Source organism: Camellia sinensis, chromosome 3 (assembly GCF_055761805.1).
Source record: "Camellia sinensis isolate YWXY chromosome 3, ASM5576180v1, whole genome shotgun sequence".
Taxonomy (NCBI): Eukaryota; Viridiplantae; Streptophyta; class Magnoliopsida; order Ericales; family Theaceae; genus Camellia; species Camellia sinensis.
Genome location: NC_138963.1, coordinates 99,629,507 through 99,701,595, shown reverse-complemented (window position 1 = coordinate 99,701,595; position 72,089 = coordinate 99,629,507). Strand labels below are relative to the sequence as shown.

Genomic DNA, 72,089 nt, shown 5'->3' with positions numbered 1-72,089 from the left:
TTTGGAGCAATGGTTACATGGTGATGTGGGGCCTGTTAGCCCTCTAACCTGGGATATCCGGATTCAGATAGCAGTTGGGACGGCGAAAGGGTGAGATATTCGGGCTTCATTTTTCAATTCATGGGTGTCCTAATTGATGTTACTTGAATGATTAGTTAAAACTGAACTTCAAATTTTCAGTTCTCAGTAGTCATACATTGTTAAAATTTACCATCACCTACCACCAATTTACCATCACCTACCACCACCTACTCCTCACCTACTACACTTCACCTACTCCCCTTCACCTACTACCTTCTTCTCTTCTATATATATGAATCAATGTAAACATCAATATATCAATCAATAATATACATCAATTTATTTTTTCATGGTATCAGAGCAAGGTTGACAACCTAGTAATTCCACTTCACCGGCGGGTGGCAGCCTCACTTTGGCCGCCCGCCGGACCTCAACCTATTCCGCTTATTTTCTACACATACCTTCCCATCATTGCCCAAATCCTCTCTCTCCTCTTGCTTTTGTTACTCTTCAAGATCACAAGCTCTTTGCCGATTCCAGATCAGTTTTTCCAAAGTAGTGGAGTAAATATCGAGTGAAAGTCAATGGATCGAGGAAAGAGGCCAAATAAGCTCGTGGGCAGCAGGAACAGTAAGATTTACATGGACCTTAGGGATATAATAAGGGAGCACACTCTTCCTTTCCTTCCTGCAAAATCACCTTTCAGGTTCCAAGGTGTTTGTAGGGACTGGACACTCCAGATTTCAACTCCTTTCTTTGCCCACAACCAGTCACTTACCTTCCAGGCTATCTCAGGCCTCTTCTGCCAGTCCTCTGGGGGGGACCCACCATCATTTATCTCCATCGACCCTCAATCTTGTGGTGTTCCGGATTCGTCTCTGAAATTTTTGCCCGAGCCCATTGACATTAGGGCGTCTTCCAATGGACTAATTTGCTGCCAAGGTCAGACTGGGGATAAACCCTACTACATCTGCAATCCTGTTACCAGGCAGTTGAAGAAACTTCCTAAAACAAATGCTGATCATGGGCTCGATCCTGCTGTTGTACTTGTCTTTGAACCATCATTGCTCAACTTTGTGGCTGATTACAAGCTGGTGTGTGCTTTCCCATCTGTCGACTTTGATAATGCGACTGAATTTGAGATCTATTCATCCACTGATGGATCTTGGAAAATTTCTGGAGAGACTTGCTTTGCCAGCAAGAAGCTTGTGCCTAGATCAGGCATTTACGTGGATGGTGTTGTTTATTGGCAGGCGAAGCATCATGGGATTGTTGCATTTGATCTCACGAAAGACAGGTCACAACTCATCCAAATTGGTGGACTGAATTTCAGTTTTGTCTGCCATACAATACACACACAGCTGTATGATTTTTTTCTTTATTCTCCACCCACACAGCCCAACACTCTCTCTCCTCACTTTGCATTTGATCTCACGAAAGACAGGTCACAACTCATCCAAATTGGTGGACTGAATTTCAGTTTTGTCTGCCATACAATACACACACAGCTGTATGATTCTTTTTTTTTTTATTCTCCACCCACACAGCCCAACACTCTCTCTCCTCACTTTGCATCCACTGCCCAAACTTTTTTTTATAAAATTTATGGTGCACTCCTTGTTCCCCACTTTCGTTATTGTATATATATATTTTATAATATATTTTTCGTTATTCAAATCTATTTTTATTATTTCTTTCTTTATTTTTTTTTCACATTATTTTTAATCTTTTTCTAATTCCATTCATACCCATATAGCTTTGCACACCAAACCATCTTTTATTCTTCTCACCGATCAACCCCGATCACAATTGTACATCATAATAAAAAAAAAAAAAAAAAAAAAAAAAAAACCACCAACACAACAACCACACCCACAGTGGGATTTTTTCTCTACTCTGCCGCCGGTCTCTTCTTCTTGCCTCCGTCCTCAGCTGCCCTTGACGGTGTTGCCTCCGTGTTTCCCACTCCACTGGGCACGATCACTCCCCCATACTCCTCCACTGCCGCATATGGCGGACCTCCGAATCGGAACATCACGGTGGCCTTCCGCTTCAGCTCCTTGTTTTCTGCCCTTAGCACGCTTATCTCTGCTCGCGCATCCTTATACATGCGTTGAAGCAGAGCCAGCTGGGAGTTTAACTGCTGCACCTCATTTGCCCTACTCTGCAGCCGGTGCGACAAGTTTGTGACCGCCGTCATGCTTTCCACACATGCCTTCAAAGTATACTGATTGGCCTCCACATCTGACTGCACTGCCATTCTTTGCTCCACCGACCGCATCGGAAAGTTCAACGGAGCAAACTCCGGGGCGCTTGGTTGAGTTTCCAGTGCCACCGCACCAGTTCTCTCTCTCGTTGACTCGTTGAGGTCGGGAAAGAGGGTGAGCAGCCCGCGGGAAGACGATGAAGCCATTTTCTAGGCACCAGAGTGTTACACAGTATCTCTCTCAGAATTCTCTCTCAGAAAACAGAGTGTTACAGAATCTCTCTCAGAAATCTCTCTCAGAATATCTCTTGCAGGTTTTTTGCCTCAGCCTCAGCCTCTGTCTTATAGCCGAGGCAGCCACGCGCATCGCGTGCCTCTTACCACCAGCCGACAAACGGGCACGCAAGCCAAGGCGCCCACGTGCCTCGCCATCATGTCCGGCACACCTTTTGATGAATTGGGCACGCCTTTTGATGGCACGCCTTTTGACAAAATTGGGCACACCTTTTGAGGGTGCCACTTTTACAAGGGTCCGACAAGACTCTGTAAACTGTCCCGACATTGATTCCGGTTAGTTTCTACAAGGGTCCGACAAGACTCTGTAAACTGTCCCGACATTGATTCCGGTTAGCTCCTTCATGGGTCCGACAAGACTTTGTAAACTGTCCCGACATAGATTCCGGTTAGTTTCTACAAGGGTCCGACAAGACTCTGTAAACTGTCCCGACATAGATTCCGGTTAGTTTCTACAAGGGTCCGACAAGACTCTGTAAACTGTCCCGACATTGATTCCGGTTAGTTTCTACAAGGGTCCAGCAAGACTCCGTAAACTGTCACAACAACTGTCACAACAGTGTCTGCTACAACGGTCCGACATGACCCCGTAAACTGTCTGCTACAACGGTCCGACATGACCCCATAAACTGTCTTCTACACCGTTATGACACCACCATACAGTGTCCTCTACATGGTTATGACACCCCCATACAGTGTCCTCTACATGGTTATGACACCCCCATACAGTGTCCTCTACAACGTTATGACACCGCCATCCAGTGTCTTCACCAATGGTCTGACACGACCATACAGTGTCTCTTATCATTTTTTATTTTTATGTATTTTCTTGTTTTATTACTCTCTCCAAACTCAAGTTAGTTAGTTTCTATCCTCCTTGAGTTTGCGGGGGGCTGTTAAAATTTACCATCACCTACCACCAATTTACCATCACCTACCACCACCTACTCCTCACCTACTACACTTCACCTACTCCCCTTCACCTACTACCTTCTTCTCTTCTATATATATGAATCAATGTAAACATCAATATATCAATCAATAATATACATCAATTTATTTTTTCATACATTATAATAACATGTGGGAGTTAACATAACAACCTGTTTGAAGAATGGCCGTAGGGACTTTCACTTGGGGGAATTGCAGTATAATTTTATTGACTGTGTCATCTTACCTGTCTTTAGTTTTTTAGTAACATGGTGAGACCAAATCTATGATGGTCCTGCTTACCAAAGCTACAATCTGGTTATGTGGATGACAATTCACAGTTACTGATAGCAAGTGAGAACGTACCTTTCAAAGATAAACATGAAAACCATATATAAGGTCACATGGTATTCAAGTTTGTATTTATCACTCATGGAATGTGACCACTGTAGAAAGTGAAAGCCATGCCAAATGAAGTGGAATCTTTTTTTTATGGTTTCTGTACAATGGCACTTGCTATTTTCATCTATGTTGTAAAGATGCTGGTATTTTGTCAATATTCTGTCTTTATGTGAGGAAATGGTCGAGAAATTTCAGTAGGGCCATTCAATATACATTGGACTACCAAACAAGCCCTTAAAATTTTACCAATCATAATAGTAGGCCCACCTTTTGTCTTACTTAATTTTTAGTAGTTTGTATGTTGTGCTGTATTTCTTTTCAAATAGTTTTTATCTCTTCCTTTATTTGATCTCTTGCCTCAACCGTTAGATGCCTCCCTTCTGTTACAGATTATTTTTTGTCTTCTGTTCTATTATGTTTCTCTTTCCCAAACTGTTATGTGTCTTGTTCCTGTCACAGACTAGCCTATTTGCATGAAGGATTAGAACCCAAAGTTGTGCATCGTGATGTAAAATCCAGTAATATTCTCCTGGATAGAAAATGGAATCCAAAAGTATCGGATTTTGGACTGGCCAAGCTCTTGGGAGCTGAGAAAAGCTATGTGACTACACGAGTGATGGGAACATTCGGGTTTGTTTTTCTGGAATTCCTGTATAGTCAGTCAATTAAGCAGTTGGTTAAAGTTTGAAGATGAAAGAAACATTTTTCTGTGCTTTACAATATAATTGGTTTATTTTTATTTTGCTGATGCAGATATGTCTCTCCAGAGTATGCCAGTACAGGTATGCTCAATGAAGGGAGTGATGTGTATAGTTTTGGAGTTCTACTTATGGAAATAATCACAGGAAGGAACCCAGTTGATTATTCAAGACCACCTGGAGAGGTGAAAACAAGTTTTGTTTCTCTTGTTCCTCTTCTCCTTTTTGGCCATTGATTATAACATCTTTTTCATTGCTCTGTTTCCAATGGATGTGATTTAGATGAACTTGGTCGATTGGTTTAAAGGAATGGTAGCAAGTAGGCGCGGGGAAGAGGTGGTGGACCCCCTGATTCGACTACAGCCCTCTCCAAGAGCTTTGAAGAGGGCATTGTTGGTTTGCCTTCGCTGTATAGATTTGGATGCTAACAAGCGACCGAAGATGGGGCAAATTGTACATATGCTAGAGGCAGATGAGTTTCCGTTTCGCGCTGTAAGTGCTGTTCCTATGCCTTCTTGATAAATTTCAGCATCAAGTGTTCTAAATTTTAGTGAAATGTGTTGTCCATTAAATGGAGTACTTCTTATAGTGCTTTTAATAAGCATGATCATAGCTGTTAGAAGCTTACAATTCATTATTAGATATGAGTTCCAACCAAAATGATTTGATTCATACTGTCGAATATTAAATAGAGTCACAAGTCATTTTGATTCAATTATATTTGCATAATGTATCAAATGGCATTGTTTTCACAAAATAAAAATAAAAAAAAAACAAAAACAAAAACCAAAAAAAAGATAAATTGATTATATGATATATATATATATGGTTTTATATGTATAAAACATATACACAAATTAGTCATATTGATATCTATTTCATTTCAAACAATGTGTATAGTTTTATATGTATATACATTTATGAAGTTATACAATATGCTAAATAAAGGGAAGTTTACGATTGGCAATTCGATTCCTAATTTGACAACCATGAGCATGATTGCATGTGCTATCAATCAATGGTGATCCTTTTAGATCTATCAGGATTTTGAACCAAGCATTTTTTTATTTTTATTTTTATTTTTTGTTGTCAATACATGACAAATGTAGTTATGCAAATAATCTCCTTTAATACTTGTGAGGTTTTTACATTTGTTTACATCCATGTATAACTTTTTTTTTTTTTTGAGTCATCCATGTATAACTGGAGTGCCATTATTTGACACTAATTTTCAGTGTACATTTGTTTACATCCATGTATACGAACAGCTAGAAAAGAGTATTTAGTGTAAGCTAGAACCTGATATTCCAGCTTCAACAATGCAGTTGAGTCCTGGATGAAACATATGATCGCTATTCAGCGAGAATATTTGTAGGATTGGTGAAAGAGTGATTCAATACTAGCATGAATTTTCCCACTCATTTACTTCGTAATGAAACACTCAAATATCAGTTCTGTTTTCTGATTCATTTGATAGAGGAATTGCCCAGCACGATAATTAGTGGGAAATCATTCTCTCTTCTTCTTTCATTAAAATTTTATCTATCTCATTCGGTTAAAATTGCTTCATACATACTGTAGGAACCCCGCACAACCAAAGAGACAGCTCCTCTCCATTCCCACTCGGCTGTTACCAATAAAGTTCCGCGCCCAACCAAGGACGTAGAGGGTGACGATGTGCAAAGGTCAAAAAGGAGATGATCATTTTCTGCCCAAGACACAGGAGCATGTGAAGGTGAAATATTTTTGTAGTGTGTATACTATTTTTACATTGATCTACAAAGAGGAATCACATTTGTTGCTTTATTTTATGTCCTTGACATGTATGTTATAAGAAGACCTTCAACTTAGCCTTGTAAATATATGCTGATTTCCATAATATATGTAAAGTTTATCAGCTTGTTCTTGAAGATATCAAAAACTTTTGATATCATATCATTATTTAAGCTTTTCAGGACATACCTACCTGCAGAATACGGTGATATATATGTGACATTGGACAAATCTCATCCATCATAATTGTGTTGATAGAACATTGTCATGCAAAATATCATGCAAGCTATCGATTAGTTCTATGGCATTGTCTTGAGATATTGGGCATATTTGGTGTAGTTTACAATAAATTTAAAATTGATAACAAAAAAAAAATTGTTAAATATACTTCTTGTTCTACTTTCCGTTGCTAAAAAGCTAGATTTTTGGCTAAAAGTAAAGCCAACAAAAAAAATTAATGTTAAAAAAAGCTATTTTCTTGACATATTATTAACTTCTTTTTTTTATCACTTTTTAAAAAATATTTGAACGACTAAAATTAACTTTATAGGGAGAAATCTTTAATTCAAATGCTTTAAAGGCTTTATATATATATATATATAGGAAAACTAGCTTATAAGAGGTGTTAACTGAAATCAAATTATTTTTGCCTTTGAGCATCTTCAATGACTTGCTAATATTTGCTATAATTTGGCAACTGGAGAAGAAAAGTGGTGTTCCAATGGTGTCATATGACCGTTGTCATATGTGCCAACTTAGGCAAAACATCCCTCCCTCTCTTACTCCTTCCCTCCTAACAAAACAGATAATTTTTTGCAAAATTACCATTTTTGCATAATCAAACACAAAATCCGGTGTATTTGGAACGATTGGCCAAACAATTGCCTAGTCGACCAGACAGTCGTCTTGCCAATCATCCCCGAACACAGTTTCTGTGTTTGGTTATGCCAAAATGGCATCTAACTATTGAAGCACCATTGCTATAATTATACAATTTTTTACTATTTATTGTCAAATTATAACAATGGCAATATTTTTATGGCATTTGTCATTGTAGATGCTCTTATAAGCTATAAATTGTTAGTAGAAACTGTATTAAATACTTATTTAAACAAAAAAAGAAAAAAGTTACTCCTATAAAATACACCAAAGAGCTTTGATGATGAATTGACAGGTTCTTGTTCAAATGTTTGATTAGTGATTAAGGCCTCTTTTGGAAAGTATCAAAAAGGCCAATTTATTGACTTATTAATTTATTTAAATTACATCACATCTCTATATTTTGCATGTCTTTTCACAATAAATAAATAAATAAAAACTAATTTTTTTAGGGCTCAGGCCAAAAGTCCAAATTTCAATTTTGTTTGGCTAAAAGTCCAGCCATTGAAATATTTTGTCCATAAGGACATGACTAAAAAAATGACCAAAATACCCTTTATATATATAAAATTGTCTCTATCTTTTGAAACCAAAAGTCTATATACACACATTCACTCACTCACTCACTCTCACTCTCACTCTCTCTCTCTCTCTCTCTCTCCCCTAAAACCAAACCCTAAGCATCTCTCTTTTCTATCTCTATTCCCCCTTTCATCTCCGATATCACCATCTCTGTCACCACTGACACCGGTGGTAGTGATGGTGTTTTCGATGGCATCTATCAGAGCTCCAACATCTCTGCATTGAAACATTCCGGTGGTAGATAAGCAACGTTGAGACATGCGCCAGCGTCGTCTACTCCAAATCTTCGCCGTCGTCTCATTCTAATGCCATCGCAATCTCCGCCAGTTGCGATGGTTCAAAGTATTGATGATCTCCTCTACAACGACTCTTTTAACATATCTTTCACCGCCTCTGTAAGGTCCCAGTGTCCCACATCGGGAATGAAAGGGGAGTTCCTGGGCTATAAAAGTAAAAACATAGACCCTTATATAGCATCGAGGCTTTTTCCCGAGTGGTGAAATCTCTAGCAGAACTCCCAGGTTAAGCATGCTTAGACTGAAGTAGTTCTAGGATGGGTGACCCACTAGGAAGAACAAATTCGTGTAGGCGTGGCCGAAAGTGAACAATATCGATGACATGTGAAGGATTAGGGTGCTACAAATGATATTAGAGCCGACTCTCTGGAATACCAAGTGTGGGCCCCTGGCGTCTTTTGGTGCTTATGGGCAGGCTTGTGAGCTGGAAAACTACTGCACAGGGACGTGCAGCCCTAAGGGAAGTGGATTGTAAGGTCCCGGTGTCCTACATCAGGAATGGAGAGGGAGTTCCTGGACTATAAAAGTAAAATCATAGACCCTTATATAGCATCGAGGCCTTTTTCGAAGTGGTGAAATCCCTAGCAGAACTTCGCAGTTAATCGTGTTTAGGCTGGAGTAATTCTGGGATGGCTGACCCACTAGGAAAATGTCACGACCCAAACCCGGCCCTATGGGTTTAGCACCGTAACCGGCCAGTAATCCGAGATTACCGAAGGCCTGCAGAACAGTAGAATAATAAAACAGAGCACAGGGCCTGGCGGAAACCAATACAGTAAATAAATAATGTCCATTGAGCTGTGACAGTCTGCATGCCAAAAAGATTTTTCATGCATTCATACATACAACAGTACAGTCTATACAATAATTTACAGTCACACAGTACAGGGACCTAATCCCTTGATAACAGTACAGTAAACATTCAGTCTATACAGAATAGTAGACGGTACAGAAGGGGGAATTGTAAAACACCCCGAAGCCTTAGCACGATAGGCTCGGAACCTCGCAGTGAGGCACAAAGGCTGGCTTGACAAAACTGGAGTCTAACCCGCGCTCCTAGCTCCGATCTGGTGGCTGAGCACCTACATATATATATATATAAACAGTGAGCTAAAGCCCAGTGAATAACATGATGCGTAAAGGGTTTAAGAATGAATGTCCTTACAGTAATGAAAACAGTCCATTAAATCAGTATTTCAGTCAGTACAGTCATATGTGGTACATCCATTAGCATAACAGTACAGTAAACAGTAGGTCTTAAAAGACCGAACAGTAAATGATGGCCATCAATCAGTAAACAGTAGTGGTTCCACGAGGGAACCAACAGAGATCTCTGTAACAGTGACAGTCAGTAACAGTAGTTGCTAAGGATGCCACAATACAGTTCAGAATAGAGGACATACATTCATTCAATTAACAGTAACAGTTCAGAAAGCAGTGCAGTTCAATTGTTCAGAAGATAATCATTTTGAACATATCTTTACACAGTTGTTACTCATAGAGTTTGGGTTACAGTATGCTAGAGCGTGCCTCCCCAGTCGCCAACCCTACACAGTTAACAGATTGAACACACACTAAGCTACACAGTTGGGAGATAACATAATTTAACCCCTAATGCCTCGGTGTGTTCTACATCTATCCTCAACAGGATGTCTTAAACTAGGCCTAAGAATGCCTAGAATGGAATGAGGATGCAAAGATGTGATCAGAAGACTGTTTCAAGATTTTCAGAAAAACAGGGTCCCGCTCGAGTGCAGGTTTCCCCGCTCGAGCGGTCATGTGACAAAGGTACACGCTCGAGCGTCAACTTTCCCGCTCGAGCGTACTGTAAAAGTACTGGATGGGTGAAATCTCCGCTCGACGCCCGCTCGAGCTTGAGACATGACTCCGCTCAAGCGCCCAATCCTCCACTCGAGCGGACTGTAAAACAGTGCAGAGATACAGGATGCTCGAATTCCACGCTCGAGCGGCACTTCCCCCGCTCGAGCGGAAGTGCAGAATCTGGGAATTCCAAATTGCACCTCCAAGCTCAAACTCGCATTCAAATGCATCAAAACCGATCCTCTTGGGCCCATTTTCTGGAAAACATTTATAAACACATAGAATAACATGTTTCAAAGCTCAATTTTAAGAAATCAAAGCCCAAGGGTGTTTAATTCAAACTCAATTTAAACCATTTTTCAAGCACAAGATGGACATGCAAACATGCATGAATTCAAACCATTTTGAAGCTCCAATTTGATGCTCTAAGGAGCCAATTGATCCAAAAACAAGTTGAAAACATGGACCATTACAAAATTATGGACATGCATGCACCATTTTGCCATGAACTCAACTCCAAATTCAACCAAGAACACATGCAAGCATGAATTACGCCCTATATCAACATGTATGAACTAAAACATGACTTAGCTCTACAATTTAACATGGACCATGCAAGAATTAGTTCAAACACAAGAATGAGAAGGTGAAATTCATACCTAAGTTCCTTGAATGCAAGTCTAGGGGTTCAATCTAGCAATCCACACTTCAATTAGCAAGCAATACACCAAGCAATTCAAGCCAATTCAACAAAATGAACTCAATTCTCTCCTCTAGTCTCTCTCTAGTCGGCAAGGCAAGGAAGAAGGCTGAGGTAAACATTTTTGGCTCAAGTGTAATGAACTCAAAAGTGTATAGGTAGTGGCCCACTCAAGGGCAAGGTTGTAATTAAGGCCAACTCTGATTTTATCAATATTTAATCTAATTTAATCATACCTAATCAGTTTTCAAATAATTATACCATAAAATCACATTAATTATGACGATCATAGGGCACCAATCGGTTTCTAATTCGGCCGTCGATAAGGCCTTCAATTAGCGGTTTAAACACAAAGACATGAACAGATAATTAATCAATCAAACAGATAGAATATGCAACACAATAGATATACTTGGCTAATTCAGTTTCAATTTCAATCAGTCGGTTCAGTACTTTTAATCAGTTCAATCATCAGTCATAATCAGTCCAGTTTAAAGGTAATCGGCGGTTATTCGGTAAACAGTAATGAGGGTTGTTACAGAAAAACAAATCCGTGCGGGCGTGGCCCAAAGTGGACAATATCGATGACATGTGAAGGGTTAGGGTGTTACAGCCTTCCTCATCCTCTCTTCTCCACCGTCTCAAGTGGTGGCTCCACTTCTACCGCTCTTCCAAAACCCACCTCTCTCAGAGCTGTTACTCGGACACTGGTAATTGGATCTAAAGACTCATTTTTGTTGTTTATGGAGCTCATTTATGAGTTTTTTGTGTGATTAGAGGTTACATTTGATTGGATTTATTAATAGATAGTGTTTGGTAATAGACATAGTAAGTTTTTTATCCAATCTCATAATTCTCTCTCCTCTTTCTCTCTCTCTCTCCACCTCATGCTCTCACCTCACTTGTCTCTTTAGTACGAGTGTGGCCGTCAAATCCAAATCTAGGTCCAACGTTCTTCGATCCATAGCATCACAAATCTTGGTCTCTCTCTTTCTCTCTCTCAGATCTGAGATCCTTTTTCTTTTCTTTTTTTCTTTTGTAGTGCTTGTTGGTGGTGATGATCTGAGATCTGAAATCTAAATTTGTTTCAATAGATAAAAGTCCAAATTTAAATTTGTTTGCGTTTTGGTTCGTTGCTACTGATATATATATATATATGAAAAATGTTTCCGACCCCCAGGTTTGGATGACCCCCAGTGACCCCCACCTGATGTGGCAAGTCACGTCACGTGATTATCTCCCCTTCAAAACACATATCTCTATCTTCATTCCCTCTTGAATCTCGATGGTTAAGATGGCTGGACTAACAGGTAGTTCCATTCACTCCCGACGCCGGCGGCAGCTCCTTCCCTTCACTTCGAAGCCCCCACTCTCTCTGTTTCTCTTTCCCTCTCATCCGATAGAGATATATATATACATCTATCTGTATATATATATATATATATGCATCTGCTTCTATATCTGTGTATATTGTATATATATATATTAGGGCTTGGGATGAAATAATTGGAATCGTAACAGGCTTGAGCGAACTCGCCGTATCAAATGATTTCACGGTGGAGATGAGAGTCCATGGGGTCTAAAAGGCCTTTCCAGTTGTTGAGTCCTTGGATTTCTCTCCAAATTTGATGAAGTGGCCTTGGATCTTCTTCCATGGATTCTTGTCTTTCTTCTGTGTTTTTTGGAGTTAAACTGGAGATAGATGATGATGAAATTTTTGTGGGTCTTCTTGTGAGTTTTTGTGATGTGGGTTTGTATGAGAAATTGAGATTTGTGGGTTTGTTGAGGTTTGTTCTTGGTGAGAGCCCTCCTTGAGTTGGAGATTGTAGTGAGGCAAAGGACAATCAGAGTTCCCGGCAAGCTATGGCCGTCGTCGACGGAGGAGAGCTACGGTGGAGGAAGAGGATGGCGGCCCGCTATATCCAGATTTTGTTTTCCTTTTTTTTTTTTTTTCTTTTTTCCTTACAGCTGCGTTTACACTCATCTCCACGTTAGCTGCCACCTCATCTACTACGTCACTGGGGTCCTGGGGGTTAAGTTTTACTGGGGGTCTATAGCGGGACTGTATATATATATATATATCAGATCAAATCTATATATATATATATATAAAGAAAAATATAGATAGACATATAACAGGCTGTGATGATATTGATTTTTCTTTGTGTTAAATTTGGATCTGTGAAGATTTAGATCAGATCTTTATTTATTTATTTAATTATTTATTTTTAAATTGTTGATTGTTATTGTTGATGATGATGATGATATAGATGTATATGTAATTGTTGTTGTTGATGATGAACATGTAAAAAAAAGATAAGATCTGTGTGTTTTGAATTTAAAGAGATCGATATGTTGAATTTCAACAGATAAGAAAATTAGAACTAGAATTTCAAACAGATAGGAAAAAATAAGACAATAATTTAACATATAGAGTTTAAGAATTTTAACAGATAAAAAAATTAGAACAAGAATTTTAACAAAGATTTGAACAAATAAAAAATAACAAATAGAATTCAGGGAAAAAATTGAGCAGATAAAAAAATTTGAACAGATAGATTTAAACAGATAAGTAAAAAACTGAACAAATAATTTAATTTGGACAGACACTCGAACAGATAAGAGCAAAAAATTGAACAAATAGTCATACAATTTGAATAGATAGAAAATAAAATTTAAATAAATAAAAAAATTTGAATAGATAGTCAATGAAAAATCAACAAATAAAAAAAGTCAAGCGATAAAATTAGAAACAAAATGTCATTTCAAAACAATAAAAAGACTTTATTTCACAAATAGTGGACCTCCTACTAATAAAAAAATATTCACTAAACTTAATACCTTATACACTCTTTAAACTAGATTTATCATCAATTTATTCATTTTTTTAACACTTTTAAAAAATAAATTACTTTTTATTTTATGGGTGGATAGGTCTGCTGTCGCTACCTTTACCAGAATTGTTTGGAGAGCTATCTACATAGCTCGAATAGTATGTTCCGCACCAAACCTCAAAAAAAAAAAAAAAAAAAAAAAAAAAAAAAAAAAAAACTCACTGACACCCAGTGGGGCTTTTGAGCGGAAGCCGAAGAAGGGACCGTTTTTAGGTTGTTGGAAAAAAGATCTAAAAAAAATTAGAAAAATATTAAATAAGTTTTATTTTTGAATAAATTATATTGATCTCCTTCGAGTTTGATGCAATTACAAAGACCTCCCTTGAGGTTTTTGAAATGACTTCAACCTCCCTTGAAGTTTAATTTTTTGCACTAATCTTTCCTATGATTTAATGAAAGGTAAATTATATTGACCTCCCGTGAGGTTTCTGAGTTTGGGAAGTGGGTTGACTTTTTGACTTTTTGATTTTTTTGGCTATTTTAACTTGGACTAAAAAGGTTGGTTTGTGAAAGAACTTTTTGACTTTTTGATTTTTTTGACTTTTTTTGTGAGAGAATAGTATAATGATTATGGGTTGAATGTGATATTTTATTTTTTATGGCTAAAATAGCCTATTTTGTCTTTTGTGGCTAAAATAGCCAAAAAAACCCACTTTAGTTCTTTCCAAACGGACCCGAAAACTAAACCTTATAATAAAATTTTACAGTATTAAAAATAAAATTAAATATTTAATGATGTCATCATTTACTGTTATTTTTTAATGATATAATAATAGAAAAAAAAGAATCTGCAATAAAAATATTAAATTGTCGTCACTTTAGAAACCTTAAATAAAGTTTCTACCTTTTATTAAACCTTAGGGAAGGTCAGCAAGTTTCTACCTTTTTATTAAACCTTAGGGAAGGTCAGCGTGACTAAAAACTAAAATTTGAAATGAAGTTTAACTAATTTCAAAATTTTCAAGAAAGGTTTCTACAATTTCACCAAACCTCCGAGATTTCATAATGTTTTATCTTAACTTTTGTTAGATGGAGTTGGGATAAAAAAAGAAACGGAATAAGGCTAGTGGGTCCATCTTGCCTCATATGTTGTTGATTTGTATTTAAAAAATTATAATTTTAATATATTTTTGTAAAAGAAATTATAAACAATATAAATTAAAAAAAAATTAATTATTTTGATATTAATAACAGTCCATTAATTATATTCTATTTTTAATGGAACAAATTATTATTAGGACACTCAGGCCTAGTTTGGGAAGACTAAATAAGTGCATTTTTGACTTTTTATGAAATATGGGTTGGGTTTGAAGTGATGTGTTAGAGAGGTGATGTGACTTAAATAAGATGATGTGACTTTTAAATAGGATAGTGACTTTTTGACTTTTTGTCTTTTTTCAATTATGCCAAACTTGACCTCAATTTATAAATCCAAATTTCAATTTTGTTTGGTTAAAGGTCCAAATGCTTAAATATTTTGTCAAAAAAAAACAATCTCAAACAAATTGACAAAAAATATCCATCCTTAAATATATCATATACACAGTACCATTTACACTCAAAACCCTAACATTTAGGCCAAGTTTGGCTACAAAGAAAAAAGTACACTTATTTCATCTTTTTATCTTTTTTAGGTCACATCAATCAACATCTCCTCTCTACTTTTTCTACACATAATACAAAAAAAGTCAAAAAGTACACTTATTTAGTCTTCCCAAACTAGGTCTTACACTTTTACTTTCTCTCTTCCCTCTCTCTCTCATTGTCTCCCACGTAAACCCCGTTTCCTTCGCCACCACCATGGAGTACGGCACTTGGAAGTCTGCTGCCAGAACCCTAACCCCTGGCGAGTTTTGCATAATAACCCCTTCGTCTCTCTCTCTCTCTCTCTCTCTCTCTCTCTCCCTTCTTCGTCTCTTCGCAACACCTCCGTCGTAGCAACACATTCAACGCAGCCACCACCAGCGTCGTCATGAACTTCCTCCGCCTTTTTCCGATCAGATTTGAAATTAGATCTCCTTCGTCTTTCTCCACCTTGGCTCCTCCTCGTCCTTTGCTAATGGATCACTACCACGTCTCCATGTCCCTCCACACGAAATGGCGATTCCGCCACCACCAAGCTTAGGTTTCTCTCTTTGTATATGCATGTATATGCTTTCTCTCTCTAGAATCCTTTATCAATTAGAATGTTTTTGTGAAAGGTTATGCTTCTATGGATCTTGATCTGTGTGAATTCACTGGTAATACACAATTTTGGTTTTGATTGGAAACCTAAATAGGGTGTTTCTCTTTTTTTTTTTATAAAGTCTATAGAGCTCTGATGATTGAAATTGCTTTGAACATGGTCATGATTTGGTTCATTCCGCCAATGGTCAAATCAAAGTCGATATTTTCCAGATCTAAGTCTCACAACACCTCATCGAAGCTTCTGGTCTTCTAGATCTGGTCTCACAACTTTGTTTGGTGTTCAATCACACTGTTTGTACACATATAAGGTTGTGATTTGTTCAAAAATTTGATCCATTTGTTTTCGATATTTTAAAGTTTTTTTTTTAATTATTATTATTATTATTATGATGTAAGTTTGGACCATTTTTTGTTGTTGATGATGATGACCTGAATCATTTAGCCTGCGTTTGGTTGTGTTTTGTAAATGTGATTTGAGAGTATGAATTGTATTTTGAGTTTATGGGTTGTAGAATTATGATTTGAGTGTAGAAAATTTGTTTGGTTATGATTTTTAAATAGAGTTTTGAATTGTGTTTTGAAGATGTATTTTGAATTATGTTTTGGAAGTTTGATGTGACATGTGAAAGGTGAAAATTTGTTTGGTGATGTGTTTTGAAAGTAATTTTCAAAACTTAATTCAATCAATAATTCATCATCAAACACACAACTCATATATCGATATCGATATCTATATTTTTTATCAACAATAATAACCAAACTATTTTTAAAATACTGAAATTAAACATTGATTTTTTTTGTCAATTATTTTTTTTTAGTAATTTTTTTGAATAATTGTGATTCCGAAATAATTTTTTCATTTTAAAATAAACCGATGTCAATTTTTTCTGCCAATTAATTTTTCTATCAATTCATTTATAAAATACGTTTTTAATTTTTTTCTAACATTTTGTTAAAGTCAACAACTTTTGAAAATACATATTAATAAATAAGGGATAAATATACTAACTTTCATATTTTAAAATACAAATCATAATATAAATCTTACAAAATATTATCAATTTATTTTTCATTTATTACATTTTTTGTAATTTAGTACAGATGTGTAACAGAGATGCACTCTATTATTGTCCACGAAGAGCTCATATAATTGTAGGAATTGACATGTGAAATGACCATTATGCCCCTCTGAACTTAAATGAGAAGTGATGATATAAAACAAAATACAAAGGGTAAGATCGTAATTTCACTTACTTAATATATACTCCCTATTATATAATAGCTGTGTTGTAGCTGTGTTCTAACACTGATGGAAAGAAAAAGCAGAGGACGCATGTGATGAAGATTTGAAAAAAGTAATAATATTATATTTAACAAATAAAAAAAAAAAATATTCCTACAATTATATGAACCTGACCCTTCTGAACCTCACCCTTCCTATTAAATCTGAATCTCCTTCTATTTAACGCACCAACTTCACCTTCTCGGAAGCACTTTCTCCAGTTACATCACAGAATTAATTTAGACAAATAGAAGATATCCACCATCTGGTTAGGTCCTCCTTCTCCACTTCCATAATTTACAGGTGAGATTTTCATGCCAGTTCATCTTCATATTTGGTTCAAACATGAGCTTCAGAAATTCAGACATGAGCTTCAGAAATTAGCTTCAGTGAAGGGGGAGGGGAGGACGACCGGCCGGTCATCCCGTGGGACTTCCGGCCGGTCATCCCGGCCCAGTCACTTTTCATTTCTGTTCCATTTTCATAAATCTGTTCCATTTTCATTTGTTATATTTTTTGATATCTGTTTTAAATTTTTCGCACTATCATTTATTTTTCTAAGTATCAGTTTCTAAGTTCTAATAAACTCTATGAATCAAACCCCAATGACAAATATTATTCCTTATGATTTTTTTTTTTTATACAAATCTGTTTCTTTGGAATCTGCCTAATTAAATTTTGTCACCAAATATTTTTATATTTATTTTTTTCATAAAAATAAGTTTGTATGCATAAAAAGATACTAATGTTTGATATATTTTTCATTCATTTTTCTTACCTCTCGTATATTTTAATATACATTTTTCTTTCACTTTTACAGTCATCATGCCAAGAACAATCATGCCAAGAACAAAACGAACCAGACCCGAAGTTGGTGAATCGTCAAACCCTGTACCACCACCACAGCAACAAGATGATGGCTATCCAACTAATGATTTTTATTCATATCATTATGAACAAGCCAATGAACATTTCATTCGTCGACCAATTGTTACGGGGAGAAACGTAAAACTACCTTCTCAATATGATTCACTCTTAATTGGCAAATTAGATACAATGGGATGGTTACCATTAAATAATTTACCAAGTAAGATATATCCCCGTCTTGTACAATTATTTTATGTTCACTTGACAGCGGGTGACCAACAAAATGAACCGTGGAGTCTTACCTCTTATGTTAAGGGGAAAAGAATCACACTCTCTCTGTGTCGTTTTGCACAAATTATTGGAGTCGAAACAGGAGATTTACAATGTTATTTTCAAAATGAGTCTGCCTTAGAAAAAATTGTTGACGATGTCACTCAGATTTATACCACAATTTGTGACAATCGATTTAGCGGCACTAATTTAAAAGTCAGCCATTTAAAACCTCACCTTCGTATTCTCCATCGATGGATAGTTGAAAATGTCACCCCCAAAAAAGGACATTATAATACTGTTGCATGTTTTCAAGTTTACTTGTTATATTGTTTTGAAATTGGACAAAAATTAGATTTATGCTTTATATTACTAAAAGAAATGATGGTTGCAAAATTGGATACTCTGAGTGGCCGGTCCCTACCTTTTGGAGCTTTACTAACCATAATTTTCAAAGCCCATGATGTGAACCTTGAAGATGAAGCATGGATCAGAATCACTTCACCAATTTCTGAATATACACTGACCCGAGCTGGTGGTTCTGACACGTTGATGGGCTCTCTTAATCTTCAAAATGAACCAATACCTGATGAGGAAGAACCCCATGACAGTGCCATGCCACCAAATGAACAACCCCGTTACTGGACAGATTATTTAGCCTTGGAACAAGAACGGTACAATCAGCGCCTACAATGGGAACAACAAATGGCTAATCAGCTCAATACACTGGGTACTCGGTTTGATGAATTTGGTACTCGATTCGATGAAATTGCCACCGCTCAGAACTCACTAATTCATCAATTTGGTGAGTTCCGCGTAGACTCCGAGAGACGTGCTGAACTGACAAGGAACCGCATTGATCTGATTGACCATCGAGTCACTCAGCTGTACCATCAGCATTTCCCTCCACCTCCAACACCACCGGATAAGGATGCTTAACTTGTTTAAAAATCATACGGTTGTTATATTTTTTTTCCCTTATTTTTGTTTTGCTTATTTATTTGGTGAGTTTTGTTGTGATTGTTTTACTTTTGTTATTTTGTTATAAACTTTCCTATTCACGTAATGAATAAGAACGAGGGGTTTTTTTTGGAAGCATTTAATTACACAGTTATAATGTTAATAAATAGTATGTCATACATGTCTATGAAAACCTTCATTTCAATAAAAAAAAAATAAAAATTACACAATTATTAAATAATTTGTGTGCATCAATTAATAGAAAAAATGAAATTAATGTTCTGAAATTAAATACAACAACTTATAATTTAATAATAAACATGTGTACTAAAAAAACAAATATTTAATAATAAACATTCTTTTTTTTAATGAAAAGGGAAAAAAAAAATCATATAAGCAAAAAAATATATATTTAATAATAAACAATCGGGGGATATAAAAAAGTAAAATATAATAATTATTTTATGTTATTTAATTTATTATTATTCGTTATTTGTTACACTTTTAAATGGTGAACTTATCACCACCACCACCTACCACCACTAACCATCCACCTGCCACCACCACCCATCACCACCCACCTACCACCACCACCCACCACCCACCACCCACCTACCACCACCACCCACCACCCACCTGCCGCCACCACCCACCTGCCACCACCACCCACCGCCACCCACCACCCATCAGCCACCACCCACCACCCACCAGCCACCACCACCCACCACCTACCTACCACCACCACCCAACACCACCACCCACCTACCACCACCACCCACATGCCACCACCACCCACCGCCACCCACCACCCATCTGCCACCACCACCCACCACCCACCACCCACCACCCACCTGCCACCACCACCCACCACCCACCGCCCACCACCCACCACCACCCACCACCCACCACCCACCTGCCACCACCACCCACCACCCACCGCCACCCACCACCCATCTGCCACCACCACCCACCACCCACCACCCACCTGCCACCACCACCCACCACCCACCGCCACCCACCACCCATCTGCCACCACCACCCACCACCCACGTACCACCACCACCCACCACCACCCACAACCTACCTACCTACCACCACCCATCACCCACCAGCCACCACCACCCACCACCCACCACCTACCACCCACCACCCACCACCTACCTACCACCACCACCCATCACCCACCTACCACCACCACCCACCACCCACCTGCCACCACCACCCACCACCCCCTGCCACCCACCGCCCACCTACCACCGGCACCCACCACCCACCTGCCACCGCCACCCACCACCCATCTGCCACCACCACCCACCTACCACCACCACCCACCACCACCCACAACCTACCTACCACCACCACTCATCACCCACCTACCACCACCACCCACCACCCACCACCCACCTGCCACCCACCACCCACCTGCCACCACCACCCATCACCACCCACCACGTATCTGCCACCACCACCACCACCCACTACCCACCACCCACCACCACATTTAATTTAATGACAACATATTTATTTCTAAAAGTTATTAAGAAACACATTGCATATTAATAACATATTTAATTGTCTTTGGTAGACTGTACATAAATTTGCATATTACACATTGCATGAACAACATATTTAACTACACATGTACTAAGAAAACCATTATCTTCAGTGCCCATGGTGAACATGATTTTGCCACATAGCAGTAGCAATTGCATCCCTAACGTTCGATTGGGACGTTAACCCATGTTGTGACATGTCAACGTAGTCAGGTTGGTCTCCAGGAAGCCCGTCTGCTTCTGCTTCTGCGGCCATTTCATTATCAGCTTCCATAAATAATGGATCCATAACTGCATGCAAACGGATCCAATTGTGCACGACACAACATGCAATCACGAGAGGCCCTTGTCGTGTAGACTTGTAATTTGGCATGGACCGCAATATTGGGAAGCGCTTCTTCAAAACACCAAATGTTCTTTCTATGACGTTGCGTAATGACGAATGTCGATGGTTAAACAATTCCTTAGGTCCTGCATAACGATGGCCACGAAACTCTTGCAAGTGATATCGTTGAGACCGAAATGGAGCAAGAAATCCAGGCATGTTCGTGAAACCAGCATCAACTAAATAGTACTTGCCTACATGTAAATAATGAATACACAGTTCTGTCAATTAATATATATAAAAACAGCCAAGGAAAAAAATATACAGTATGTTGTTCAGGGACAGTCACCATTGGGTGGGTGTGGGAACTGTAGATCAGCTCGTGTAATAGAGTCAACCAGAATAGCGTTGTCGTGAGCGCTACCTTCCCATCCAGAATTAATAAATGTGAACAACATATCGAAGTTGCAAGCTGCGAGTACATTTTGCGATACCGTTGCTTTTCGACCGCGGAATGTATGTTGTCTTGAAGCAAGGACCCATGCATCCACCAATGTGCCATCGATAGCACCGACACAATCCTAATTGACAGATATCAGCCTTTGATATTAAAAGCGAAACAAACTGATTGATTTTACTTTCATAATTAAAAAATAATAATATTTATTAACCCTTATGGATATGAACAAATTTACAGGACAGTCACACTGTTCGTACCTTGAACCAGGGAAAAAACCGCCTGTCATTTAAAATTTTTCCTGGGATGTCCTCTAGGTTACGTGGTTTGATAACCGATGATGAAAGCTTGCACAATGCCCGCATAACAATTTTTATGTGCCGACAAATTGTTTCCGTTGAGTGTTGAAATCTATCTGCCATTATTCGATGGCGATCATTTTGTGCAAAAGTGTATAAAAAAATTCCAAGCGATTCCTCCACACTTATATGCATATGTTCAGTATCCATAAAGCCATTATGGAGTAAAGTGTCTTTCAATAAAATGAATGTTTGTGCATCCATTCGCATAACGTTCATCATTGTTTCTGGATGGCCATTTAATAGGCCGAAGATGTAATCATCACCTCTGAATGGACACGTTCGCTGCGGTCGGCGACTACTTGACGCGTTGATATGGTCATGCATTACAGCAATCATCAAGAAATCCATAAAATCATCAACAACCTCATCCTCCTCTGATGAGAGCTCCATTGTATTGTTTTCTCTGTCGGATGACATATGCCTTTGTCTACATCACAGTAAAAGCAAACTTATAAAATATGTTATTCATGCAGTAACAGTTAGCGTTATTCGTGCAACAGTAAAATTCAGAGGATAACAAAATTTATTTAACACATGGTCATATTATAATAACTTCCATAGTTTTAATATAACAGAAAACACTTAAAAGTTAAAAAAAAAAAAAAAAACATACGAACATAGAAAAGGAAAGAGGATATGATGGAATGAAAAAAATAAGAATTAAAACCAAATCAGGGATAATTAAATGATCAAACAGTTCAGCCAAGAAGATTTGCTAACACAAGCAAAACAGGGATAATCTCAGTTCACTGCAAAGCGAGGATCATGGCTAGGCGCAAATGGGTAGGAGTGCGCATGAAAAACCTTCGCCATTCCTTATCCTTGAACAGTGTCAGTGCCCTAACGTACTGCAACGGTGGTATGTCCCCAAGCTCAAGCAATGCATCTTGACATGCATCGAGGGAATAATCATCACCACCTGCACTTACAGCCTCAGTCTCATGTTCTCGTGCACGTGAATGTCCTGTTTTGGCTTGTACATAGGATGTGAAAGCAGCACACACATCATCAAACCCACTTGACTGTGACTTTTTGGAACGGCCACTGTCAGTCTGGCTGGTTGCAGGGCCTCTCTTGTGACTTTTGCCCTTTGCTGGATCTATATACTCATCCCCGAATAAGTCAACAGGAATGGCCTCAGCAGCATTACTCCCACCAGCGTTACTCCCACCAGCATCAACGTTCCAAAATTTATTTAACATGTCGTCTTCTTCTTCTGAGTCAAGGGGTCCTTGTGTGGATGCACGAGACAGGGCCCCTGTAGCACAACAATTTTCAACAATTTCTGCCATTTCCTGAAAATATTCAAACCCTTTTGTCCTAAACTTCTTCACATTTCTGCTAGCCTACAACAAGTACAAAACAAGAATTAAGCATTGTGTATATCATGAAACGTTTATCCATAAAATTAGAAAATAGTACAGATTAATGGAAAACCTTATCCCAAAATTCATCGGGTGCAACAACAGTGCCTATAATAGGATCCCATCCCAGACCAGTTTGTGCCTGGAGTCGCTTGAATGTCTGGTAATCAGCTTTCAAGCGCTGATATTTTTGGCGCACCTTAACACCTGTATACCGAAATCCATATATGTTGTGCAACTGATTTGCATAATGATTCCAATGCCTAATTGTCCATGAAGTAGTACGGCCCGTTGTTTGATTGTTTCTAACCTCATCTCTCAACATATTTATTAATTTCGTTTCAATTCTGGGCGTCCACATTTTGGTGTTCTCATTGTCATCGGAATTATTTCCATCCATCTATAAATATACAAATTATATTTAAACTAGTTTGGGATGAATATACAAGCAGAACAAAGTATTTTAAAGAACACTGCGATGGATATACAACAATAACAGTGCAAAATGATTTGAAGGAGAACACAGATAAAGGAAAAAGTACAGATTATTTTATTTCAAGGAAAAAAGTACGTAGCAGATTAATTGAATTTAAATAGCTGAAATATAATCACAAAAAAAAAAAAAAAAAATCAGATAGCAGAAATATAACCACAAATAATAAATAAAAAAAAATCGACTTTTATAAACCCAAAACCAACTTTTTTTCCTGTGTCCCAAACGACCCCTTGCAAGTAGTCATGGAAAAAACATTTTTTTGTTTTATCAAAAAAAATTTTGCATAAAAAAAATTTCGCTAAACCGTTTTTTTTTAATTTTATAAAATGTAATTTCAACCACTAGAAAGAAAAGGAGGGTAAAGTATGGTATGAACTCGATCAAAACAAAAGTATGGTATGAACATTTTATTTATTTATTTCTATAAATTAAAATATGACTCAAAATAATAAAAAATTAAAATACATACATAAATATTCTAATATGTTGAAAAATTATGAAAAAATTTAATTAATTTTAACATAAGTATATTGACTTATCTTTTCATAACATCAAAATAAAAAATATTTTAATGTAAAAAAGATAACATTATTATTTTTTCGTTTTTAATTCATATTCATATGAATGATAAATTATTAATAAAAAATGAAATGCTATAAAAATTAAAAACTTTACTATATTTTGTATAAATCTTATTTACCATATAAATAAATAAATATAGACATATATATGTCTAAATGGTAATGTAACAGTAGCTATCCCTGGTTTTAACCGTGTGTGCCAGCGCTAGGAGTGTCTTTGCTCTCAAAGCCTCAAAATTCAGTTAACATTGGGGTGTCTTTGCTCTCAAAGCCTCAAAATTCAGTTAACATTGTGTTTAAATAGTAGGAAAGAAATCAGTAATTTTTTTTTAATTAACAATCAAATAAAAAAAATTTAATATTGGTTGTTAACAATGTAAAAAAAAAAAGCTTAATTAAAAAAAACACAATGTTAACAATGTTTTACAAAAAAAATTAGTTAACATTCAATGTTTAATAATGTGTTTAACATTGTGTTATATTGATTTGAATTCAAAACAAATTAGTATTGGTTGTTAATTGAAATTAAGGAAAAAAAATAGTAAAAAAGCCGGTGGGTTCAAACAGTTCAGGGAGGACCGGTGGTTCAAACCATTCAGGAATGGAAGGTGGAAGACAAAGCGGCAGAGAGGTGGGAAGACCGCGTGGTCGACCGGCCGGTCGACCGGCCGGATGACCCGGGGGACGACCGGCCGGGTGTGTATGTTCACTGCCACTATACATTTGATAGAAGAAAGGTTCAAACCGTTCATCATTTCAAATAACAACCGATCTGAAATGGAAAATACGACATACCAAATTCTGATAAACCATTTACGAACTGATTTCAACTTCTCCAAAATCATTTATACATAACAGATGAATGATTTACACTATTTTTGAAGAACAAAAAGTTGAAACAGTTGATCGACTCGTTTGAAATCATTTTCAGATAACAGATGAAGGATGAAGAATGAAGGATTTATTTACCAGATTAGTGGGAGTTGAATAATTATCGCCGGTGATGGAATGTGTATACTGATTAAACGAGCCACTGTTTGCTCGTCGAATTCGACAATAAATTTGATAAATTTGACCTGAAAAAAAAAAAATTAGAATGAATTTTTCAAATAATTTCCCTATAACAAAATATGTGAATAATTTTGTGAATAATTTCACCTCGCAGTCGTCGTTGATTGGTTGCCCGTAATAAGAATCGTCCGCAACGCACAAATCGTAACTCAGTTGATTTGTGAAATATGATACGAGTATGAAGCGGGTTGGATAGATTCATTATTTATAAAATGAGTCTGACCTCTGAAACTCTCTGAAACTCATCCGTGATGAATCTGAACACTGAGAAGTCGCCCGTGATAAATCTGAAGGACAGGTGTAGATGAGGTTCACGTGAAAGTTGGGAGATGATGAACAAGGCAGAAACGTTGAAAAGGAGATATTTGCTACCAAACAGATTTTGAAAATGTAATTTGAATTAACACGCGGAATCAATTTTTGAACATTGTATCCAAACGTCATACGCGAGCCCACGTGTTGAAAATTGATTTCAGTTCACAACCAAACAGAGCCTTAATGTTTTGGATCCGGGTTTCATTGCCTTATATAGTCATTTATGTCTCTTTTCCCTTATACTTCTTTGAGTTTGGCTTTTGGGTTATGTTGGTTGTGTTTGGAACATGTTGGTACCTTATTTTTCAAAAACCTTGTTGCCTAGAATTTTGCTTCTACGCTCGAGCGTCACTTCTTGCGCTTCGAACGGTCTTTGTGATCTCTCAGTACATTTGTAGGTTTGCAAAACAACTGGGAATTGGTATTCTTCGCTCGAGCAGTCTTAGCTCGAGCGGCTTTTATTGCACTTGAGCGTTGGCATTCTATCTATAAAACTACTAGGAGTTTGTATTTCACGCTTGAGCGATAACTTCTTACGCTCGAGCGGTCACATCTTTTATGTCTTATGCTCGAGCGAACTGCACGTATATCAGTCCGTAAAAGTCACTTTTTACATCACCTTTTCATTTCACACTCTCTCTAAACTTTCTAAAAACCCTAGAGCTACACACACACTCTCTCTAAAATTCACCTTCTCTCTTCTAAAACACTTAGATCTATTGATTTCTCTACCCTATTCCCTTTGAAAATAAGGCAGAGCTCATTTAGAGATTCATTTTCATCCGAACAAAGTTGGGTTCCGGCGATGTTGAAGTTTTTTCACTCTCTCTCTCTCATCTTCTAGCTTGAGGTAGTGATTCTCCACACTCTTGTATAAGTTTTACCTTAGTTATTTGCTATTTCAAAGTATTATAGTGGTTTAGGTTGTTTTAGTAAAACCTAGAGTTTGAATTTAAAATGATAAAGTAAGGTTTTCAAATGATCTCTTGGAAAAGCTTGTAGGTATGAAATTGAGATTGATATATGTTGAAATAAAGTATTTCCTACATTGAAATTGATTTTCAAAGAGAAAAGGTTTTTGCCCAAAAATGTTAATGTTTGAGATTGTAAAAGGAAAATAGAATTGATATAGAAATTATGAAATTGAAATAATGATAATGATGAGGGTGGAGTTGGATATGTATTATCACTCTTATTTTGAGATTGTGAAAAAGTGTATCTTTAATGAAATTTATTTATTTGTTTAGAGATATCTGTTTTGGGTTATTGGTGGATGATAGCTAGGAGTGTTGTAGAAATTGCATGAGAATTAGGTGAACTAAATCTAATTTCTCATCCATATACATTGAATATTGTTACTTATTTACTACATTGAAAATGTATATGACATTGAGAAAAATGGGTGAACGTTGGAAATATGTATGTATCACCAAATCAAGTTGGCCTGTGTGTTCAGAGTAAAAGTCCCGAAAAACGAGCGTATACATGGGTGCCAGTTCTCGCGGACGAAATATCCGTGAAAGGTTGTACTAGTTTGAGATTTCTTCTTTGTTTTCTATTGTAAAGGGCATGATTTGGAGAATTGTGAAATAAACTTGGCGTGACATGGTTCTTGGAAAGAAATTTAAAATATTTTGGCATGTGCATTGCATATGCATAAAACTTTATGACTTTATTAAGATTTATACATTATGTTGTAGCATTTCTACTGGGCTTTGACCCATCCTATATGGGAAAAACATTTTCAGGTGTTAGTGATATGCCTCCACCAAGGACTTAGCTTGAGAGGACTGTAAAGCTGAAATCTCAGTGTTGTATTTTTGTAGTTAATTTTATACAAGCCTAAGGCTTTATTTGTATTGAGCTTAAGACTCACTTTTGATGTACCCAAGTATTGACTTGGAAAAATGTAAGCCTTTAAGGCATATGATTATTATTTAGCTTTCATTTCTTTTCATTATCTTGTAACACATGCTGTAGATTTAGGATGGACTGCTTATGAATGTATGTCATATGTGTCATCCTTTTGTGTATCAAATTCTGATTAATGAAAGCTTATCAATTCAATTATTTTACGATTTATTAATTGTTATGAGATGGGTATATTGTAATTATTTTGGGGCATAACAATGATAAAAATTGAACATATAGGAAGAGATTGAGAGAAAGAGAGAGATGAAGAAATAGAGAGAAGAGAGATTTGAACAGATAAAAGAAAAAAATTGCACAGATAGGGTTTGGTAATTTGGCTTGGCTTCGTATTTCAACAGATTAAAAAAAAAAAATTGAACAAATAGAAGAATTTCAAGAAAAAAATTGAACAAATAGGCAAATTTGAGCAAATAGAAAGTTCATACAAGAAAAAATTGGATAGATAGAAAATTTACACAGATAAAATTTGGACACAGAGAAAAAAATTTAAACAGATAGATATAAATTTAAACAGATAGTCAAAACTTTTGAACAGATAGGGAAATTTTTTGAATAGATAGTCAACAAAAGTCAGCAAATAAATTACAAGGTAAAATTAAAAACAAAATGTTCTTCAAAACAAATAAAATGATTTTTTACTAAACTATTTTACAAAGAATAAATCTCTCACCAATAAAAAAAATATTTACTACACCTAATACCGTATATTTTTCTTATCTTGGATTTTTCAACAATTATATAGTGTTTTGAGAAGTTGGTAAAAAACTGATTCTTTGACTTTTTAAATTTATTTTACCTTTTTGTGAGTTAAAAAAAAAATGATATAAGCAAAAATAAATAAAAAATTAAAAGTTGATTTTTTATTTTTCTTTCAAAACACCCCAATGTGTCATTGTTACTCCCTCTGTTCTAAAATAATGGTCCATTTTGGGAAATCTAACTTTTTTTAGTAATACAATTATTGCACTTTAAAAAAGTTAATTTTTCAAAATTACCCTTTTGATAGTACATTTTTTTGGAATATCAATATTATAATTGTACTTTTTATATTGTTTATTAATTTAAAAAAATAACAAAATAGAAAATTTATATTATTTTTATATTTAATTTTTGAAAGGAATTAATATTTTAAGATAATAAAAAATAAAATAAGGCACTAATATGTTTTTTTTTTGAGCTGAGGCACTAATATGTTGGGATGGGGAGTACTATTATTAAACTGCACTACAAGGTCCAGGTGTTGCACAACGCAATAACCCGCCAAAATCTACTGTACAACTGACACGTGGTGGGTACCCCACAAACACACACTCGAACTGTAAACCCAATCCCGCCCAAACTCTGAGATTCACATTTCGCATCAACAAACCTCCAAGTTCCCTTTTGCCCTTTCTGCGTTTCACAGAAGAAAAGCAAGCAATACATACATATATATATATATACAAAAATCAGATACACATATATATAGAGAGCAACAAACGAACCACCAGATCTACTCCATCTGAAATTCTAGAGGGAGGGAGGGAGGGAGAGAGAGAGAGAGAGAGAGGAGAGGGGGCTATGGAGGAGAAGCTGATAGAGAGGTTGGAATCGGCGGTGGCGCGTCTGGAGTCGCTCCGCCCTGGGGGTTCGGCGGAGAGCGGCGGAGCGCTGGATCCGACAGTCGTCGCATTCGACGATCTGATGGCGGAATACGTTGGTAAGGTTTCTGCTGCTGCGGAGAAGATTGGGGGTCAAGTTTTGGATGTGACGAAGGTTGTCGCAGAGGCTTTCTCCGCTCAGAGAGAGCTTCTCGTCAAGGTCAAGCTAACTCAGGTTAGTTTTCTTGTAAATTTTCGTTTTCAACGTGTCTTATTGTACAATTTGATTTGGATGAAGTTCGTGCCACGGTTGGAATTCTGTTATGTATGTTGTTTCAATAGTGTGTGTATATATATATCTCATATGAGAGTACTAAATCTACGAGTCTTGATTTCAAGTGTTAAAGTTCGTGCTTGTGATTGATTCATAAATATGGAACATTTGGAGGAATTATCTAATGTTCCAGGAATTTCAAGGTGGCAGTGTGCCCATTGAATAGTATGGAAGGTGTACTTGCATGGCCCCCAAAATAGGAACAGTTTGGGAAAATAACAAAACATGATTGGTTCATTCTGGGAACATTTGTGTGGGGACCTTATGAAATCAGGTGAATTTGGATCCACTATATTGCCAAGAATGTCGTTTTATGTTGGGAATGCTTGTGTAATTTGTTATGAGAAACAAGTACTACAGATGGATACTTTAGCTTGGTACTTCTTTTCAGGGATGGACCGAGAGGGAGGGGGGGGGGGGGGGGGGGGTGACCCCCCCAAAGTTTTGAAAAAACCCCCTAAATATAGTAATACAATTATAGATATTTTTAAATTACATAGGTTCGCCACCCCCAAAGTTTTTTGCACAAAATTTAAGAACTTCCACCCCTTAAATTTTGTACTTTAAAATTAAAAAATTTATTTATTTATTTGATAAATACTAATACTACTAATAATAATAATAATTTATTTTTTAAGTATGATTACTTTTTTATTTTAAATTTAGTAATGTTAAAATAATTGAGAATTTATTTGTTAATATGTTAGTCTTTTTTGTCTGATTAGGATCCAAATTTTTTAGTTATTTTTTTTTTTTGGATAAGTAAGTCATATTATAACCAAAAAAGAAAAATATACAATGAAGTTCAACACACAGCTTTTGATGGGAGCACAAAAATAAACAAAATAAACTACTCCATCAAAAAACAAACTGAACTTATAGAAAACAAGCACAACATTCCCAACAAAATAAGGATTCAGAATTTCCTTCTAGCATTCTTTAAGTCATGAAGTTTCGCTTTAAGTTTTCTTCTGTTATTCTCTTTTGAAGTCTCCCCATAACTAGGATCACTTGGAGATGGACTCCCTCTATTTCTCAACTCTTGACTTGAATCTCCATTTCCTAACTCGTCCATATCACACGATTCAAGGACATCAAAGGCATTAGATGTTGAGGGGATAGAAGATTGCGTCTCTCTCTCTTTGTTGATCAATGGCGTTGAACCTTGCCCACCATCTCTCCCCTTTTTCTTCACCACTTCCCATTTAGTCAGAATTTGTGTTTTAGTGTCCTTGACTCTCCACTCATGTTTGAAAGAGGGAGGGTTCAAAGACTTTGGCTTTTGAGGGCACAAATTAGTGGTATGGCCAAAAGTCTTACAACCATCACACCTTTGGGGCTTCCATGGTACCTCAACTTGAATCTCATATGGGTCACCATAACCAAGATTTATTTTGAAAGACTTAGGGATCTCTTTATTTGCTGGCACTTCAATTTTTTAGTTATTTGCTTATAACTAAATAATTTTTTTTAAAAAAAAAATGATTGCTCAAGAAGATACAAGTCTCAATCATATGTAGGCAACAATAACCTACCTAGAGCAGTCATCATATATTCAAAACAAAGAAGCTTCTCTTCTCTCTCTTATTTCACAACTAATAAACCCAAATCATCAGAACCTGTGATCCAAAACACAATCTCTCTCTCGTGTGTCGTGAGTCTTCCAGTGTTCAAGATCATGATTCCTCCTGCAGTACTCTGGTACACACACACACTCTCTCTCTCTCTCTCTCTCCATGATCTTCGTCTCTCTATCTCTTTCTCTCTCTCGAAGAAGAGTTAGGGTTTATTATTTGAGGAAAAAAGATTGGAGTATGAACTTGGTAATGCTGGTAATGGAACCATTTGTGTAATTTTCAGTCAACTATTTATACTTTTGTATTACATTTCTATTGTCAACTATCGAGCATAACTTTAGATGCCTAAGGCCTCGTTTGGCAAGAGGCTATTTTAGCCAATTAGCCAAAAAGTTACTAAATTAGCCAAAAAGCCAACAACCCATACCAAAAAGTCAAAGATTCTCTTTTCTCTCTACTTTTTGCACATCTTTTCGTAATTAGCCAAAAAGTCATCCCAAACATACAAGTTTTTTTAACCTACCTTTTTAGCCAAATAGCCAAAAAGTTACTAAATTAGCCTGTTCCCAAACGAGGCCTAAGTATATATGTGGAGCAAATAATTGCTTTTTTGAAAATTAATATGGTTTTACCAGAACATATCAAATTGTATTTTGGTAATATTTTGTAATTATATACGATGAATGGAAACATCAAATTATATATTTTTGTAATATTTGGATAGAAATTGATATTGTATATCACATGCTCATTACAAATTTTTTAATTGCATATACAGTTGCCCCCCCCCCCCCCCGACATTAGAATCTTGCGTCCGTCCCTGCTTCTTTTCAATTGGTATCAGATCTCTTTGAGGGTCTTCTCTTACTCTGGAGGTGTTCATGATCGGCGCGAATTGATTATTGGAGGCACACTGTTGCAAAAATTTCTAAACTGCTTTTATTTATATTTATTTATTTATTTTTAACAATAAATCATTATCATTGCAACAAACTAAATAATTACTGATAAACACCTAGTGGTTTAACTGATTGATGATGTGGTTGTCATTGAGAAAGAGAACAATGGATTGGATGAGATCTTGACGCTAGGGTTGAGTTAAAATGCTCTACAAGGGTTCAAATTTTACTACATTCCTCTTCTGCTATAATTTATGTTGCTATAAACTATGTTTATTGATTTATTCTGGGGAGATGTAACAATGATGTTAACTGCATTCCTTTTTATTGTGCAGAAACCTGACAATGCAGGGTTGGCAGCATTTCTCAAGCCACTAAATGAAGTGATAATGAAAGCCAATGCGATGACAGAAGGAAGGCCGTCTGATTTCTTTGACCACTTGAAAACTGCTGCTGACAGTCTCACTGCTCTAGCTTGGATTGCATATACAGGCAAAGATTGCGGTGAGAGAAATTTTCATTGTTTCAAACACTGGAAATAGGTTTCATTACATTGGTTTCTTAATCTTCTTCCCCTTTTCAAGGTATGAGCATGCCCATTGCACATGTCGAAGAAAGTTGGCAAATGGCCGAATTCTACAACAACAAGGTACTTTGCATACTTTGCATATTCTGCAAGCTACCTGCTCTCATTAGAATATGGCTCTTATGAAAACTAGAATATTTTTTTCTTAAACAATCAGTAGGAGGGGAATAGGAATAGTGGAAGGAGAAAGAAGTCACTGGCGTAGCCAGGATTTTAGGTCAGTGGGGTCATTTAATAACTATTATCAATATCATTCATTATATTAGTATATCTTCTACACAACCTATATCAAAATCAAATTTTACATTATAATTTTTATATATTTTCAATCATATCGACAGAATAATTCAAACTTAATAAATTACTTATAAAACAAAAGTTGAGAATTAATACTTAAACAAAATCAAGCAAAGATCTACACTAACATAATTGTTCACAAGTTTTCATTTTTTAAAATCGCTATATAATAAAATCAAGCAAAGATCTACACTAACATAAACATTGATTCAGTCATCACTCTGAATAAATTTAAAAAAAAAAAAAAAACCATTACTTATCGCATCGAAACAAAAGATCTTTTCACAATTGAAGTTGTAATTAGTAGAATTAATGACCATGATAATTGTAGTTGTTATTTTCACTACAATTCTTCATAAATTTTCTTCAAAAATTGTATTCTAATATGAATTAAGAATCATATGTGTAATTTTAAACACTAAAAACAAATTTTTAGATTTTATTTATAATAAAGTGAAATAGGAATAATAATTTTCCTTTTTTCTCTAATTTCACTGGGTTCAATTTGTCAAATCTTAAATATTTTGAGTAAATTTCATATTTATTTAAAAAAAATTCGAAGTTGAGTAGTGTCAAGTGACACCACTCATTCTACACTAGCTCTGCCAGTGAACGTAGTTGGATTGCACAACAGTAGAATCGAACCCAGGCATCATGCCTGTTAAGGGGGCGACTCATCTGGCTGACTATCTGCTTTGTCTCGAAAACTAGAATACGTTTGCTTTACATTAACCCAGAGCAAGAGAGAAAAATCATCTCTAATGTAATTATGATATAGGTGTTCATCTAGGGTTATACTTTATACTCTTTTTTTTTTTTTTTTCTTTTCTTTTCTTTTGTTTTTTATGTTCATCTAATTGAAAAGCCCAGCCCGCATTTATACTTAAAACCTAAGTATTAAGGAAAGGGAAACTGGAGCCTTATAACTAGCACAGATGGGGCAACTTCAGGCGATGTGGAACACATTCTAACACACCCTCCTAAACCACAACATACAGTAGCCGGACAAACGGCACACCAATTACAGGCCCAATCAAGCTCTGAAACCAAATTGAAAAGCCAATATTGTACAACTCTTTTCTCCGCACTTATCCTTAAAACCTAGGTATTAAAGAAAGGGAATCTGGAGCCTTATAATTAGCACAAATAGAGCAACTTCAGGCGATGTGAGACACATTCCAACACACCCTTCTAAACCACAACATACAATAGCCGGATAAACGGCACACCAATTACAGGCCCAACCAAGCTCTGATACCAAATTGAAAAGCCAATATTGTACAACTCTTTTCTCCGCACTTATCCTTAAAACCCAGGTATTAAGGAAAGGGAAATTGGAGCCTTATAACTAGCACAAATGGGGCAACTTCAGGCGATGTGAGACACATTCCAACACATCTAGTGTTTGTTATGATATTCCTACCAAAGATCATACACTCTCCATCTCTTTTTTATTTTTTATATTTTAAATATATCTCTGCCCTATTTGCAATGTCTCACAAAATTTGTCCAATCGAAAGGTTAATGTATCTAATTATTGGTTTTACTGAATTATAATTTTTAATAGTATTGTTAGTATTCTACGATTCATGATACATATCTTACAATTCGATGAAGTATTTTGTGTGGTTGATTTATGCCTACTTATACCGATTACAGTTTAAAGTTTTCTACTATGGTCAAACTCTTTGAGAACTTAAAAGTTGTAGATTAAATATTAAAACCTAAGTGGTGAATTAAGATAGTATTTTAAACATATTTTAACTCCACTTTGCATTTTATATGCATTAAGTATTGAGGATTATACATGTTATATGGATTTTATCTTTCAAGCAACCTACTGTAATTTTAATAATTACTCATTGTTTAGTGTTTTGTTCGTTCAAGGAATTTTTGTTTTCTATAACTATATTTATTTGTCTACTTATTTTTAAATATGTTAAAAAATCTTAAGATATGTGATATGATATGATATGATGCGATACGATATGCGATTTAGAAGGGGGAAAAAAAGATTCACGATTTGTATCCCAATTTGACAACTATGCTTTCTAATACAAAGCTATTGCATTTTTCAAGAGAAAAATAGGAGTAATTTTAAGATTTTGTCCTATTGTAGTTGGTGTGAATGCATTAAATGATCTTCTTAAAGAGTTGAGTTTTTGTTTTGTTTTGTTTTGTTTTGTTTTTTAAAAATTGACCGACAATATGGGACAAGGAATAAGCTATACTGTTGAAGAACTTACATGCTGCAGTCAAAGGGAGCTAGTGATGTCCATCGTGTTTCTTAGAAAATGGTAATTCCTTGAGAATCCATGTTCCTTTCATTTTGCAGAACTGCAGAATTTTGATAAGCAAAGTATTAGAATTGTTATGTTCCTAGAGCAATGGTAGCTGGGGGTTTTCATATGATTTTAGGATCTACTATATCTATAACCGTACACTTGACAGGTTCTGTTTGTTAATCGACTCATATATATGTATGTATATCTGCCATTTTTATTTCCATGTTGATGAGCGACGCGTATGTGAAGATTTTGACCAAGTAAATAGATGGTAAAAAAGAGAAAACCTTACCTCTTATGGGTGTGCAATGTTGATAAATTGATTTTAGCCTTTGTGATGTTTGATGCTTATGTCATACTTTTATGCAGTTATGGATGTGTTTTCCTCTTTCCAAAATATAGTAATTTGGCAGGAAAACTGTTTTCAATTGGTCAAAAGCTGAGGTTTTTTTGTTTTGTTTATCAGATTCTCGTTGGGTACAAAAATAAAGACCCGAATCATTTGGAGTGGGCAAAAGCTCTGAAGGAGCTGTATGTACCAGGTTTGAGGGATTACGTGAAGAGTCATTATCCTTTGGGCCCTGTTTGGAGTGCCACAGGAAAAACAATTGTTTCTGCTCCATCAAAAGCTTCTACGTCAAGAGCCCCTGCCCCTCCACCTCCTCCACCAGGATCACTCTTTAGTTCAGAATCTCCCCAGCCTTCATCATCACGCCCAAAGGAAGGGATGTCTGCTGTTTTTCAAGAAATTAATTCAGGGAAGTCAGTTACCACAGGTAGTTCTTCGCTACTCTTCTACTTTTTCTCTTTCTTTTCCCAATGTTCATTGGGCATTTTTAGTTGATTTTCTTGCCTCATAGGTTTGCGAAAGGTCACAGATGATATGAAAACCAAGAACCGTGCAGATAGGACTGGCATTATTGGTGCTAATGAAAAAGAAAGTCGTGTCAATTCTCCCTCTATCTCTAAAACAGGACCTCCAAAGCTAGAGCTTCAAATGGGTCGTAAGTGAGTACATATTCGTGCTTTATAATATGTTTCACAACTCATAAAAGCGTTTGATATTGATTTGCTTGTCATTGCTACACTCCATGTTGGGCAGGTGGGTAGTTGAGAATCAAATTGGGAAGAAGAATTTAGTGATTAATGATTGTGATTCAAAGCAGTCAGTATATATTTTTGGATGCAAAGATTCTGTTTTACAGGTCCAAGGTGATTTTTGTTATCTTGCATGCACCTCGATTGTATTTTTAATATTATTGTTGCTACCAATAAATAGATAGTGTTTTCAAGTAGGATTCCTGTTTAGGAAGTCAGGAAGAGCTTATTGTTACATTGTGCAGGGAAAGTTAACAACATAACAGTTGATAAATGCACTAAGATGGGGGTTGTATTCACGGTCAGTATGAAAACTTAGTGAGAAGACAGTTTTTTTAAGAATTATGGAGTCAACACATGGTAAGGGATATGACTCACTTAATGCACCTTGAAAACAGGATGTTGTGGCTGCTTGCGAAATTGTAAATTGCAATGGTGTTGAGGTACAATGCCAGGTATCCCTTTTCTTCCCGTGTACATTTAGGCACTGTTTAAAAAAGTTTCAGATTTTATTTTTCTGTTATTTCAAAGTTCATAAACTAATACATATTCGTTTTTCTTGTATTATGTCTTAATGGTCCCTAAAAAATTAGAATTTAGTTTAAACCATAATGGTTGCATAATTTTTGCCAGATCACAATGATCTAAGTTGATCACTTTTCTGTTGCTGTTCTAGGGTTCAGCTCCAACAATTTCAGTTGATAACACAGCAGGTTGCCAATTATATCTGAGCAAAGATTCTTTGGAGGCTTCTATAACGACTGCTAAGTCAAGCGAAATCAATGTCCTGGTACCTGGTGCTGGGCCACAAGATGATTGGGTATGTTTTACGTTTCGTTTAGGTTTCCCAATTACAGATAAACTCTCTCAAGACTCTTACTAGAAATCAAAAACTAAAAAAAAAAACATGTATCTTGTTTGATGTCAACTAACACCTCTTTTACTTTTAAAATAATAAGGAATATCTACCATATTCACCATGTCAAAATGTAGGCTAGTGAGATATTCTGACAAGTAACAGAAATTCAAGCCTCAATGATTGTTTTTAACATAATTTTAGTTTTAACGTCACCGGAAATAGATTTAACCATGAAAGTCCTCTCCTTCAATTGATTCAATTTAAAAGCAATGCAGAGTTAATTTGTGCTCTTGAAACTAACATTAATAAACTTTTGGACGCAAGTTGTTATTAACTGTATTGCCATCAATAAAAGAATAAGCTTCACAATTTTTTCATTTGTTGGGCGGTTTTATTCTGCCTTGGCCTGTGAATATACTTTGTAGTTCGCCATTTTATCATTTTATTTCCTGTTTTTTTGGTAATAAAGCTTTTATTACCAAAACAGAAAAATATACAATGAAGCTCAGCCACAGCCCAAAGAGCACACAACGGCTTGACTAAATAGCCATCCACCTTGCAAAAACCAGATTTTGGGAACATTTATACCTTCTTATGAGGAGAATGTTCTATAACTTGAGGGTTTTAGATTTTGGGAAGTTGGATGCTAAAGTGATTTCAGCTCCACATAATGATGTTGAGGTGTTGAGGTCTCTGGGCAGTGGCTAGCATGTTGTGGGTGAATGCTGTCAGATTGGCTAAGTGACCTAGCCAATATCTCAGGCCAATGCCTAGGCATTTAATTTATTGCAGAAGCCAATAAATCATCAATTGCTCATCTTTTTAAACATGTTTAGGATTTTTAAACTATCTTTGTTAAAAATCAATGTATAAAGAGAAAAATACAGAGAGAATAAATGTATCTGATGATCTTATTATTGATTGATTTTGATGTGTTGTGTATATTACAATTACAAGGATTCCTATTATATAGGAGTGTGTTTGGGAGTAGGTGGAGAGTAGGTGAAGTGGAGGTGGTAGTGGTTGGAGAGTAGGTGAAGTGGAGGTGGTAGTGGTGTAGTGGGTTAGGTTTAGTGGAGTAGGTGAGGTGGTAGTGGTGGTAGGTTTATGGTAAATTCTAACAGCCCCCCGCAAACTCAAGGAGGATAGAAACTAACCAACTTGAGTTTGAAGAGAGGAACAAAACAAGAAAATACATAAAAATAAAAAAAGGATAGGAGACACTGTATGGTCGTGTCAGACCATTGGTGAAGACACTGTATGGTGGTGTCATAACGTTGCAGAGGACACTGTATGGGGGTGTCATAACGTTGTAGAGGACACTGTATGGTGGTGTCATAACGGTGTAGAGGACACTGGATGGCGGTGTCAGACCGATGTAGAAGACAGTTTATGGGGTCATGTCGGACCGTTGTAGCAGACAATGTTGTGACAGTTGTTGTGGCAGTTTACGGAGTCTTGCTGGACCCTTGTAGAAACTAACCGGAATCAATGTCGGGACAGTTTACAGAGTCTTGTCGGACCCTTGTAGAAACTAACCGGAATCAATGTCGGGACAGTTTACAGAGTCTTGTCGGACCCATGAAGGAGCTAACCGGAATCAATGTCGGGACAGTTTACAGAGTCTTGTCGGACCCATAAAGGAGCTAACCGAAATTAATGTCGGGACAGTTTACAGAGTCTTGTCGGACCCTTAAAAAATGCACCCTCAAAAGGTGTGCCCAATTTTTCAAAAGGCGTGCCATCAAAAGGCGTGCCCAATCCATAAAAAGGTGTGCCGGACATGATGATGGCGAGGCACGTGGGCGCCTTGGCTTGCGCGCCCGTTTGTCGTCTGTCGGTAAGAGGCGCGCGATGCGCGTGGCTGCCTCGGCTATAAGACGGAGGCTGAGGCTGAGGCAAAAAAACCTGCGAGAGATATTCTGAGAGAGATTTCTGAGAGAGATTCTGTAACACTCTGTTTTCTGAGAGAGATTGCTGAGAGAGATACTGTGTAACACTCTGTTGCCTAGAAAATGGCTGCATCGTCTTCCCGCGGGCTGCTCACCCTCTTTCCCGACCTCAACGAGTCAACAAGAGAGAGAACTGGTGCGGTGGCACTGGAAACTCAACCAAGCGCCCCGGAGTTTGCTCCGTTGAACTTTCCGATGCGGTCTGTGGAGCAAAGAATGGCAGTGCAGTCAGATGTGGAAGCCAATCAGTATACTTTGAAGGTATGTGTGGAAAGCATGACGGCGGTCACAAACTTGTCGAACCGGCTGCAGAGTAGGACAAATGAGGTGCAGCAGTTAACCGCCCAGCTGGCTCTGCTCCAACGCATGTATAAGGATGCGCGAGCAGAGATAAGTGTGTTGAAAGCAGAAAATAAGGAGCTGAAGCGGAAGGCCACCGTGATGTGGCGATTTGGAGGTCCGCCACCATATGCTGCAGTGGAGGAGCAGGGGGGAGGCAACTTGCTTGGTAGTCTAGGAAACACGGAGACCGGACTGGCACGGGACACCCAAGATAAAAGTAAGAAGAAGAGACCTGCAGTAGAATAGAGAAGGGAAAAGAAAAATCCCACTGTGGGTGTGGTTGGTTTGTTTGTGGGTTTTTTTTTTTTTTTTTTTTTTGGTGTAAAATGGTGATCGGGGTGAGGCCCGATATGAATAAAATGAGTTTGCAGTTCGTCTTCTTCCTCTTTTTTTTTTTTTTTTTTTAATAATAAGAATAATAAAAAGAAAATATGAATGGAGAAAGCATATAGTGGGAAACATGCGTGGGTGGAAAGATGGAACCAAAAAAGTATGAGTGGGAAAAAGTAAAGGGAGAAAAGAGGAGAGAGAGGGAGATTGAGTGGGTGCAGGAGTGGGTTAAAAAATAAAATAAAAAAGAGGATGGATGATACGGCTGCCAGGCTAGGAGATGATGATGTTTGTTTTTTTTTTTTTAAAAAAAAAAAAGAAGAGAAAAATAAAAAATCAATCACTGCGCAAAGGGAGAGAGATAGTGGGTTGATTAAAAAAAAACAAGAATGTGGGTGTAGTGAACGAGGGAACTGGGTTATTGGAAGAGCTTTATCTTTCCCTTCTATCCCACTACTCAAGTTCTTTGCATATGGAAGCCAGCCACTTAGTCCAACAGCGGCACTTAAATTGGCTGGGTATGGGCTGCCATTCTCATACTTCCCAAGAGCAAAGCAAGTTGCAGAATAGAGGGCTGTTGCTGCACCCATACTAAAACCTCCAACTGCAAGCTTAATGTCAGTGGGCTCTGTGGATAACAGACTTGCAACATGTGCTACTGTTGCATCCAAACCCTCTAAATCATCGTGAGCATTTTCCGAAAGGTCGTGTACGTCAAACCAAGCAGTAGAAGGAAAACCACCAAACAAAGATATTGGTTGAGAAGGAGCAGTTGGGCAAATCCATTTAATATTTGGAAGAGGGAGCGTCTCCAGGAGTTGGGACCAGCTGGCACCATTATCGCCGAGGCCGTGCAAACAGACTATAGTGGCCTGGTGTCTGCCTTTGGGCCTGACCACATGGGTCTTCCCAAACTCAAATGCCCTTCTAGCACTTCTCTCACCAGAACCCACGGAAGGGCCACCAAGGCTCATGATAGCTCTGTAAAAAAGCACTTGAGCACAGCTTGATGAACTAATCACAGTGACTAGAAGAAGTTCCTGAGCGGTTGAGAAACAGAGGAAGTCGGAGACTCCAAGGGAGACAAGCAAGAGGAATGTAAGAAGAAGATGCAGAGGGTCGGAAGGGATGATGCCAACGAAGGTATAAAGAAGGTATGTGTAGAGGTCCAGCGGGCGGCCAAGGCGAGGCTGCCGCCCGCCGGTGAAGCGGAAGTACTAAGTTGTTAACCTTGCTCTGATACCATGTTAAAAATCAATGTATAAAGAGAAAAATACAGAGAGAATAAATGTATCTGATGATCTTATTATTGATTGATTTTGATGTGTTGTGTATATTACAATTACAAGGATTCCTATTATATAGGAGTGTGTTTGGGAGTAGGTGGAGAGTAGGTGAAGTGGAGGTGGTAGTGGTGTAGTGGGTTAGGTTTAGTGGAGTAGGTGAGGTGGTAGTGGTGGTAGGTTTATGGTAAATTCTAACAATCTTTAATTGCCGTTTGGTAACATTTCCACTTGCCTATTTTTTGTTTACAAAAAATATTCAACATGCTAATGTTTATTTTTGGAAGAAATGAAAGCAAAACATACATTTGCTATACACTTGTTTTCAAAAACTTGATTTGAAAACAAGCGAGACAGGGTGGCCGAAGGTGATAGCTGAGGTGGTTGCTGGCCATTGGAGGTGAGGGAAACTTGCCAGAGGTGTTTGCCAACAACTGGTGGTGTGGTGGACATGGGAAATGGTTGCAAGAGGTGGGGGTCACTGCAGGTGGTGATGGGTGGTATTGCAAAGGGGTGAGGGAGAGAAGGAATGAATGAAAATTTATTTTTAAATAAGTGTAAAATCCTTTTTTTTTTTTTTTTTTTTTTTTGTTTATTAGAATTTAGTAAATTTTGTAAATTCTTTACATGTGTTTAGAAATAAAAATATACGCGAGACAAGTTTTTGTTTACGGTTTTTAAATTTTTTGTAAATATAAATAAAAAATTGTAAATGAGAAATAGTTTAACATCATGCTAGAAATACAAGTTGAACGTATTTTTCAATAGTAATTGTAGAGGGGTAGAAATTCTAAGTGTTGATCTAACCGCCAAGGTCACCTTGATTAGACGACTAATGATGATTAAAGGAGTTGGGGCAAAACCCTAAGGAAAATGGGTCAACAAGAAGGCCGAACAAGGTCGACTCGCTGGATCCAAATGGACCGTTTGCGGTGGAAGTATCTGAGGCAACCTAATGAAGTAGGACCCACCGCGGTCCAGTATCTGAGGTAATTCACTGAGGCACCGCCTCACAGGAAGTCCATTGTGGCGTTGCCTTCAAGAGTAGAGGTACTTGAGGCATACCCTCCAAAGGAAGAATAGCCGAGGTGACTGCGGCCTCAACAACTATCTTCTGAGGCAAGACTCCCCAAGGTGATAGCAACCTTTGAGAGAGGCCTCCTCTCTACAAATAGAGATTAATGCTTTACATTAATAGCAATCCCTAAAGCATAACTAATTCAATGCTAATAGCAGGCCCCGAAGCTTACCGGTTAGCGCTGATAGCAGGCCCCAGAGATACCAGTATACTGCAAAGATAGGAGCAGGGTAGTCCGAAAGTAAGGGACTCCTTTTCTATTACCTAGGCTAAGGACCTGCCTCGGTGGCACTGGCAGGACCAAGGAAGCCCCCTTGGGCAAAGGGGCAGTGGGGCTGAGTCCAGGCCTCGTTGTGGCCTTCATCCTAGGAAGTTGGAGAGTTTGTGGTTAGGTGGCTAAGAGTGGAGGAGTCGCTGAGTCGGATAGAAGAATGGTTGATAGCAAGCGATAACTCTGGAGAAGGTATGTTTTGGGAAACTGTACTGAGTAAGGAAATGTTGCGCATAATACCACCAAGGAAGGTAGCAAAATGGCACCTTCCGAGGTGCATACCAAAAAGGCACATGCCGAGGGACACATGTCCACCAAAGTTTGGCGGTTAGGGCAAGGAATATTTCGCATGATCTTCAGGAACATGTGTCATCACTCTATTTGGCCACTTGGTATGATCAGTACCAAGGAAAAGCCTATAAATAGATCCACTTTTTCAAGGTTTGAGAGGCAACTGGAAAGAGAACTGAAGGGGAGAACTTTGAGGGATTTGGGGAGATGCTCCACTACCATACATTCCTTCCTAAACCGCTTGCTCAACTTTCGCCCGGCTACTCACTCTCCATCTCCTTAGATTATCGATTCATTAGCATAGCTTTGCCTCTCTAAGTGATATTATCATTACTGTTCATTTTAGACCCCCTACAGTAATCATATAAGAAAATTTAGAATACTTTAAAGATGCATTGTTTGACTTTCACTCTAGGAGAGAAGGGTGGTGAGTTGACTATTGTTCATTACTTCTTCACTCACATTGCTCAAGTTAGGGCTTGTGATGAGTTAAAAGTGACCTAGATCCCACTTTTTCTTGAAGTTGGATTATTTTCTCCAATACTCAGTTTATTCATATTGGGTTCTGCAATAATGTTTTAATGCTACTTTTTTGTGTTTGTTAGTTGCATAACTAGTGACTAAATGTTATATTTAAGAACATTTTTTTACCCTAAAAATCTTTGATGCACGTGGGCAACCACTGTATGTATACCTGTATATTGCTTAGACACTTGATGGCTTGGAATGATTGTAGACTTTATTGTAGGTGGATTTATGTCATGCCCCACTTTTATTACTCGGTATCCATTACCAAAACCATTATTATAAATTCAATTTCAGAGATAGCATACTGAAGCTCGTTATAGTTACAAGGAATACATAAATAATAATTCTCTCATTCAAATATAAAATGAATGCAACAGGAGTATATCCAAATAAATTGCCTGAAGGCTTACATCTTACAAGGTAGAGAAAGGGCTTAACCATTTTACATCAATGGCATTTCGCCCAAAAATAAAAGGCCCCGTGGCCAACAGATAAAGAAGATCCTTGACCTTGAGACACTTCTCCGTATTCACCTGAAAAAAATTTAGCAACGTGGGATGAACATATAGTCCAGTAGGGATCTCAACATGATCCTCAACAATAACAACCTATAGATAGCTATAATCATGAATGCTTAGTCTCATACTGTATAAATAATGTGATGGTTTATATAGAAATATACGCATATAAGTATTTTTCTTAAAATCATTCATTTCATTCCATAACATAAGTAATTCACCCTTTTTTCTTCTTATTACCTTTTTACCAAGATTTATATGGTAGTAATAAATTTCTAAAAGTAAGAATTTTCACCAAAAACCTTTTACACTTTCTCACACTTTTTAGACTTGCACCTGATTTGACTTTTCAAAAACATGTTCACGAGTATTCGATATCTTTCACATTACTTACAATCTCAACGCATTACTCACGTCTACTTCCCACCCATTCGTGCCCCTGCAAGTATACCTTTAGTACGAAAAGAAACACAACAAGCATTCAACAGCTATATAGTTCTACAATTTAGGCAATTCGGCTTTCCAAAAACCACAACCATCATAACGCATAACATACTCAAATATACCGGAGCAATAATAATAAATAAATTCCGCCCTACCTGCCTCAAGTATGGTAAGCCAATGATACATCTTTCCACAATGAAATACCAATTTACTAGACACCGGCTGGAAGGTAATGGCACATCTGCCAATTCTCTAGACGCTAGCTGGAAGGTAATAGTACCTCTCATTCTCAGCGCAACCAATTCTCCAGGCGCTAGCTGGAAGGTAATGGTAGTTCTCATTCTCATTCTCATTCTCATTCTCAGGCCTCGTTTGGCAAGAGGCTATTTTAGCCAATTAGCCAAAAAGTTACTAAATTAGCCAAAAAGCCAACAACCCATACCAAAAAGTCAAAGATTCTCTTTTCTCTCTACTTTTTGCACATCTTTTCGTAATTAGCCAAAAAGTCATCCCAAACATACAAGTTTTTTTTACCTACCTTTTTAGCCAAATAGCCAAAAAGTTACTAAATTAGCCTGTTCCCAAACGAGGCCTCAGTGCATTAGACATTTTCCAACCATCACTTTATACAACATTCATAGAAAACTCTAGTGTACTATAGACACATAGCCATTTCAACATTTACAATGTCACTCTCCACCGATGACCAAGGACAAAACCTCTAAGCAATATGCATTAATGCGCGAAATACACTCATCCCATTTTTATGAGGCATTAAGTCCAACAACAACAATGACGTTCCAAGGTTTTCAACTTTGACCAAGGTTCCTTCTTAATTTGTAAAAGAGTTACAATCATGTCTATCTTTCCAAAACTACTTTCCAAAATTTCCAATTCGCGATTCACCAATTATATACATAAATATGTACAATAAAAGAGACTTGTTTCATTCATTTAACCAAAAACTCGACCCACGGATAACAAAGTCATAATTAGCTCAATTCCCACTCAACAAGGGCGTTGCCCAAAATTCCTAATCTCATGATTAACTCCTCATTAACACTTAACAAATTATCAATCCGTTATTTTCAAATACAATCAACCCAACACAAGGTAAATGTAAAAATCATAAGACCCGATTTAATCACAAATAAATTACCAAGCCATTAATCAAATTCTTTAATTCACAACATGATTATCTCACCATTTCAACTATTTTCACCTATTGAGCATTACTACAAAAACAATTAGGGCTTTGCTTCTCTCTACCCATAACATGTTAAACCATTTCCCTCAAATTAACCCAATCAGCAATCTATTTTCTCAAATCTCAACCTTACACATCAACACTTAGATCTCTCTTTATGATTTTCCAAAAAGATCCATAACAACATGATTTTTATGCAGTAGAATATACCATATGTCTATCTATAAAAGATGTATTGAAAAAGAACAAAGAAATCCCTACCTCAAGAGAGAAGAGGAGAAAAGCCCAAAAATCAACTTTGCCGGAATTCGATCTCCACCGGTCAAGACGAAGCCCTCGATATGCTCATCATTTTGGTATAAGGGACTAGCACTAAAATCTCAATGGATTCTTGGAATCAAAAGAAAATACAATGTTTTGAGGGTTTGGATAGAGAAAGATGAGAGAAAAAGAGAGAGAGATTGTAGAGAGAGAGAGGTACATTCCGATATGGATGAAAAGTGGACAAAAAGAGCTATGCATAGCTGAAAAGCACAAAAAACAAGACAGATCACGTGCCTGGCCGCACGTGCGGAGCGCCCTCCCGCACGTGTGGCTGTCACCCCCGCACGTGCGGTCCTCCTCCGCACCTCCTCTCTGCACCTGCATATATTGCAGTGTGTACATAGCCTTCCCCTGTTTCCCGCACGTGTGGCCCAAGGCCCTGCACGTGCGGCTCTGGCCTTCCAGCCCGGAAAAATCCTCGGCTTCTCTCCCAACACTTCGGAGTCGACCTCGCACCCTCCGGGATAAGCGAAGACTTGGAATTTGAAACAAAGGACAAAAATTTTTAAAGAGAAGTTTTCAAAAACAACTAACTCAACTATTGACTGGACCACACTTTGGAATCCGACATTTTAACTAAGGTAAATCCAACATAACCCAAGAGAACAAGGCAAAATACGCACCGGTCATCACAACCTCCCCACCTTAGGAAATTTCGTCCATGAAATTAAACGACGCCGAAATAAAAGCTGACGCTTCGAGAAGAAAACGCGGGTACCAAGGAAGACCTCCCAACCAACCAAGGAAACACAACACCAACTCCCGGTTACAACCAAACTTGAAATACCTTCCCGACTCTGGGTCCGACATCTCAGAGCCCCAAGGACACAAAGAAGAGACCAAGTACGTCTCCTTGACCCATACCACTCGCTGGGCCTATGAGACAAGAACAACAACAAAAACAACAGTAACAACGTGCATACCCAAGGCATCCACCAAAAGACAACCACCACCGCATGCCCAACATTCTCGAGCGCTTAACACCCCAACATGGAGGAAAAATAAAGTTTTCACTACAAGATCCTTGGTTAACTCACTCAAAAGGAAAGGATTACAACAAAACCCGACTCAAGGCAAGACTCCGGCCTAATAAGCCCTTACAACTCCAATCGACCCACATAAACGAACATACAAGTCCAAGATTTAGCAATTCAAATAAAGTGGTTACACCATCCCAACCATAAGGGTATAATAACTAACAACTCAATCCCTTTAAAAAAAGAATGTCATCATTTTCTCAACTCTTGGTAAAAGTCATTTCTTTGCATATAAAACATTTTCTTAGAGGTGCTTAAAACTCACACCGGTCACAAGTCAAAAATACGCTTTATGTCTTTCAAGCAAGACCCAAATTTTATTCATTTCCAATTTTGTTCCAAGTAACAACTGGTGAGTCTCTACCGTCACCCAATAATGCCGATCACTCACATGGTGATCCCTCAACCAACCTCAACATAACATTTTCTCAATAACAATTAACAGAGATAACAGCTGTGCCATTAACACAAAATACCACAATCACGCAAATTAATTCGGTCAAGATCATTATTATTACCAACACAAGTTATCATCCACACAAGGTAACAAAGAGGTTGCATAAACTAGTTAAAACGAGGGTTGTTCATACCATCTTGAAAGAAAACCCTTTTTCTCATTTATACATTTTCTCAAAAATTTGCTTAAATTCACACCGTTTTTTCAACAAAGGATTTATGTCATAACCTTCGAGTAAAACCAATTCATTTTGTAAATATTTTCTTAAAACAAACCTTAAAATCTCACCCCCAGGGTTTTAGTTGAAATAGAAATGCCATGAAAGTTTTCAAACGCTGACAATCACCTTCCAATTATCTCCTCAACAAACAAATGGTGAATCCCGACCATCACCCAATCACATCCTTTACACTTACAGTGACTTCAAAATGCGACAATTACATTTCCATAACAACAACAATTAGAATTAAACACAATGCTAAAAGAGACAATTACTACACGCATGACTTTCCAAACTCCGAAAGTTGGGCACCAATACCAACACAATTGAAATAGACCTTTGATACACGAAGGCTTACAAGTGTTCTCAACAAAGAAGTTAACATCTTATCCCAACTCATGGGGTCTCAGGAACTCACACCAATAGCCGCACATCGATAACCACACACACATAAGAGGGGCTCCACACCCCCAAACGCAATCCAGGGTACTATACCGCCTTATAGCTGAATCTGCGCTTAACTTCCAAGGCTCCAACCTCACAACTCTTATTCAAACTGTAAGAATTTATGTATTATTGATTGATGTTTTTTGTTCTGTCTATTACAAATGGTTCCTTATATAGATGTAGGTGTAGTGGATGGTGGTAGTGGTGTAGTGGGTTAGGTTTAGTGGAGTAGGTGAGGTGGTAGTGGTGGTAGGTGATGGTAAATTCTAACAGCCCCCCGCAAACTCAAGGAGGATAGAAACTAACCAACTTGAGTTTGAAGAGAGGAACAAAACAAGAAAATACATAAAAATAAAAGAGGATAAGAGACACTGTATGGTCGTGTCAGACCATTGATGAAGACACTGGATGGTGGTGTCATAACGTTGTAGAGGACACTGTATGGGGGTGTCATAACGTTGTAGAGGACACTGGATGGCGGTGTCAGACCGATGTAGAAGACAGTTTATGGGGTCATGTCGGACCGTTGTAGAAGACAGTTTATGGGGTCATGTCGGACCGTTGTAGAAGACAGTTTATGGGGTCATGTCGGACCGTTGTAGAAGACAGTTTACGGGGTCATGTCGGACCGTTGTAGCAGACACTATTGTGACAGTTGTTATGACAGTTTACAGAGTCTTGCTGGACCCTTGTAGAAACTAACCGGAATCAATGTCGGGACAGTTTACAGAGTCTTGTCGGACTCATAAAGGAGCTAACCGGAATCAATGTCGGGACAGTTTACAGAGTCTTGTCGGACCCTTGTAGAAACTAACCGGAATCTATGTCGGGACAGTTTACAGAGTCTTGTCGGACCCATAAAGGAGCTAACCGGAATCAATGTCGGGACAGTTTACAGAGTCTTGTCGGACCCTTAAAAAGTCGCACCCTCAAAAGGTGTGCCCAATCCATAAAAAGGCGTGCCATCAAAAGGCGTGCCCAATTCATAAAAAGGCGTGCCATCAAAAGGCGTGCCCAATTCATCAAAAGGTGTGCCGGACATGATGGCGAGGCACATGAGTGCCTTGGTTGGCGCGCCCGTTTGTCGTCTGTCGGCAAGTGGCGCGCGATGCGCGGATCGGCCCTGGCTATTTAAACCAAGGTTGAGGCAGAGGCTGAGGCAGACAAAAAACTTCTGAAAATCCTCTGAAAAAACTCTTCCTTTGCTGAGAGAGAAACTCTGTAATACTCTGTAACCAACCCGTCTCTGAAACACTCAGCAACATGGCCTCTTCGTCCCGTCCAGCTACCCAGAACATGGCCTCCTCTTCCCGTGGGCTGCTCACGCTCTTTCCAGAACTGAACGAGTCTACAAGAGAAATAACTGGTGCGGTGGCCAGTGAACCTCAACCAAACACCTCTGGTTTTGCTCCGTTGAACTTTCCGATGCGGTCGGTGGAGCAAAAAATGGCAGTGCAGTCGGATGTGGAGGCCAATCAGTATACACTGAAGTCATGTGTGGAAACCATGACTGCGGTCACAAACTTGTCGCACCGGCTGCAGAGTAGGACAAATGAGGTGCAGCAGTTAAACGCCCAACTGGCTCTGCTCCAACGCATGTATAAGGATGCGCGAGCAGAGTTAAGTGTGCTAAAGGCGGAAAATAAGGAGCTGAAGCGGAAGGCCACCGTGATGTTCCAATTTGGAGGTCTACCGTATGCTGTAGTGGAGGAGCAGGGAGGAGGCAACTTGCTTGGTGGTCTAGGAAGCACGGAGGCAACACCGGCAAGGACCACCCAGGACGGAGGCAAGAAGAAAAGACCGGCGGCTGAGTAGAGAAGAAAAATCCCACTATGGGTGTGGTAGTTTTGTTTTTGTTTGTGGGTTTTTTTTTTTTTTTTTTTTTTTTTTTTGATGTAAAAGTGTGATCGGGGTTGATCCCCTGAGATGAATAAAATGACAAGGTTGTGGAATGTTATTGGTGTTATTTTGTGGTGTTGTTTTGTTTAATAAGAAAAATAAAATAAAAGAAAATAATGGATAAAGAAAATAGAGAAAAATATTTGTGGATGGGTGATAAGAAAAACAGCAGTGTGATTTTTTTTTTTTTTTTTTTTTTTTTTTTTTTTTTTTTGGTGGAATATAAAATAAATAATAATAAGAGAATGGAAAACGGGTGATGCTTACTAACAAGGGATAGGGAAAATATATTATAATAAAATATATATATATATATATATATTAAAATAAAAGAAAAGGGTGAAAGAACGTGGATGAAATAAATTAAGAGAAAGGAGAGATATGATTAAAGTGGGTTTGAAAGTGGGAAAAAATGAGAGTGAGGGAGATAGAGTGGGTGCATGATGATGATGTTGGGTCCATGGAGAGAGAGAGAGAGGGATGTCCAAGAAGCTTGTGCTTTTGATAGTTACACATTACCCAAGCTGTATGTGAAGATGCATGTTACTGTCTTACACTTCTGCAGGCTTGGTATTCTTTGTGGGGCACTTGCAACACGTGACATTGAAAATTGTATTCGAAAATGATGACATCTCCAACATGAAACGTCTTGGAAGCAGCCCAGGCCTTGTAATCAATATTCCCAATGATGGTTCAACCAGCGGAGTCCCCAACCTTGTACACTGCTGCCATTGAAACCTTCAAGCCAGCAAACATGGCTACCAACAACAGAGCCACAGCTCTACACCCCACACCCAAATCCATGGCTAAGAGAGAGAGAGCAAATCGGGAAAAAAAAAACAGCAGTGACGAGCAGAAAAGCAGCGCCAGAAACGCCAACGACGACGACGAGTAAGAGTACAACCACGGATATGTGAGAGGCGAGGTGAACGGCGATAGAGGCTAGACGATGATGCGGGTGCCGCCGCCGACATAGCGGAGGAGGGGTGTAAGAAAATGTTGAAGAAGTCAAGGTATGTGTAGAAAATAAGCGGAATAGGTTGAGGTCCGGCGGGCGGCCAAGGCGAGGTTGCCGCACGCCGGTGAAGCGAGAAATACTAAGGTCTTAACCTTGCTCTGATACCATGTAAGAATTTATGTATTATTGATTGATGTTTTTTGTTCTGTCTATTACAAATGGTTCCTTATATAGATGTAGGTGTAGTGGATGGTGGTAGTGGTGTAGTGGGTTAGGTTTAGTGGAGTAGGTGAGGTGGTAGTGGTGGTAGGTGATGGTAAATTCTAACACAAACCATCCTAAAGTGACTATTTGCCACCCACCTTGATACTGATCAACTAAACTAATCACCCAAGAATTTTCGCCCCCGGCACTTAAGCATCTACACTCTCCTCCCGTCCCGTTCACCCAGAGACAGGTTCCCAAACACCGTTTCACATACTTTTAGAGTCTTCTCGGCTTCCCCAAAACAGATTACTCCACTATTGTTCCCATAGGAATTCTACTCACACGCCTAGGTGGCAAACGTGCTCTTATATTTCAACACAAGACCGAATAGGTCAATGGCGATCACATGATCCCGGTCACACAAGATAATTCTTACCAATGATACACTCGTTATCTAAGAACACAAACCATTCACCATTCTAGTAAGTACTTCGAGCACCTACCCAAGAAATTCTCTCCCACACAAAACTCCACCCAAAATCTAATAACATCGCAAACTCACAACTAACCGTGGCACAACACTGACCCTATTCACGGTCGATAGGACCGCAATGAACTCACAAATCAATAACTCAAGACACTATACAACATGCACTAGTGCCATCCTCACTATGCCGAGATATGAACCTCACACTCCCTTAGACATTCCTACATCACTTCCACCAATCTTCACAAGATTCGAAGGTCTCACATTTCCTTAAACTCAACACAATAAAAGCCTTAAAAGTTTGGCCCTCATCATAACACTACGCTAGTCACAAAAATTCCGCAGACTTCTCATTTTCCACCAACAATTTCTAAACTAAACAAGAATCAAATGCTATTACATGACTATCTCATAGCTCAACATTTGTGTAAAAATTCAATGTATAAAGAGAAATAGAGAGAATAAATTGTATGTATTATTGATTGATATATTTGTTATATGTTTACAATTCCTATATATAGAAGAGAAGAATAGGTAGTAGGTGGAGTAGGTGAAGTGGAGTAGGTGAAGTGGGTGGAGTAGGTGTAGTGGGTGGTGGAGTAGGTGAAGTGGGTGGAGTAGGTGTAATGGAGTAGGTGAAGTGGGTGAAGTAGGTGGTAGGTTTTAACAGCCCCCCGCAAACTCAAGGGGGATAGGAACTAACCAACTTGAGTTTGGAGAGAGTAACAAAACAAGAAAATACATAAAAATAAAAGAGGATAGGAGACACTGTATGGTCGTGTCAGACCGATGGTGAAGACACTGTATGGTGGTGTCATAACGTTGTAGAGGACACTGGATGATTGTGTCAGACCGATGTAGAAGACAGTTTATGAGGTCATGTCGGACTGTTGTAGCAGACAATGTTGTGACAGTTGTTGTGACAGTTTACGGAGTCTTGCTGGACCCTTGTAGAAACTAACCGGAATCAATGTCGGGACAGTTTACAGAGTCTTGTCGGACCCATAAAGGAGCTAACCGGAATCAATGTCGGGACAGTTTACAGAGTCTTGTCGGACCCATGAAGGAGCTAACCAGAATTAATGTCGGGACAGTTTACAGAGTCTTGTCGGACCCATGAAGGGGCTAACCGAAATCAATGTCGGGATAGTTTACAGAGTCTTGTCGGACCCCTAAAAAGTCGCACCCTCAAAAGGTGTGCCCAATCTTTCAAAAGGCGTGCTATCAAAAGGCGTGCCCAATCCATAAAAAGACGTGCCATCAAAAGGCGAGCCCAAGTCATAAAAAGGTGTGCCGGACATGATGGCGAGGCGCGTCACCACATTGGCTTGCGTGCCCGTTTTGTCGTCTGGCGTCAAGTGGCGCGCGATGCGCGTGTCTGCCTTGGCTATTAAACCAAGACGGAGGCTGAGGCGAAGGCAGAGGCTGAGACAAAAAACCTGCGAAAATCCTTTGAAAAACCTCTTCCGTTTCTGAGAAAGAGATTCTGGAACACTGAAAAACCTCTTCCGTTTCTGAGAAAGAGATTCTGGAACACTCTGTTGCCCAGAAAATGGCCTCGTCTTCCTGTTTGGCTACCCAGAATATGGCCTCTTCGTCCCGTGGTCTGCTCACTCTCTTTCCCGACCTCAACGAGTCAACAAGAGAGATAACTGGTGCGGTGGCCAGTGAACCTCAACCAAGCGCCTCTGGTTTTGCTCCGTTGAACTTTCCGATGTGGTCGGTGGAGCAAAAAATGGCGATGCAAACTGATATTGAGGCCAATCAGTATACTTTGAAGTCATGTGTGGAGACCATGATGGCGGTCACAAACCTGTCGCACCGGCTGCAGAGTAGGACAAATGAGGTGCAACAGTTAAACGCCCAACTGGCTCTGCTCCAACGCATGTATAAGGATGCGCGAGCAGAGATAAGTGTGCTAAAGGCGGAAAACAAGGAGCTGAAGCGGAAGGCCACCGTGATGTTCCGATTTGGAGGTCCGCCATATGCTGCAGTGGAGGAGTATGGGGGAGTGAACGTGCTCGGCGGCGTGGAAAACACGGAGGCAGCACCGTCAAGGGCAGTCCAGGACGGAGGCAAGAAGAAGAGACCGGCAGCAGAGTAGAGAAGAAAAATCCCGCCGGTGAATGTGGTTGTTTTGTTTGTTTGTTTGTTTGTTTGTTTGTTTTTTTTTTTTTTTTTTTTGTGTGTAAAATTCTGATCGGGGTTGATCCCCGGTATGAAGAAATGACAAGTTTGTGGAGTGGTTTTGGTGTTATTTTGTGTTGTTTTGTTTAATAAAAATAAAATAAAATAAAAAATAGAGAGAAAAATATTTTTGGATGGGTTATTTGAAAAAGATCGGTGTGAGGTGGATGACGAAGGGAACATGGATGTTTCAAAATAAAGTTGGGGGTAGTGCCCTGCAAAAGATATATTATTATAGAGTGGATATTTGAAAGAGATTAAAAATGGTTTTGAGAAAATAAATAAAAATAATTGATTTTGAAATCAAACGGAGGAGAGAGAGGGGACAAGCCCATGTGATAAAGTGGAGAGAGAGGGTGTTGGGTTTGGAAAGAAATAGATAAAAAGTGGAGCATCTCTGCTGTGCTACCCCATCATCAGTCTCACATAATAAAGGAGGAGAGAGAAAGTGGGTATTGAAATTGGGGGAAGTGAGACCAACTAAGGTTTATAATAATGAAAATAAAAGTTGGGCGGTGGATCGGTGTGATTAAAAAAGAAAAGGAAGGAGGATTGGTATCTGTGTAGGTTTATCAAAGACAGCGGTGGCAGATAGCTTCATGCCACTGCCACAGTGACCAACGACACCACATATGAAGTAACGAGTCCTAGTGGCCTTGAGAGGAATGCTGGTGGACCCACTACTGAACGGCATAATCATCCTGCTCTTCTCTTGTTACTTTATGTTGTTCTGCACATAATTCAGCACAAACTCCCATTCCATAATCGTTATAAACATCCCACAATCCATCTTTCAACATACCATCAACAAGAGAATCATGCCCAAGTCGAGATCCCTTCCTTGCTTCCGCTAGGTATTTAGGGACATTGGACATGCTTTCCATGCTGCCAGCTACAACAACATCATTGATGCCCAACTGGATACTCTGTGCTGCAAGCATAGTTGCTTTCATCCCTGATGCACAAACTTTGTTAATGGTGGTACAAACCACTGAATTAGGTATTCCTGCACCTAATGCCGCTTGCCTAGCCGGAGCCTGCCCCAAATTGGCACTGAGGACGTTCCCAAAGAAAACTTCTTGGACAAGTGACGGATCAACATGAGCCCTTTTAAGAGCACTGCCAATAGCTATAGATCCGAGCTTAGTGGCTGGTAAAGATGAAAGAGAACCAAGAAATCCACCCATTGGTGTACGTGCAACACCCACAATACAAACATCTCTAGGCTTTATAGAATCTGCAGATGCTGTTGCTGCTGCTGGAGCCATGATGATATATGTAAATGAATATCTGTGAGAGAGTTGAATCCCCACAGCAGTACAGAGAGAGATTTGCATTGGGTGTGTGTGTCCAGCCGTTGATCAGATTGAAGGGACTGCAGCGACAGGTTAAGGTCAACAGTGGTGATAGATGAAGACGATTGAGACGGTGGTGTGTTTGGGTTGACAGGGTGAGTCAAGGACAGCGACTCGAAGGAGTTGGGCATGAAGGTGGTGGACTCGAAGAAATTTCAAGGTATGTGTAGAAAATTCTAGCGGACTAGGTTGAGGTCCGGCGGGCGGCCAAGGCGAGGTTGCCGCCCGCCGGTGAAGCGAAAAATACTAAGTGCTTAACCTTGCTCTGATACCATGTAAAAATTCAATGTATAAAGAGAAATAGAGAGAGAATAAATTGTATGTATTATTGATTGATATATTTGTTATATGTTTACAATTCCTATATATAGAAGAGAAGAATAGGTAGTAGGTGGAGTAGGTGAAGTGGGTGGAGTAGGTGTAGTGGGTGGTGGAGTAGGTGAAGTGGGTGGAGTAGGTGTAATGGAGTAGGTGAAGTGGGTGAAGTAGGTGGGTAGGTTTTAACAATTTGATATACAATAATACTAGGATTATCAATCCCATTAACAACTTTTCATCACATATACATAAAAGAGAGTTCAAGACTCATTGCATGCTCAACACATGAGTGTAAACAAACAACAATACGTATATATATACAACACATAACCACGGTGCCTTAGCATCCTAGAGCACACCGATCAATAACAAAAGCTTCACAATTTATGACATCGGCCTTTAAAACAAAAGTCCCTCTCAAGGGTGATACTACCGCGCTGGTTGAAAAATCGACCCTCGCGAACCTCTCGAAGCCTGGCCTTTTCGGGTCTGGTACCGATATCTCCCCGATTGGACTGATGGGACAGAGTCCGACTAGATTCCGAAACACCCGAAGAATTTACACGCAAAGGGAAAAAACGTCTAACATGGCCCTGCTAACCACAATTAAAACAAACAGCAGTCTCCCAACTCCGAACCTGATTTGGAGCCCGAACCTCACTGAATCCCCCAACGGATGAGCTTGAAACCCCTGACGAAGACAAGGACCGAGTTTGGGAGTGAGCATGCGCTCGCTTCCACCTCTTACTAAGCCTAGAGTGCCTATGAATTGTAGGAGTTACCGAAATGACCTCCTCTCTAACTCGACCAACACTGCTAACCATGGCCTCCACATGGGCCGTTGCCTCAACTAAAGCAAAATAATTCTTCCTTATGGATCCAACCACCTTCTCCTGGATATCATCACGTAACCGCCTCTCAAACTCATAACAACGGCGTTCCTTTGTTGCCACCAACTCTGGACCAAACCTCGACAAACTAGTGAATCTCATCTCGAACTGAGCCAAAGGAGTAGCATCCTGGCGCAACTCAACAAACTGTTCCCTCAACCTTTCCCGAGCAGAAGGAGGGAAATACTTGGCCAAAAAGGCCTCGGTAAAAGCAACCCAAGTGGCATCTACAGCATTCTTAGCATACTTCCACCAATGATTTGCATCTCCTTTCAATTTGAAGGTTGCCGAAGAAATCCTCAACCCCTCGTCCTCGACTCTGAGCATATCAAGAGTCTTGGTAATCTGTTCCAACCAACTCTCCGCCTCTAGCGGTTTTGCCTCCCCCCAAAACTCCGTTGGATTGGAGCGAAGAAACCCCTTAGTAAGCTTGACGGTATGCCCGTTGTTCCCCTCATTGCGAGCTAGAGCGTCTTGCACCACTCTCACAACCTTGCGTGCAACTTCCTCGCCGACAACAGATGCTGTAATGACAGGTGCTAAGGGAACTGCCATGCCCCTACCGACACCCCTACTACTCATTCGTCCTCTATTCCCTCGTGTAGATATCGTATAAAATCCCAAAACAAAATCAACTTAGTGCCCATCGCAACGGCCTCCCAGAGGTACACACTCATCACCACTAAGTAACAAGACACACTTAACCCCCAAAACATACAATTCCCAATACATATAAACAATTTAAACATCTAAATACATAATCGAATCAAGTCCATAAGGATAACCACTCGTCTCGAAACTCTCAAAGAATTCCTATTAGAAACTACGTTGATCAGGCGTGTTTCCCATAGGACCTCAAAGTAAGTTCACCGGCTACAAGTACTATCCAAGAAACTTAATCTCATGCTCACATAAATGCAACATATAAGTCCTAACATTTATCCTAACTATATGCAACGTCCTCACCAAGCATAGCAAACCCTTTCATGGTAAAAACCACTTCTCACGAGCCCAAAGTATTCAAACCTGGCTCGCTCTGATGCCAAGTTGTCACGCCCCACTTATATTACTCGGTTTCCATTCCCAAAACCGTTATTATAAATTCAATTTCAGAGATAGCATACTGAAGCTCGTTATAGTTACAAGGAATACATAAATAATAATTCTCTCATTCGAATATAAAATGAATGCAACAAGAGTATATCCAAATAAATTGTCCGAAGGCTTACATCTTACAAGGTAGAGAAAGGGTTTAACCCTTTTACATCAATGGCATTCCGCCCACAAATAAAAGGTCCTGTGGTCAACAGATAAAGAAGATTCATGACCTTGAAACACTTCTCCCTGTTCACTTCAAAAAAATTTAGCAACGTGGGATGAACATATAGTCCAGTAGGGATCTCAACATGATCCTCAACAATAACAACCTATAGATAGCTATGATCATGAATGCTTAGTCCCATACTGTATAAATAATGTGATGGTTTATATAGAAATATACGCATATAAGTATTTTTCTCAAAATCATTCATTTCATTTAATAACGTAAGCAATTCACCCTTCTTTCTTCTTATTACCTTTTTACCAAGATTTATATGACAGTAACAAATTTCTGAAAGTAAGAATTTTCACCAAAAACCATTTACACTTTCTCACACTTTTTAGACTTGCACTTGATTTGACTTTTCAAAAACATGTTCACGAGTATCTGATATCTTTCACATTACTTACAATCTCAACACATTACTCACGTCTACTTCCCACCTTAGTTGCAGGAATCGTGGAAGGGACTCACGCTTCTGAGGAAGAAGCGCGATTTTGCGCTTCCAAGGAAGAATCGCACAAGAATCGCGCTTCTAATACGAGAGAATCGCGCTTCTAATGCGAAAGAATCGCGATTAGGGCTGAGACCTCTCACGGTCGATCTCGACTGTCTTCGTCGCTCTCTCTTCTCTCAGTCTCGATCTCCTCTTCGTCTCTCTTCGCCTCTGTTTGCTTCGTTTCTCTCTTCGTCTCCCTCTCTCGTCTCTGTTTGCTTCGTCTCGCTATTCGTCTCCCTCTCTCGTCTCTGTTCTTCGTCTCTCTCTCTCTCTCGATCTCTGTTCTCCCTCCCTCTCCCTCTCCGTTTTATATTATATAATATAAATATAATTTATCATATATATATAATATAATATAATATATTATATTTAATATATATAATATTTATCATATATAATATAATTTGTATAATATAATTCTTTTGTCTAAAATAAAAAATTATTTATTAAAATTTATTATTCTTAACTTTTTAACATATAATAAATAAAATAAATCATCTAATTATTTAAAAGAAATCTATTTAAATCATATATAATAAAAAAAAGTTAAAAATTTATAAAATAAAAGATTTAATTTTTATTTTTTATTTATTTGAACATAATTTATTATTCATTATTTATTATAATAAATAAAATATAATTAATAAAAATAATATATAAGCGCTCCTAATTTACGACTCCTCTAAGTGGCCACGTTCCCCCGCTCCCGCCCCCGCTCCTGCTCCCGCTTCGTGCAACTAAGCTTCCCACCCATTCATGCCCCTGCAAGTATACCTTTAGTATGAAAGGAAACACAACAAGCATCCAACAACTATCTAGTTCTACAATTTAGGCAATTCGGCCTTCCAAAAACCACAACCATCATAACGCATAACATACTCAAATATACCAGAGCAATAATAATAAATAAATTCTGCCCTACCTGCCTCAAGCATGGTAAGCCAATGATACGTCTTTCCACAATGAAATGTCAATTTACCAGACACCGGCTGGAAGGTAATGGTACCTCTGCCAATTCTCCAGGCGCTAGCTAGAAGGTAATGGTACTTCTCATTCTCATTCTCAGCGCATTACACATTTTCCAACCATCACTTTATACAACATTCATAGATAACTCAAGTGTACTACAGACACATAACCATTTCAACATTTACAATGTCACCCTTCACCGATGACCAAGGACAAAACCTCTAAGCAATATGCATCAATGCGCGAAATACACTCATTCCATTTTTATGAGGCATTAAGTCCAACAACAACAATGATGTTCCAAGGTTTTCAACTTTGACCAAGGTTCCTTCTTAATTTGTAAAAGAGTTACAATCATCTCTATCTTTTCAAAACTACTTTCCAAAATTTCCAATTCGCAATTCACCAATTATATACATAAATATGTACAATAAAAGAAGCTTGTTTCATTCATTTAACCAAAAACTCGACCCACGGATAACAAAGTCATAATCAGCTCAATTCCCACTCAACAAGGGCGTTGCCCAAAATTCCTAATCTCATGATTAACTCCTCATTAACACTTAACAAATTATCAATCCGTTATTTTCAAATACAATCAACCCAACACAAGGTAAATGTAAAAATCATAAGACCCGATTTAATCACAAATAAATTACCAAACCATTAATCAAATTCTTTAATTCACAACATGATTATCTCACCATTTCAACCATTTTCACCTATTGTGCATTACTACAAAAACAATTAGGGCTTTGCTTCTCTCTACCCATAACATGTTAAACCATTTCCCCCAAATTAACCCAATCAGCAATCTATTTTCCCAAATCTTGACCTTACACATCAACACTTAGATCCCCTTTTATGATTTTCCAAAAAGATCCATAACAACATGATTTTTATGCAATAGAATATATCACATGTCTATCTATAAAAGAGGTATTGAAAAAGATCAAAGAAATCCTTACCTCAAGAGAGAAGAGGAGAAAAGCCCAAAAATCAATTTTGCCGGAATTCAATCTCCATTGATCAAGACGAAGCCCTTGATATGCTCATCATTTTGTTATAAGGAACTAGCACCAAAATCTCAATGGATTCTTGGGATCAATAGAAAATACAATGTTTTGAGGGTTTGGATAGAGAGAGATGAGAGAGCAAGAGAGAGAGATTGTAGAGAGAGAGAGGTACATTCAGATATGGATGAAAAGGGAACAAAAAGAGCTATACATAGCTGAAAAGCACAAAAAACGAGATAGATCACGCGCCTGGCCGCACGTACGGTGCCTTCTCCCGCACGTGCGGAGCGCCCTCCCGCATGTGCGGCTGTCACCCCCGCACGTGCAGTCCTCTCCCGCACCTCCTCTCTGCACCTGCATATATTGCAGTGTGTACACAGCCTTCCCCTGCTTCCCGCACATGCGGCCTCACCCCCGCACGTGCGGCCCAAGGCCCCGCACGTGCGACTCTGGCCTTCCAGCTCGGAAAAATTCTAGGCTTCTCTCCCGACCCTCCAAAGTCGACCTCGCACCCTCCGGGATAAGTGAAAACTTGGAATTTGAAACAAACAAGGACAAAAATTTTTAAAGAGAAGTTTTCAAAAACAACTAACACAATTGTTGACTGGACCACACTTTGGAATCCAACATTTTAACAAAGGTAAATCCAACATAACCCAAGAGAACAAGGCAAAATACGCACCGGTCATCACAATTTAATAGGTGCCTGGGGACTGCATGTAAGTAACACTAGTATCACCTAAGTAATTCCACTAGGGAAATCAAATTAGATTAGGTAAACAAAAAGCTATAATTTCAAGCAATTTAGACATGGCTGAAGAATTAAATGTTAGCCTTTAGTATCTGGTTTAGGAGATCAAAATTTTAAGATTTGATTAGTGGTAGTTCAGATTATATATACGGCCACACACATAATTGTTACACAACGCATATTTATTTATGTTGAAGAGCTACTCTCTTATAAGTCAAATAAATGGCATATTGAACGATGATAGAATTTAAGTCATGGGCATTACAACTGTCTGATGGTTTAATTATGTTTTTTTTTTATTTTCTATTTTAATCATTTATTTATAGAAATGACTAATTGAAAAATATTTACTTTTTAATAGTTTTTCTTGCTTCAGATTTTTTTTTATTAAGCTACATAGTTGTATTGTCTAGAATCGGAATAAGTTACCAAGGATGGTTTATGGTGTTATTCTGCAGGGGGAGCACGCTTTGCCACAACAATTTATTCATGTATACAAAGACAGTCACTTTGTGACAACTCCGGTCTCCCATTCTGGAGGGTAATTTGGGAAAAATTTCACATTCAATTGCTGATATGGGTTTTGCCGTTTAATATATTTTTCTGGTCTTTGTCCTTATTGTTCTCCATTTTTTTCTATCTGAATCAGATGCGGTGTGTTTAAACATCGCATGCATTCATGTTCTAGTGTTCTTTTTCTTTTTGTTATTTTGTTTGACCGAACTGTTGTAATATGCTGCATGTTTTTTCGTCTGTCTGTCTCATTGTGAAGTATTTGCGATTGTGTTCGGCTCATTTGTATGAACTTATAATTTTTGTGATGAAGGTTTGAAATATTTCTATCAACCAACAATATTTTAATTATTTACTTGTGCTCGTGTTAGAATTCAAAATTGAACTTTGTGTCTCATGAATTTGAGTGAAGAATGTTAGTGTGATGTCTGTGTTTTGATCTGTTGCTTACTTTGCACCAACTGTATAAGCTTTCTCCATCATTTTGACTATGATGTTGTAAAAATACCTCTCCAATATATTAGGCATATGAGGCTTGTTAGCTAAAATAGTTAGTATAACTCACTTTGTTAATAGGAATATGGTTAGGTATTTGGGAAATTCTATAATACACACCTCATTTTGGCATGTGTACCATATGCCTCAATTTTAACCTTATGTATTACACCTATTTTCTTCACCATACTGAAGCCCAACCATCTCTACCATGTACCCAACCACAAACCCTTATGTATAACAATCTCTCTAACTTACCTTTTAGCAAGTTACATCTCCACAACAAACCAACATCTCTCAATGCCATGAACCACCTCCTCTTCGCTCTTAAACTCAGCCTTAGACGGCGGTGACAGCAGTGCTTGACCTCTTACCATCTGTAGAAGAAAATGAGAAGGCAAAAGTTTGGTTTGGATTGCAATTTTGGGTTGTAATGTGATTTGGGGATGGTTTGCGATGGATGTGGTGGCTTGAGCTCCTCACCATGATCTCCTATCAATCTTCCTTTTCAGTATTGTCGGTTCATCCTTCAGGTTCCATTTCTATTTGTAAGTTCATGGAAATTGATGGTGCTAGTTTTGTGGGTGAGTTTTGTAAGCATGAAACAACCAGTTACAATTGATGGCCCAGGTAATGTGTTGCTTAGGTTAGTGTGGCTCATTGTGGGTTTGTTCTAATGGTCCTTTTGCAGAAAAAGTAGCTAGTGTTATTTTCTTCAATGTTTAGTTTGTATGTTTGTAGCTTTTTTCAGTTTGCTTATTTTGGGTAGTTGATGTTGGTTATTCTCTTATATTCTAGATTCAGGTTTTTTTGCACCTTTGATCCATCTCTCTTGTACTCTTTGTGATGAAGTCAAGTTTTTTTTCACCAATATCTATAATGATAAAATTATATTTGCACGAGTAATATTGTGATTGTCTTCAATATGTCTAGAGTTACTTTCATTGAATTGTTCTTCAATTGTCTTTAGCTGCCAAGGAAGATATGGTAATTAAGTTTTCCAGATTTTGGGTGGTAAATTTTTACGAGTAATGTATAATATGTATCAACTGTAATAAAATTATGAATTTTTTGTATCTCAAATTTTTGGTCACAATCTGTTAACAAAAAAAAAGAAGAAAGAAAAGTAAAAGAGGGAGAAGAATGTTTGTATTGAATTGTTTTTAACCATTATATTTGTACACATATTTATGCTTAAAGGAAAATCTATACAAGCAAAACTCAGTCAGATCCAGAATTTGCTCCTAACTTATGTTAATTTAGAACAATCAACTATAATTAAGTCAATCAAATCCCAGGATTGGGTGTCCTAAATAAGGAAAAGTATAAAAGGAAATGTGAATTTCAACACTCCTCAAGTTGGAGCATTGATATCTAGAATGCCCAACTTGCGGAGATGTGAATGAAAAACCGTTTTTCCCAAAGGTTTGGTAAATATATTTGCAACTTGAAGATGAGAAGGAGTGTAAGCAGTTGAAATTAATCCTGGCTGAATTTTTTCTCCAATTAGGTGGCAATCCAATTCAATGTGCTTGGTTTGTTCATGAAATACAGGATTTGCTGCTGTGTAAAACTGCCTTGTTATCGCAGTATAGTCTCACGAAATATGGAAGATTGACTTGCAAATCTTAAAGGAGATATCTTAGCCAAGTGAGCTCACAAGTGATGGAGAGCATAGATTTGTACTTGGCTTCTGATGATGAGCAGGAGATAGTGGTTTGTTTCTTAGTTTTCTAGGAAATGAGAGTCACTAAGAAAAATACAATACCAAGTAACTGACCGTCTTGTCGTTGGACAACCAAGCCCAATCTGCATCGCAATAGCCCTTCAATTTTAGGGAACTTTGTGCTGGAAATAGCAAGCCTTGACCCAGCGTGCCTGTCAAATAACGTTGAACTTGAAAGGCTGCATCAAGATGGGATTTTCATGGTTGATGCATAAATTGACTAAGAACATTAACAGAAGTGATTGTGAGATTTATGAGACAACCAATGAGTCTTTCATTACAGGATGGATCCTTGCGTATCTCACCATCTACTGGGTTGAGCGTCAAGTTTTGTTTTGTAGGAAAGTCAGTAGGTCATGCACCAAGTAGACCAATGTCATTGTGTATGTCTAAGGTATATATTCATTAAGAGATGGAAATGTCTTGCTTGGAACGTACAACATCCACTCCAAGAAAATATTTCAAATATTTATGGCAGATGGGTCATTTTCTGTGATTATCATGTCATCCACATAAATTAGCACACGTGTGAACAAAGAATAGCCGGCTTTTGATTGTTGATAGCCTGCACTTTGTATAGTTGTTGAAAACTTTGAGAACTAATTGCGGGATACTTGTTTCAACTCGTATAAGGATTTGTTCAGTCGACACATTAAGTTCTCCCCTTGTCGATAGAGGCCAGGAGGAGAGGTCATGTAAACTTCTTCATCAAGATCACCATGAAGAAAGGCATTTGGGACATCTAGTTGGTGTAGAGACTAATTTCGGATTGCAGCAATGGCTAAGAGGCATTGTACAGAAACAAGTTTAGCAACTTGAGCAAAAGTTTCAGAGTAATCGAGTCCTTCGGTTTGAGTGTAACCCTTGGCAACTAAACATGCTTTGTAACGCTCGATCGAGCCATCCGAGCGGTACTTGATTTTGTACATCTATTTGCTACCAATAGCCTTCTTCCCAATTGGCAAAGGAGTGAGAGTCCAAGTATTGTTCTGTTCAAGTGCAAGAATTTCAGATTGTATGGCCTCCTGCCATTTAGGGTCTTTATCAGCCTAAACAAATGTATCGGGTTCAACAGAATGAGATATGCTAGCTACAAAAGAATGATGGGATGACGATAAATGAGAAAAAGATATGAAGTTGAACAAGTGGATGAAGATTCTGGAGCAGATAGCGTAGTCTGTGAGCAATGGTAATCGTGAAACCAAACAGAGGGTTGTTTGGAACGCTCAGATTGTCGTGGTGCTGAGATTGTAGGTTGGGCTAGTGTAGGATCTAGTCAAGTTTCTGTAAAATCAGCAAAAGGGTTGGAGTTGGGGAAAGCGTGATGGCTTCTGGTATAGGTAATGAAAGCACTGGCATGTCAAGTTGGGCATCTTGTGGCAGAGTTGAAAAATGAAAGATATTCTCATGAAAAACTATGACCATGTTTGGTTTGTATTTGTAAGACAATTTTGAAAAATTATTTTTTGGAAAGAGTTTACAAAATTTGAAAATTTGTTTGGGGGTATGTTTTGAAATAGTTTCAGAGTTTTGGATGATTTAATTTGTTTTTGTAGTTAATAGATGGTATGAGAGAAAAAGTGATTGACTGATATATAAAATGTGCGAGAATGAGAGAGGAGAGAGAAAATGTGATTGATTGATGTGTAGTAGAGAGAAAAGTGATTTTAAATTTTTTTTTTTTTTTTTTTCCCAAAAATTTTCAACTAAACAAATTTTGAAAATTTCTCGAAAATTGTCTTTTAAAAGACAAACCAAACAAGGCTTACGTTTCGACTAGAGAAAAATTGTTTAGTGATTAAATCATACAACTAGTAGGCTTTTTGACCCAAAGGATACCCAACAAGGATGCATTTGTGAGCTCGTTGATTAAACCTATGGGAAAGATTAAAGTTTGTTGCATAACACAAATAGCCAAAAACCCGAAGATGATTATAGGTGGGTGAGTGCTTGAAAGGCATCTCATATGGTGATCTTTTGGCAAAGTAGAGGAGTAGGCAAGCGGTTGATGATGTGAGTGGTAGTGAGAACACTTTCCCTTCAAAAGTTTAACAGAAGGTGTGCTTCAAATCTTAATGATTGTCCCACATTCAAAAGGTGATGATGTTCACGTTCAGCCACCCTGTTTGTTGGGACATGGCCGTGCAAGAATGTTGATAAATGATGCCATGTTCACTAAAAAATTGACACATGGAGTAAAACTCACTGCCGTTATCAACGCGAAGTTGTTTGACTTTGCGAGTGAATTAAGTTTGAATGAAGGCAAAAAAAGATTTGTGTTTCCGATTTGAATTGCATTAGATAAATTGATGTGTAGCATGAAAAATCATCCACTATAGTAAAAAAAATAGTGAGCACCATAATGAGAAGGGACTCTATATGCCCCTCAAATATCATCATAATGTATTAATTCAAAAGGTTCAAGAGTAGAAATGCAACTCAAACTAAAAGGTAACCTAGATTGCTTAGGCAAACGACACACTTCACAATGCTGAGTAGGATCAAAAGAAATTGTAGAGACAGTCTTTAGTAAAAGTTGTGAAGGTGCTATAGAAGGATGCCCAAGACGTGAGAAATTCGAGTTTCAATATTTGGGGTCAAGTAGTATAGACCATTATGCTGCTTCCCTAGGCTAATCATCATCTTCGTTACCAAGTCCTGTAGAACACCAAAATCAGGATAAAATGTGATGGAGCAATTCAATGCACAAGTGATCTTACCAACTAACATTAAATTGACACGAAATGTAAGTCAGAGCTAATTCGGGTTGATCTGATGCAAGTAATGTATACCTTAGCACCATTTGGCAACCTTACAGATGAAGATTTTCATGGTAATGGTTGATGCAAAAGATTAGATGATGGCTATATGTGATCAGTAGCACCGGTATCAATGATCCATTCTGTGGTTTCATTTAAGGCAAGATGAGAGGAATAACAAGTGGGTGTGGATATACCTGCGACATTTGCTTATGATTGAGATTTACTATCATAAAGGAGAGCCATAATCTGATGATACTCTTCTGTAGTGAATTTTGGAACTTCATTTTGAACATTGTTAGCCATAGGTCATTTGCCCCTGCCACTAGGTGGTTTAACTAACTTTCCATGTAGTTTGTGCCCCGAAAGAAATCCAATAATAAAAAAACACCTCTCAATGGTGTGATTTGTACCATTACAATGCTTGCATTTCCTTTATTTCCCTGTGATCCATTTGGGTTATGTTGCCAGGTAAAGGGCATGAAAGAGTTATTTTCTACAACATTCATCGCATGATGTATGCCACCGTCACGGCTCACAGCCAACTCTCTATGTTTTTCTTCCTCGAGTATGAGAGAGTATGATTTCCCCACCATAGGTAGTGATTGCATCAAGAGAATCTGTCCATGAATAGCAGCGTATAAATTATTTAAACCCATAAGAAATTGTATTACCTTTTCTCTTTGTCCAAGCTCAACAACCTTTTTCATGGCTCCACACGTACATAAGAGAAAGTCATTATAGGATGCTAACTCATCCAAAAGGCCTTTAGTTTGGTGAAGTATAATGCAACTGACTTTTGGTTTCGTATATGCTCCATAATATCCTTTTGAATTTGGAATATTCTTGAAGCATTCCTTTGGAAAAAAGGTTCCTTGAGATCAGACCAAACTTCAGTAGCAGTTTTGGCATATATAACGCTATTGGCAAGGTTTGGATTGACGGAGTTAGAATCCAGGGCGAAATCATATCGTTGCACCTCTTCCAAAAAAAGGAATTTTGCATCAGTTTGTGAAGGTTTTTTGACTGACCCATCAATAAAACCAATCTGGTTCTTTGCACTAACACTAATACTCATGGTGCGACTCGAAAAGTTCCATAGTTATCTCCATCTAAGACTTTAGAAACCAAAGTTATCCCTGGATAATCCGAGTGATGTAAGAAATAAAGTTTCGAAGGATCTGCCCCTTCGTCTACCTTTGTTGTTGATGAATCAATTGCCATCTTTTGTGATAATTCAGCAGGAGATGTGAAAAAAGTAAAAGAGGAAGAAGAATGTTTGTATTGAATTATTTCTAACCATTACATTTGTACACATATTTATGTTTAAAGAAAAATCTATACAAGGAAAACTCTAAGTCAGTTCCAAAATTTGCTTCTAACTTATGTTAATTTAGAACAATCAACTCCCACGATTGAGTCAAGCAAATCCCAAGGCTGGGTGTCCTGAATAAGGAAAAGTATAAAAGGAAATGTGAATTTCAACATGATTTGCCATTGCACATAACTACTTGTTTTGTGAGTTAAAGTTGTCATCAAGATTTTGTTTCGGTGCCGGTTGAGCTGGGATTTAGGGTTTAGGGTTCAAAGTTAGGTGGGAAGGGATCTTGAGGTGTGAGGCAATAGGGTGGGGTGGAGGCAAATATAGGGTTTGTTGGTGATGGGAATGACATTTTGTCATTTATTTATAGATGTTAAGGGTATTTACATCTTACAAACATAAAATAAGGACAAAATAGGAAATGACATAAAATAATTTCACAATCTCAACAAATTTTGTTAGTATTATTAAGGATAGAAGGGGGAAAGTGAAATTCAAAAGTGAATCTAAGGAGTGGTTAGTGGCATTTTAGAAACTTGAGGGAAGGTTTTGTGATTTCATTAAATTTCAAGAAAAAACAGTGTGAATTTAAAGTTTTTTGAAAATTGAAATTTTTTGTTTTTCGTGTTTTTTTATTTTTAATGAATATTTTTAAAATTTTAAGTTTTTTTTAGATGTACATAAGAAGTAAAAAATTTATAAAAAAATATTTTAAAAAATTAATAAATACATAAAAATACGAAAAATATACTGAATTCTCGTATTTTTTTATTTTTTATTTTTTGGTATTTAGTAAATTTTTAAAAGATTTTTTTCATAAAAATTATACTTTTTATATGTATTTATGTTAGGTATGTCTAAAAATTTTAAAAATTATTTAAAATATTAAAAAAATTCAGTAAAAATAAAAATAAAAATAAAAACACGAAAAGTTAAAAAGTAGAATTTTTTGAAAAATTAAAAATAAGCAAAGTAAATTTTCTAAGCTTTACTTGATAAACTTGTAGGTACAAAAAAAAACCAAGCTTCTAAAACTTAACTTGATTAAAACTTATTTGAAATTGTGAAATTGAGCAAAATCAAAATTGAGCTTGCAGAGAAAAGTTTATCTATTGATAAAATAATGTGCGAGTGAAGATAAAAATGTGTGTGAACGAAATTAATAAAATAAGTTTCAATTAAAGTTGAGCGGAATTAAACTCACAAGTTTATTAATTTCACTCACACTTCTAATCGTGAACAAAAAGTTCGATTTCCCTACATATAAAAAAATTGTGAACAATTTGCCTTTTTTTTTTTTTTTTTTTTTTTTTTTCTACATATCTGTTTTTTAATAAATAAAAAAAATTAAAAAATAAATCATACTCACAAACCTTACTAGTAGCTTATGTTGACTTTGAATTCTAGTTTCCACGCATGGAGTTTTGCAGCTGACATCACCAGCAGTTTTGCAGTTGACATCACCAAAGAAAGGGTTTTGCCCTCTTACGGGAATCGAATTAGCTTTTGATTTTCAACTATGATTTATAGTATTATTTTTGACATTTTAATAAAATACTAATGATATGGCAAAAAAAAAAAAAAAAAAAAAAAAAAATCAAGATTAAAATATTATACTATAGTGGGTGAGACCCACTACTAATTCATTAAAATTGATTTTAAAGCTGAAGAATTAAAATTCCAAAATATTCTCCTTTGATTTTTGGTACCTCAAAAAAAGTATGGTGGTTAGGGTTCGCACCCAGCAGTAGTGAGCGCTGGTAATTAGGCACCTACCTACCCTTTATTTAAATTTTTTTTTATTAATAAATAAAAAAATAATTATAAATATAAAAAATATTTACATTATCAAATAGATTATTAGTTTATAATAATTAAAAAAGTTAACAAAATCTATCACAACTAATATACCAAATCTGCCAAGCTCAAACTCAATAACAAACAACCCTCATAATTAGAGAGAAATAAATCACAACGCAACTACAGTAACAATCAACTCCCATAATATGAGAGAAATAATCCACTACTACAAAGAGTATCAAACTCTTTCTCATAAAAATTGCATTCAATATCTTACACTACAAAGGGTGTTATATAATCACTAAACCACATGCCCTGATTACCTACCTACCCATTCAAAATGAATTTCTTTAACAAAATAATAATTTTAATTTGTCTAAAATTGTGTGTCAAACATCTAAAAAGTCTGGACGGACTGTTGGCCCAGTAATTCATGTAATTGTTTTTTAGATAATGAGAAGATCAGAGATTCAAGGAAGTCAAAAGTTTAAGATTCGAGTCAAATAATAAATTTTATTATTTTAAATTGATTAAACTTGTATTAAATAAAAAATATATTGACTCACTTAAAATTATAAATTTTATTATTTTAAATTAATTAAAACTTGCGTTTTGTTTACGCTTAATTTGAAAGTGTTGGTAATAATTATAAATAAAACATCAAAAAATACAAATAATAAAAATTACAATAACTATTGTAAGGGCTGTGGTGTGGAAAATTCACTCTCTTTAAGGAGATTCAAGCCCTCTGCGGTTAGGTAAAGCCTCACACCTAGAAAGACTAAGTCACCTAGAAAGACTAAGTCGTTTGGTTAACCAATACTGCACAATTGGTTGAACCCAAAACTTGATCACATACATTCTTTTTTTATTTGCCTGATAATCTCATATATAACAAACTTGAGCTATCAATAAAAGAGGTGAAAGGCTCAATTTATAAGAAAAATAACTTGGAGGGCAAATATTCTTGGTGGCCAAGTTTTCTTGGAGACTTGGTGGATAAGAATAGGAAAGAAAATTGGAGGGCAATTTCCTTGAAAGACTTGGAGACTTGCCTTGACTTGGAGATTTGAAGAAAAAGAAAATGAAAACTTAGAGGGAAAGAAAAGAAAATCAAATCTATAACACATTATAATATTAAAATATCTACTGTTAGAAAGTTAACTTTTTAACTTTTTTGATTTTTTTAATCTTTTTATATATAAAAAATATGAGAAATGATATGATTTAAAATAAATTAAAAATTAAAAATTAATTTTTAAGTTTTAAGTTTTAAGTTTTAACTAATTTTCCAAATGGTGTGTTAGCGAAATCCTTATCCATTACGCCTCCCGGCACCCACTTTTCATGATGATAATATTTATTTATTATATTATATTTTATATTTGACAAATATTAACTAGTGTTGGTAAGACATTATTTGATATTATAAATTGTATTAAAAAAAAAAAAGTGTTTTAGAAATAGTAAAAATATTAAAAATTTGAAATAGATAGAAATGATTATAAAATTAGTGACATTAATAATAACGACATTCATTAAAATAATTTCATAATAATAAATGGAGTGATGGTACACAGAGAAAATTTGTATAAAAAATTCCAGAGAATGAGATAGCAAAAGTGTCTCAATTCATTTCAAATTAAAAGATACATAAAAGTGATGATATATAAACTTTTTATTTTGTTATTTTTATAAATTTATTTTAATATATGAGATGATAGCTCCAACAAAATGAAATTTATTAAAAAAATCTTCTTTCAAATATTTGTATATCAATTAGTTCATAATTAATTTTTATATTTCAATAAATCTTTGTAAGAGGGGCTAATTTGAGCCCACAAAATTATTTAGGCCCAATAGCCCAAGATTAGTGGGCCCGAATTTATCGCAAGTCCAAGAATCGGTGGGCCCAGATTTATCGCCATCAAACGGATTGAATCGCTCTAAGCCTCGAAAGGGTTCGGATCCACGAACCTAGAGACTTACTCAGGCCCGGAACTCGAAAGGGTATTAGGCAAGCCTAGAGATCCGAGGCACTCGGACTCGAAAGGGTTCGGATCCACGAACCTAGAGGTCCGAAATACTTGGCTTCGAACGGATTCAGACGCAATCTAGAAGTCGCTCCGTTAATGAGTCCCAGAACACTTGCGGGCTCGGAGCTTTCCGGGATCTACGCACCAGAACCATGGGCGTAATGGAGTTCGAACAAAGGACCCGATCCCGAGGACGGTGAGTGGAGATAAATTCACTCTTCGGTTAAACTAGCCTATACCCGGGTCGAGGTGGCACGACCACGGGGGGTCCATGAGACTCGGCAATATTTTGCGGCAGGACGTCCTCTGGGACTACCCCTGACCCTTTGGGATGATTGGGGATCATTGGTGAGGTGTGGCTAAGAAGAAGGGTTCGCCGAGGGATTGATCTCCTCTTCGGGGTTTTCTCATCCTCGGAGAAGTCACCTCCTCGGAGAAGTCACCTCCTCGGAGAGGTCACCCCCTCGGACAAGGTGGTTAGAGAAAATATCCCCCATGTGCCTTGCACATGGGCTCCATCCTACATCATGAGGTGCCTATAAATAGCACCCACCCATAGCTTTACAAGGAATGGATTTTGGAGATTTTTAACTCTTGGGAAAGAACTAATTTCCCTTCTCCATTATCAACCTTGAGAGTGAAAGTGGGAGATCCATGGGAGAGCCTTGCCATTATTCTATTCTCTAGCCATTTTGCCTTCTTCTTCACCCAATCTCTTATCTCCATCATCTCATTTGTTGTCGTGTTCCTAAGTTGAGATTATTGAAGAATCTAAGCCTCTCATCATATTCTAGAGAATTCGAAATTGTTCTTCAAGGAT

At 37.6% G+C, this 72,089-nt stretch overlaps 5 protein-coding genes, 1 long non-coding RNA gene and 1 pseudogene across 7 annotated transcripts in view; 4 read left to right on the top strand and 3 right to left on the bottom strand.

Annotated features, from left to right (window-relative positions):
* The window catches only part of LOC145822699 (putative receptor-like serine/threonine-protein kinase At4g34500), an 8,835-nt gene extending 2,387 nt beyond the window's left edge, over positions 1-6,448 (top strand). Inside the window, exons 3-7 of the mRNA XM_082920469.1 lie at positions 1-90; positions 4,313-4,483; positions 4,607-4,736; positions 4,834-5,043; positions 6,133-6,448. The exon at positions 1-90 is cut by the window's left edge and continues 33 nt beyond it. Coding sequence (XP_082776595.1) covers positions 1-90; positions 4,313-4,483; positions 4,607-4,736; positions 4,834-5,043; positions 6,133-6,252 — 721 coding nt within the window. The 3' untranslated portion in view covers positions 6,253-6,448. The remainder of the gene's footprint in view (positions 91-4,312; positions 4,484-4,606; positions 4,737-4,833; positions 5,044-6,132) is intronic.
* On the top strand, positions 205-1,867 carry LOC145822700 (putative F-box/LRR-repeat/kelch-repeat protein At1g11620). The gene has a single exon (XM_082920470.1). It carries the CDS (start codon positions 606-608, stop codon positions 1,755-1,757), a length of 1,152 nt encoding a protein of 383 aa, XP_082776596.1. The 5' UTR covers positions 205-605; the 3' UTR covers positions 1,758-1,867.
* Positions 6,449-22,281: 15,833 nt separating the features above from the next.
* On the bottom strand, positions 22,282-25,779 carry LOC145822697 (uncharacterized). Its single transcript, XM_082920467.1, has 4 exons — positions 25,359-25,779; positions 25,170-25,276; positions 23,197-23,523; positions 22,282-23,105 (listed from the first exon to the last, which is right to left on the bottom strand). Exons 1-4 carry the CDS (start codon positions 25,471-25,473, stop codon positions 22,506-22,508), a joined length of 1,149 nt encoding a protein of 382 aa, XP_082776593.1. The 5' UTR covers positions 25,474-25,779; the 3' UTR covers positions 22,282-22,505.
* On the top strand, positions 25,763-61,483 carry LOC145822695 (cyclase-associated protein 1-like). Its single transcript, XM_082920466.1, has 10 exons — positions 25,763-29,333; positions 32,244-32,412; positions 32,493-32,557; positions 35,543-35,852; positions 35,937-36,084; positions 36,179-36,288; positions 36,420-36,475; positions 36,573-36,629; positions 36,851-36,994; positions 61,078-61,483. The coding sequence occupies exons 1-10, from the start codon at positions 29,079-29,081 to the stop codon at positions 61,162-61,164; spliced, it is 1,401 nt and encodes a 466-aa protein (XP_082776592.1). The 5' UTR covers positions 25,763-29,078; the 3' UTR covers positions 61,165-61,483.
* Positions 37,920-38,117, top strand: LOC145822698 (uncharacterized). The gene is made up of 2 exons (XR_014364350.1): positions 37,920-38,046; positions 38,079-38,117. It is a non-coding gene; the product is annotated as an uncharacterized LOC145822698 (long non-coding RNA).
* LOC145820819 (uncharacterized) lies at positions 39,499-40,861 on the bottom strand. The gene is made up of 2 exons (XM_082917363.1): positions 40,002-40,861; positions 39,499-39,519 (listed from the first exon to the last, which is right to left on the bottom strand). Exons 1-2 carry the CDS (start codon positions 40,629-40,631, stop codon positions 39,499-39,501), a joined length of 651 nt encoding a protein of 216 aa, XP_082773489.1. The 5' UTR covers positions 40,632-40,861.
* LOC114287927 (acetyl-CoA acetyltransferase 2 pseudogene) lies at positions 53,480-55,136 on the bottom strand (annotated as a pseudogene). The gene has a single exon (XR_014364349.1). The product of XR_014364349.1 is annotated as an acetyl-CoA acetyltransferase 2 pseudogene (transcript).
* Positions 61,484-72,089: the final 10,606 nt, after the last annotated feature.

What these genes read in the sequence shown, in the direction of transcription:
- LOC145822700 (XM_082920470.1), top strand. Translation starts at nt 606, where the DNA reads ATGGATCGAGGAAAGAGGCCAAATAAGCTCGTGGGCAGCAGGAACAGT.
- LOC145822697 (XM_082920467.1), bottom strand. Translation starts at nt 25,473, where the DNA reads ATGAATCTATCCAACCCGCTTCATACTCGTATCATATTTCACAAATCA. An exon ending in ATTCAACTCCCACTAATCTG is followed by an intron (nt 23,524 to 25,169) that starts GTAAATAAATCC and finishes GTATATTTATAG; the next exon opens with ATGGATGGAAATAATTCCGA. An exon ending in CCGATGAATTTTGGGATAAG is followed by an intron (nt 23,106 to 23,196) that starts GTTTTCCATTAA and finishes TACTTGTTGTAG; the next exon opens with GCTAGCAGAAATGTGAAGAA.
- LOC145822695 (XM_082920466.1), top strand. Translation starts at nt 29,079, where the DNA reads ATGGAGGAGAAGCTGATAGAGAGGTTGGAATCGGCGGTGGCGCGTCTG. An exon ending in AGGGAAGTCAGTTACCACAG is followed by an intron (nt 35,853 to 35,936) that starts GTAGTTCTTCGC and finishes CTTGCCTCATAG; the next exon opens with GTTTGCGAAAGGTCACAGAT. An exon ending in GTGTTGAGGTACAATGCCAG is followed by an intron (nt 36,630 to 36,850) that starts GTATCCCTTTTC and finishes TTGCTGTTCTAG; the next exon opens with GGTTCAGCTCCAACAATTTC.
- LOC145820819 (XM_082917363.1), bottom strand. Translation starts at nt 40,631, where the DNA reads ATGAGCCTTGGTGGCCCTTCCGTGGGTTCTGGTGAGAGAAGTGCTAGA. An exon ending in TATCTCTCTCCCTTTGCGCA is followed by an intron (nt 39,520 to 40,001) that starts GTGATTGATTTT and finishes GTCCCGTGCCAG; the next exon opens with TCCGGTCTCCGTGTTTCCTA.